Source organism: Jaculus jaculus, chromosome 3 (assembly GCF_020740685.1).
Source record: "Jaculus jaculus isolate mJacJac1 chromosome 3, mJacJac1.mat.Y.cur, whole genome shotgun sequence".
In the NCBI taxonomy this organism is placed as follows: Eukaryota; Metazoa; Chordata; class Mammalia; order Rodentia; family Dipodidae; genus Jaculus; species Jaculus jaculus.
In genome coordinates, this window is record NC_059104.1 from 3,537,481 (window position 1) to 3,598,428 (window position 60,948).

General features: G+C 50.3%; 1 protein-coding gene across 1 annotated transcript; it reads left to right on the forward strand.

Annotated features, from left to right (window-relative positions):
* The first annotated feature begins 28,216 nt into the window (after positions 1–28,216).
* On the forward strand, positions 28,217–54,492 carry Irs2 (insulin receptor substrate 2). Its single transcript, XM_045145531.1, has 2 exons — positions 28,217–32,231; positions 52,140–54,492. The coding sequence occupies exons 1-2, from the start codon at positions 28,217–28,219 to the stop codon at positions 52,142–52,144; spliced, it is 4,020 nt and encodes a 1,339-aa protein (XP_045001466.1). The 3' UTR covers positions 52,145–54,492.
* Positions 54,493–60,948: the final 6,456 nt, after the last annotated feature.

The window sequence follows — 60,948 nt, forward strand, 5'->3', positions numbered from 1 at the left end:
TCTGGTCAGCGCTGCAAGACCTGAATGCAGAAAGAACTATGGACTATGAGGTTTGGCTTGAGAGGGTGAGAAAGAGCTTTGCCTGGACTAGGCAATTTGTATGAAAAGCTTGCTGTTATGCCCGTGTCCTGAGAAGTTGTGCAGGGTTGCTTTGTGTAGAAATGGACTGGTGTGAGCAGAGGGATATGGCACAGAAAGAAAAATCTTTGGGTGAACTGCTGTCTGTTCAGCTGCAATTGAGAGATTACAACCTTTGAGATTGGGCCAGCTGATCTGCACTGGGGCAACAGGAAGAATGTAGACTCTTTAGAAGGGGCCTGAGTGTTCAAGGAGTGTCCTGTTCTTTAAAGTCTGCTTAATTCCCCCCATGGATTAACAAATTGGCATCCTACCTGGTATCATGGAGTATAAGAAATGCTGGAAAGAGAGGGTCATTGAGTTTGCAACACTGTCTTGTGTTTTGGAAATGGCCATGGGCGGTGTGAAGCAGGTTTTGCTGGATGTCTGCATGGAGACCCCATAGAGCCATGAGGATGAACCGTGGATTGCAGTGGAGACCCAAGGAGATGCTAGGACCACGAGATGGCTGCCAAGGAGAGCTGCTGACCCTGGATGAAGTTTTTCAGGACTGTGAGTAGCCTAGCTGGAAGGGTGGAATTGGAACTCCGGAGACTTGCTGCTGGTTAAAATTATCGAACTTGCAGATTTGTCACTGACTAGAATTCTTGGGCTTGAAGCTACAGAGTTTGATGTTTGCTCTGCTTGTTTTAACTCTTGTATTGGCTGAATGTTTCTTTGCTATGCCCAATGCCATCTTTTGCAGTGTGAATGTTTATTCTGTGCCATTATGGGTTTTGGGGGGATTTTTTTTGGTATAGTGGCTCAGTTAAAAGATCTTAGATTATGGGGATGTTTGAACATCATTGAAATTGATTTAAAAAAACTATGGGGGATTTTAAAGTTGGACTGAATGCATTTTATTTATATCATGTATGGATATCAGTTTATGAGGGCCAGGGGTGGAATGTGGTGGTTTGATTCAGGTGTCCCCCATAAACGTAGGTGTTCTGAATGCTAGGTTCCCAGATGATGGAGATTTTGGAATTAACGTCTCCTGGAGGGAGTGTATTGTTGGGGGCAGACTTATAGGTGTTATAACCAGTTTCCCCTGGCTAGTGTTTGCTATTGTCCACCTGATGTTGGCCAGGAAATAATGTCCACCCTCTGCTCATGCCATCATTTTCCCTGCCATCATGGAGCTTCCCCTCAAGCCTGTAAGCCAAAATAAACCTCTTTTTCCCACAAGCTGCTCGTGGTTGGGTGATTTCTACCAGCAATGAGAACCTGACTGTAACAATGTAGGAAAAGCAAGGCAACTCTTCCCAATCAGCCATCTGTGTGGTTCTGAGTGACGCTGATGCCACAGGTGACATGTGACTTCTAGAGCACACCCAGAGTGTGGCCTGCGCAGGTTAGCCACCACCTGGCTGTAATCAGCACTATTCTATTCATTAGTGGTGAATATCTAGGTTGAGTGTTTCTCTACCTACCTTACCTTCTGAACAAAAGTAATGACCCCTGGCTCCCTGCCCATGTCCCTTACTCATTTTCATGTCCTTGAAGGAAGTAGCCCACTCTTGTGACCCTCAGTGGTCAGGATTCCTACACGCAGTTCAGGATTTAAAATGTAGATTTGAACTAAGTAGAGCTGTGCTCCATAAGGCGGGTGTCAGCCCAGGATCTTCCTATATTGGCTGGATACACACCATGTGGAAACATTGACCTCCAGAACGGGGTGCCCACAGATGCACCTCCAAAAACATGGAGGGTGCTTTGCCTCACAAGCATCCCTGCTATACGAGTCAGCATTCTCTAGGAGAACAGACCTATAGAATGGATATATATTAAAAAGAGAATTTTTAGATTGGCTTACGTGGTACAGGCTGGGCAGTCCAAAAATGACTATCTGCATGTTGGGCGGGGGGGGGGGGGGGTGGTGATGGCTGAGAATCCAGTAGCTTCCCAGTTCCAGTTGGATGCAGAAGACCTAAGGATTCCTGGAGAGCTGCTCTTCAGGCCACTTGGGAAGGCTGCAGGAGCTGGTTTCAATGTCCATGAAAGAAGCCAGCACAGGGTAGATGTGCACATCAGCAAGCAGTATGGACAGTGAGGCAAAAGGCTCTGTGTTCTCAAGGAACCTCCATATATATAGGCTGCCACAAAAAGGGTTGTCCTCTCTGGGGGAAGGTCTTCCACCCTCAGATGATCATTCTTGGAAAGGCCTCACAGACCTACCAAAGAGTCTCTTCTTTACACCTGATCCAACTAAGTTGAGAATAGAAATAAAACAGAATCCTCATGCTACTCAACAGCCTGTGAGTGGAGGTGATGTGTCCAGCACTGGCTGTGATGCTGAAGAGCTGCTAGGCAATCCTCCATGCTCTGCTGGTGCTGCCTAAGGGTCAAAGAAGCAGATGCCTCATCAATCTCAGACCACCTTGGTCCAGGTACCTTCTCTGAACAGTAAAAGAATTTTCAGACAGACAAGGAAGACCAGTGAGGAAAAAACTTACTGGAAAAAGTGAAAAAAAAAAATTGACAAGACCATTGAAAAGACTGGAGACAACCATTGCCAATGAGCTAGGAGCAGCAATGGAGACTTTGATAGACACAGCCACACTGGGGTGCTTGTTGTGTTTTCATGGACACAGAGATGTTAATATGGCAGTTTCATGTTACAGGGCTCACAGGAGAAAGATGTTCTCCAGCTGGATGCTGAAAGGGAGGTGAGTGAGGCAGAACTCCGAAAGGCTGCAGGTTAGCCCAGAACAGGCAGAACAGCATGTGAGAGGAGCTGTTGAAGGAGAAGAAACTGTGTGGAGACAGCAGGGAACATGAGCAGCTGTGGAGAGGACATGATGTTATGGGGGGACAGCAGGGAAGAGGAGCAGCTGTGGAGAGGAGAGGATGTTCTGTGGAGACAGCAGGGAAGAGGAGCAGCTGTGGAGAGGAGAGGATGTTCTGTGGAGACAGCAGGGAAGAGGAGCAGGTGTGGAGAGGAGAGGAGGTTCTGTGGAGACAGCAGTGAAGAGGAGCAGGTGTGGAGAGGAGAGGAGGTTCTGTGGAGACAGCAGGGAAGAGGAGCAGGTGTGGAGAGGAGAGGAGGTTCTGTGGAGACAGCAGGGAAGAGGAGCAGCTGTGGAGAGGAGAGGATGTTCTGTGGAGACAGCAGGGAAGAGGAGCAGGTGTGGAGAGGAGAGGAGGTTCTGTGGAGACAGCAGGGAAGAGGAGCAGCTGTGGAGAGGAGAGGACGTTCTGTGGGGACAGCAGGGAAGAGGAGCAGGTGTGGAGAGGAGAGGAGGTTCTGTGGAGACAGCAGGGAAGAGGAGCAGCTGTGGAGAGGAGAGGATGTTCTGTGGAGACAGCAGGGAAGAGGAGCAGCTGTGGAGAGGAGAGGAGGTTCTGTGGAGACAGCAGTGAATAGGAGCAGCTGTGGAGAGGAGAGGAGGTTCTGTGTAGACAGAGGGAAGAGGAGCAGCGGTGGAGAGGAGAGGATGTTCTGTGGAGACAGCAGGGAAGAGGAGCAGCTGTGGAGAGGAGAGGATGTTCTGTGGAGACAGCAGGGAAGAGGAGCACCTGTGGAGAGGAGAGGAGGTTCTGTGAGACAGCAGGGAAGAGGAGCAGCTGTGGAGAGGAGACTAGGTTCTGTGGAGACAGCAGGGAAGAGGAGCAGGTATGGAGAGGAGAGGAGGTTCTGTGGAGACAGCAGGGAAGAGGAGCAGCTGTGGAGAGGAGAGGAGGTTCTGTGGAGACAGCAGGGAAGAGGAGAAGCTGTGGAGAGGAGAGGAGATTCTGTGAAGACAGCAGGGAAGAGGAGCAGCTGTGGAGAGGAGAGGAGGTTCTGTGGGGACAGCAGGGAAGAGGAGCAGCTGTGGAGAGGAGAGGAGGTTTTGTGGGGACAGCAGGGGAGAGGAGCAGCTGTGGAGAGGAGAGGAGGTTCTGTGGAGACAGCAGGGAAGAGGAGCAGGTGTGGAGAGGAGAGGAGGTTCTGTGGAGACAGCAGGGAAGAGGAGCAGCTGTGGAGAGGAGAGGAGGTTTTGTGGGGACAGCAGGGAAGAGGAGCAGCTGTGGAGAGGAGAGGAGGTTCTGTGGAGACAGCAGGGAAGAGGAGCAGGTGTGGAGAGGAGAGGAGGTTCTGTGGAGACAGCAGGGAAGAGGAGCAGCCATGGAGAGGAGGTTCTGTGGAGACAGCAGGGAAGAGGAGCAGCTGTGGAGAGGAGAGGAGGTTCTGTGGAGACAGCAGGGAAGAGGAGCAGGTGTGGAGAGGAGAGGAGGTTCTGTGGAGACAGCAGGGAAGAGGAGCAGCCATGGAGAGGAGGTTCTGTGGAGACAGCAGGGAAGAGGAGCAGCTGTGGAGAGGAGAGGAGGTTCTGTGGGGACAGCAGGGAAGAGGAGCAGGTGTGGAGAGGAGAGGAGGTTCTGTGGAGACAGCAGGGAAGAGGAGCAGGTGTGGAGAGGAGAGGACGTTCTGTGGGGACAGCAGGGAAGAGGAGCAGCTGTGGAGAGGAGAGGAGGATCTGTGGAGACAGCAGGGAAGAGGAGCAGCTGTGGAGAGGAGAGGAGATTCTGTGAAGACAGCAGGGAAGAGGAGCAGCTGTGGAGAGGAGAGGAGGTTCTGTGGGGACAGCAGGGAAGAGGAGCAGCTGTGGAGAGGAGAGGAGGTTCTGTGGAGACAGCAGGGAAGAGGAGCAGCTGTGGAGAGGAGAGGAGGTTCTGTGGGGACAGCAGGGAAGAGGAGCAGCTGTGGAGAGGAGAGGAGGTTCTGTGGAGCAGCAGGGAAGAGGAGCAGCTGTGGAGAGGAGAGGAGGTTCTGTGGAGACAGCAGGGAAGAGGAGCAGGTGTGGAGAGGAGAGGAGGTTCTGTGGAGACAGCAGGGAAGAGGAGCAGCCATGGAGAGGAGGTTCTGTGGAGACAGCAGGGAAGAGGAGCAGCTGTGGAGAGGGGATGAGGTTCTGTGGGGACCGCAGGGAAGAGGAGCAGCTGTGGAGAGGAGAGGAGGTTCTGTGGAGACAGCAGGGAAGAGGAGCAGCTGTGGAGAGGAGAGGAGGTTCTGTGGAGACAGCAGGGAAGAAGAGCAGGTGTGGAGAGGAGAGGAGGTTCTGTGGAGACAGCAGGGAAGAGGAGCAGCCATGGAGAGGAGGTTCTGTGGAGACAGCAGGGAAGAGGAGCAGGTGTGGAGAGGAGAGGATGTTCTGTGGGGACAGCAGGGAAGAGGAGCAGGTGTGGAGAGGAGAGGAGGTTCTGTGGGGACAGCAGGGAAGAGGAGCAGGTGTGGAGAGGAGAGGATGTTCTGCAGAGACAGCAGGGAAGAGGAGCAGGTGTGGAGAGGAGAGGATGTTCTGTGGAGACAGCAGGGTAGAGGAGCAGGTGTGGAGAGGAGAGGATGTTCTGTGGAGACAGCAGGGAAGAGGAGCAGCTGTGGAGAGGAGAGGAGGTTCTGTGGAGACAGCAGGGAAGAGGAGCAGCTGTGGAGAGGATAGGAGGTTCTGTGGAGACAGCAGTGAGGAGGAGCAGCGGTGGAGAGGAGAGGATGTTCTGTGGGGACAGCAGAGAAGAGGAGCAGCTGTGGAGAGGAGAGGAGGTTCTGTGGAGACAGCAGGTAAGAGGAGCAGGTGTGCAGAGGAGAGGATGTTCTGTGGAGACAGCAGGTAAGAGGAGCAGCGGTGGAGAGGAGAGGAGGTTCTGTGGAGACAGCAGGGAAGAGGAGCAGCTGTGGAGAGGAGAGGATGTTCTGTGGAGACAGCAGGGAAGAGGAGCAGCTGTGGAGAGGAGAGGAGGTTCTGTGGAGACAGCAGGGAAGAGGAGCAGCTGTGGAGAGGAGAGGAGGTTCTGTGGGGACAGCAGGGAAGAGGAGCAGCTGTGGAGAGGAGAGGAGGTTCTGTGGGGACAGCAGGGAAGAGGAGCAGCTGTGGAGAGGAGAGGAGGTTCTGTGGAGACAGCAGGGAAGAGGAGCAGCAGTGGAGAGGAGAGGAGGTTCTGTGGGGACAGCAGGGAAGAGGAGCAGCTGTGGAGAGGAGAGGAGGTTCTGTGGGGACAGCAGGGAAGAGGAGCAGCGGTGGAGAGGAGAGGACGTTCTGTGGGGACAGCAGGTAAGAGGAGCAGCTGTGGAGAGGAGAGGATGTTCTGTGGGGACAGCAGGGAAGAGGAGCAGGTGTGGAGAGGAGAGGAGGTTTTGTGGGGACAGCAGGGAAGAGGAGCAGGTGTGGAGAGGAGAGGAGGTTCTGTGGAGACAGCAGGGAAGAGGAGCAGCTGTGGAGAGGAGAGGATGTTCTGTGGAGACAGCAGGGAAGAGGAGCAGCTGTGGAGAGGAGAGGATGTTCTGTGGAGACAGCAGGGAAGAGGAGCAGGTGTGGAGAGGAGAGGAGGTTCTGTGGAGACAGCAGTGAAGAGGAGCAGGTGTGGAGAGGAGAGGAGGTTCTGTGGAGACAGCAGGGAAGAGGAGCAGGTGTGGAGAGGAGAGGAGGTTCTGTGGAGACAGCAGGGAAGAGGAGCAGCTGTGGAGAGGAGAGGATGTTCTGTGGAGACAGCAGGGAAGAGGAGCAGGTGTGGAGAGGAGAGGAGGTTCTGTGGAGACAGCAGTGAATAGGAGCAGCTGTGGAGAGGAGAGGAGGTTCTGTGTAGACAGAGGGAAGAGGAGCAGCGGTGGAGAGGAGAGGATGTTCTGTGGAGACAGCAGGGAAGAGGAGCAGCTGTGGAGAGGAGAGGATGTTCTGTGGAGACAGCAGGGAAGAGGAGCACCTGTGGAGAGGAGAGGAGGTTCTGTGAGACAGCAGGGAAGAGGAGCAGCTGTGGAGAGGAGACTAGGTTCTGTGGAGACAGCAGGGAAGAGGAGCAGGTATGGAGAGGAGAGGAGGTTCTGTGGAGACAGCAGGGAAGAGGAGCAGCTGTGGAGAGGAGAGGAGGTTCTGTGGAGACAGCAGGGAAGAGGAGAAGCTGTGGAGAGGAGAGGAGATTCTGTGAAGACAGCAGGGAAGAGGAGCAGCTGTGGAGAGGAGAGGAGGTTCTGTGGGGACAGCAGGGAAGAGGAGCAGCTGTGGAGAGGAGAGGAGGTTTTGTGGGGACAGCAGGGGAGAGGAGCAGCTGTGGAGAGGAGAGGAGGTTCTGTGGAGACAGCAGGGAAGAGGAGCAGGTGTGGAGAGGAGAGGAGGTTCTGTGGAGACAGCAGGGAAGAGGAGCAGCTGTGGAGAGGAGAGGAGGTTTTGTGGGGACAGCAGGGAAGAGGAGCAGCTGTGGAGAGGAGAGGAGGTTCTGTGGAGACAGCAGGGAAGAGGAGCAGGTGTGGAGAGGAGAGGAGGTTCTGTGGAGACAGCAGGGAAGAGGAGCAGCCATGGAGAGGAGGTTCTGTGGAGACAGCAGGGAAGAGGAGCAGCTGTGGAGAGGAGAGGAGGTTCTGTGGGGACAGCAGGGAAGAGGAGCAGGTGTGGAGAGGAGAGGAGGTTCTGTGGAGACAGCAGGGAAGAGGAGCAGGTGTGGAGAGGAGAGGACGTTCTGTGGGGACAGCAGGGAAGAGGAGCAGCTGTGGAGAGGAGAGGAGGATCTGTGGAGACAGCAGGGAAGAGGAGCAGCTGTGGAGAGGAGAGGAGATTCTGTGAAGACAGCAGGGAAGAGGAGCAGCTGTGGAGAGGAGAGGAGGTTCTGTGGGGACAGCAGGGAAGAGGAGCAGCTGTGGAGAGGAGAGGAGGTTCTGTGGAGACAGCAGGGAAGAGGAGCAGCTGTGGAGAGGAGAGGAGGTTCTGTGGGGACAGCAGGGAAGAGGAGCAGCTGTGGAGAGGAGAGGAGGTTCTGTGGAGCAGCAGGGAAGAGGAGCAGCTGTGGAGAGGAGAGGAGGTTCTGTGGAGACAGCAGGGAAGAGGAGCAGGTGTGGAGAGGAGAGGAGGTTCTGTGGAGACAGCAGGGAAGAGGAGCAGCCATGGAGAGGAGGTTCTGTGGAGACAGCAGGGAAGAGGAGCAGCTGTGGAGAGGGGATGAGGTTCTGTGGGGACCGCAGGGAAGAGGAGCAGCTGTGGAGAGGAGAGGAGGTTCTGTGGAGACAGCAGGGAAGAGGAGCAGCTGTGGAGAGGAGAGGAGGTTCTGTGGAGACAGCAGGGAAGAAGAGCAGGTGTGGAGAGGAGAGGAGGTTCTGTGGAGACAGCAGGGAAGAGGAGCAGCCATGGAGAGGAGGTTCTGTGGAGACAGCAGGGAAGAGGAGCAGGTGTGGAGAGGAGAGGATGTTCTGTGGGGACAGCAGGGAAGAGGAGCAGGTGTGGAGAGGAGAGGATGTTCTGCAGAGACAGCAGGGAAGAGGAGCAGGTGTGGAGAGGAGAGGATGTTCTGTGGAGACAGCAGGGTAGAGGAGCAGGTGTGGAGAGGAGAGGATGTTCTGTGGAGACAGCAGGGAAGAGGAGCAGCTGTGGAGAGGAGAGGAGGTTCTGTGGAGACAGCAGGGAAGAGGAGCAGCTGTGGAGAGGATAGGAGGTTCTGTGGAGACAGCAGTGAGGAGGAGCAGCGGTGGAGAGGAGAGGATGTTCTGTGGGGACAGCAGAGAAGAGGAGCAGCTGTGGAGAGGAGAGGAGGTTCTGTGGAGACAGCAGGTAAGAGGAGCAGGTGTGCAGAGGAGAGGATGTTCTGTGGAGACAGCAGGTAAGAGGAGCAGCGGTGGAGAGGAGAGGAGGTTCTGTGGAGACAGCAGGGAAGAGGAGCAGCTGTGGAGAGGAGAGGAGGTTCTGTGGAGACAGCAGGGAAGAGGAGCAGGTGTGGAGAGGAGAGGAGGTTCTGTGGAGACAGCAGGGAAGAGGAGCAGGTGTGGAGAGGAGAGGAGGTTCTGTGGAGACAGCAGGTAAGAGGAGCAGGTGTGCAGAGGAGAGGAGGTTCTGTGGAGACAGCAGGGAAGAGGAGCAGCTGTGGAGAGGAGAGGAGGTTCTGTGGAGACAGCTGGGATGAGGTGTCAGATTGGGGGACCAGGCCCTAATCCTACATGCCTACACTACTGTCTCACTGTTTGCCAAATTTCATGGACCATGCACAATGCACCGACTCCCTTAATCACCCCCATTTCCCTTCAAGACCAATGTATCTCATGTGGTAGTGATTCGGACAATGTTATAGATGTCTATAGGAGAAATAAAATAGAGAGACTTTATTAAAATGGACAAAGATCCTGTGAATTTATGATTACCACATTTCTTTGTTGCTGCTACTACCTTTGACCAGGATGTCTTAATAAATTTTTTATGTAACCAGTGTTTTTTGTAGGTGTTTTTTTTGGTTTTTCGAGGTAGGGTCTCACTCAAGCACAGGCTGGCCTGGAATTCACTATGGAGTCTCAGGGTGGCTTCGAATTCTCAGCGATCCTCCTACCTCTGCCTCCCAAGTGCTGGGACTAAAGGCATGTGCTACCACACCCGGCTTATGTAACTAGTTTTTAAGGACTTGCATGAGTGGTAAAAATGAAGCAGGTAGCCAGGGGGCTACTCAGTGGGTTAGGGAGCTTACTGTAGAAGCACGAGGACCTGGTTTCAATCCCTTGCACTCATATAAAAGGAAAAAGAAAAAGAAAAAGAAAAAGAAAAAGAAAAAGAAAAAGAAAAAGAAAGGAAGGAAGGAAGGAAGGAAGGAAGGAAGGAAGGAAGGGGCCTGGTGGGTTATTGGTTAAGGTGCTTGCCTGTGAAGTCTTCAGACCCAGGTTTGATTCTTCAAGAACCAACATAAGCTATATGTGTCTGGAGTTCATTTGCAGTGGCTGGAAGTCCTGGCATATCCATACTCTCTTTCTGTCTTTCCTTTCTCTTTTCAACAAATAAATTCATAAATATATAAATGAGATATTTTAAAGGGCTGAAGTTAAGAGTTAGTTTTTAAGGTGTTTGCTGGCCAAGCCAAAGGACCTAGGTTCAGTTCCCCTGTTCCCATGTAAGCCAGATGCCTAAGTTGGTGCGCAGGTCTGGAGTTTGTGTGCAGTGGCTAGAGGCCCTGGTGTGCTCAATCTCTACCTGCTTCTCTCTCTCTCTCAAAAGATAAATGAGTAAAAACAAACTTAAAAACTATTTGAAAATAAACAAAGTAAGTAAAGAAAGAAACCTAGGAGCGGCACACATACCTGCAAAGGCTGCACTGAGCCAAGCAGAGACAGGAGGATTGCTGGGACTCGCTAGTCAGCTAGTCCAATAGGGTCAGCGTTGGTTTTAGGGTTAAGGATGAGCATGGGTCAGATCTGCACAAACATGTACACACACCTCAAGCATTCATGCATGTGTGCAAATGCACACGCACGCACGCACACACACACACACACACACACACACACACACAGTCCAGCTAAACTAGAGTAACTTCCTAGGTTCGCCAAAGCTGTGCTCAGTGGCCATCTCATCCATGCAGCCATTTGCTGTTTATTATTATCCCGTTGTTCCTGCCGGGAACTCTCATCATGACTCTTGTGTCACAGGCAAGTCACTGAGTGTTAGCCTACTGAGGAGCCCCAGGTGCATGCTCCTTGTGGGGGTGTCCTGCAGGTGCCTTGGCTCCCCATGGCCCTCAAAACTGGACTCTTGGACATCTCCCTCCATGACGTCCAGCTGCCGGTCAAAGAAATCATACAGAATTTCTACTGCAAATAATCTTCTGCTCATATAAAATTTGCTAAGGAAGTGAGTGGCTTTTTTAGCATACAGTATTACTTTTTTAGTATTTAATTTAATTTATTTATTTGAGAGAGAGAGAGATGCAGATAGAGACAGATGGATAATGGGCACACCAGAGCCTCCAGCCACTGCAAACAAACTCCAGATGCATGTGCCACCTTGTGCATCTGGCTTTATATAGGTACTGGGGAATCAAACCTGAGTCCTTTGACTTTACTGTCAAGTGCTCTAAGTGCTAAGCCATCTCTCCAGCCCCACTCAGCATTACTTTGTATTGAAAAAAAGAAAAAAAAAAAAAAAAACCTAAGCCTGGTGTGGGGGTGCATGAGGGAAGCAGAGGTAGGAGGATCACCGAGAGTTCAAGGCCACCTTGAGACTACAGAGTGAATTCCAGGTCAGCCTGAGCTGGAGTGAGATCCTACCTTGAAAAAACAAAACAAAAATAAATAAATAAATAAAATAAAACCTGAACCAACCTCAGTCCTAGAGCAAATACTTAAGCAAGTGGCAGACTTGTTACATGTCCTTTCAAAGAGCATGAAGAGAGCCCACCTTTGCACCACACTATTCCAGAAGGTTCAGTAAAATGAGAGGCATAAAGGAATAAGAATTTGGAAGGAGAAGCAAGAGGAAAGTGTCCCCCTTACCATCCACTTGCAAATTATCAGAATTAATAAGAGAGCTTAACAAAGCCACCAGGTTTAAGATTTCATTCTATACAAAGCAACACTAAAAATGTAATTTTTTATACAGATAGTATTTGTAAAGAACACAGGAGATGCAAGGTGCTCAAGTGACCATGGGGAAAAGTACAGAACTTTCTACAAAGAACTTCATTCTCTTAAGAAGATTGGGAAATGTGCCATATTTGTGGGTAGAGAACCAGTGTTTTAAAGATGTCCAATGTTTCTAAATTTACTTCAGTCCTCCCTCACAAGGTGGCTCATTTAACTTGTCAAGATGATTCTTAAATGCGTCAAGAAAAGATACTGGTACCTAAGATGGTCCTGAAAAGGGTGATGGCGTTTTGCCAGAGAACTTTGTTTTAGAAACACAGCATTAGAAAGGTGTAGCATTGGTCTGGAACAGGCTATTAGCATTTCAGCAGAGAGAGAAAAACACTGAAATTGAGCAACAGACACATCAGGGAGGTCTCAGGTCTGAGCAATAAGGAAGCTACAAATTCAAATCCCACTGGGGAATCCAAGAGAAAAAAGTGAACTAGAGCTGCATTCAGACAGCAGACACACATGCACTCCCTTGGTGTGTTTGAACCAAAAAGAGAATAAGGGAATACCAGAGTAAATAAATGCTGAGGAATTAGGAATGGAAAAAAAGCAGTTAAAGCACATTTTACAAAGAACAAAACTCAAAAGGAAAGTTGGTCAATTTGACTTGAGTAAATTCAGAGCTGCTGGTCATTCAGAAAACAACATAAGGAAACAAGAAGACAAATATTCAGTTGGGAAATGGAATTTCTCTTTTGAGGCAAGGTCTCACTTTTAGCCAACTAACCTGGAACTCACTCTGTAGCCCAGGCTGGCTTCCAACCCACAATTCTCCTATCTCAACTTCCTGAGTGCTGGGATTAAAGGCAATATATTTCTTATAAATGATTAGTAATTGGACTATATAAACAATGCCTACAAATGCAGAAGGAAGAATTTGAAAGTCAATGCTGCTAGTGAAATTTTCAACTTAAGCCCCTAAGACAGTGATTTTCACTGTGCATGAAAACTGAAGGTGAAGATTTCAAAGTAGCAGTTCTATACTCTACAGCAGCATGAGTGAGATTCTGCATGCGTGCGTGTGCGGGGACTGTTGACCAAAGTTGTTTTTGTTGTTGTTGTTGTTGTTGTTGTTGTTGTTCTTCTTCTTCTTCTTCTTCTTCTTCTTCTTATTATTATTATTATTATTATTATTTTGTTTCAAAGTTTTGGCTCCCTCCCAGTCGCCCAGTTATTTATTTACTTTTTTTTCTTTTCACAATTTTTATTAACATTTTCCATGATTATAAAAAATATCCCATGGTAATACCCTCCCGCCCCCCCCCACACTTTCCCCTTTGAAATTCCATTCTCCATCATATTACCTTCTCATCTCAATCATTGTACTTTCATGTATTCAATACCAACCTATTAAGTACCCTCCTCCCTTCCTTTCTCTTCCCTTTATATCTCCTTTTTAACTTACTGGCCTCTGCTACTAAGTATTTTCTTTCTCACGCAGAAGCCCAATCATCTGTAGCTAGGATCCACATATGAGGGAGAACATGTGGCACTTAGTTTTCTGGTCCTGAGTTACCTCACTTAGTATAATCCTTCCCAGATCCATCCATTTTTCTGAAAATTTCATAACTTCATTTTTCTTTACCGCTGAGTAGAACTCCATTGTATAAATGTGCCACATCTTCATTATCCACTCATCAGTTGAGGGACATCTAGGCTGGTTCCATTTCCCAGCTATTATAAATTGAGCAGCAATAAACATGGTTGAGCATGTACTTCTAAGGAAATGAGATGAGTCCTTAGGATATATGCCTAGGAGTGCTATAGCTGGGTCACATGGTAGATCAATCTTTAGCTGTTTTAGGAACCTCCACACTGATTTCCACAATGGCTGGACCAGATTGCATTCCCACCAGCAGTGTAGAAGGGTTCCTCTTTGTCCACATCCCTGCCAACATCTATGATCATTTGTTTTCATGATGGTTGCCAATCTGACAGGAGTGAGATGGAATTTCAATGTAGTTTTAATCTGCCTTTTCCTGATGACTAGTGATGTAGAACATTTTTTTAGATGCTTATATGCCATTCGTATTTCTTCCTTTGAGAATGCTCTACTTAGCTCCATGTCCCATTTTTTGATTGGCCTGTTTGATTCCTTATTATTTAACTTTTTGAGTTCTTTGTATATCCTAGATATTAATCCTCTATCAGATATATAGCTGGCAAAGATTTTTTCCCATTCTGTAGGTTGCCTCTTTGCTTTTTTCACTGTGTCCTTTGCAGTGCAAAATCTTTGTAATTTCATGAGGTCCCAGTGATTAATCTGTAATTTTATTGCCTGAGCAATTGGGGTAGTATTCAGAAAGTCTTTGCCAAGACCAATATGTTGAAGGGTTTCCCTTACTTTTTCCTCTAGCAGTTTCAGAGATTCAGGTCTGATGTTAAGGTCTTTAATCCATTTGGACTTAATTCTTGTGCATGGCAAGAGAGAAGAATCTATTTTCATCTTTCTACAGATATATATCCAGTTGTCCCAACACCATTTGCTGAAGAGGCTGTCTTTTCTCCAATGAGTATTTTTGGCATTTTTATAGAATATCAGGTGACTATAGCTACCTGGACTTACATTCTGTTCCACTGATCTACATGTCTGTTTTTGTGCCAGCACCACACTGTTTTTGTTACTACGGCTCTGTAGTATAGGTTAAAATCAGGTCTGGTGATACCACCAGCCTTACTTTTGTTGCTCAGTATTATTTTAGATATTCGAGGTTTTTTGTGATTCCAAATGAATTTTTGGATTGTGTTTTCTATTTCCATGAAGAATGCCTTAGGAATTTTGATAGGGATTGCATTAAATATGTAGATTGCTTTTGGTAAGATTGCCATTTTCACAATATTGATTCTTCTAATCCAGGAACAAGGGATGTTTCTCCACTTTCTAGTGTCTTATGCAATTTCTTGCTTGAGTGTTTTAAAGTTCTCATTGTAGAGATTCTTTACTTCCTTGGTTAGGTTTATCCCAAGGTGCTTTATTTTATTTTATTTTTTTTTGATACAATTGTGAATGGGAGTAACTCTCTGATTTCATCCTTTGTGTGTTTGTTGTTAGCATATATGAAGGCTACTGATTTCTATGTATGTATTTTGTATCCTGCTACGTGGCTGTAGGTGTTTATCAGCTCTAACAGTTTGCTAGTAGAGTCTTTAGGGCCCCAGAGTTCTAATTATTAAAACTCTAGCATGTTGTCATCTGCGCATGGTGGCTCATGCCTATAATCCCAGCTTTTGTGAGGCTGAGGTAGGAAGATCAGCATGAGTTCAAGACCAGCCTGGACTACAAAGTGAGCCAAATAAACCTGGGTTAGAGTGAACCCTGTCTCACAAGAAAAAGAAAAGAAAAAAAAAATCAAAAGAAAGTATGTAATGTCAAACATACTTCTTAAAAATGAATGCTAATATTAAAGTTAAGGAAACACAACCAGAAATTACTCCAATTACTCCAATTAGCAGATGGAAAAATGTGTTATAACTTCACAATTATAATCATGACATGGATCAAGCAGATGCCACTCAAAATTACAGTGTGAACAGTGATAGCAAGGAGTTTGTGGGCATGAGAGCTGCAGAAGTTTCTTCTGGGGAGGAATGGAAGTATTCCAGGTAAAACAATGGTGATGATTTCACAACTTTGTAAATATTTACCTTTTATGATGTGTCAAGTAGTTACATCTCAAATTAAAAGCAATGCTCAGTAAAAAGCTCAAATACTAGTACAGTCAGGATTACATTGTGCTTAAGCATAAATTCAAGGAGAAATGTTTACACACTGGCTTGGTGAAAATCAGAGAAGAGTGTGAGTCAAAGAACAGCAAATTGATGAGGTCAGTGAGTGCATCTAGGACACTCGTGCTGTTCATTTACGGAGGATGTAAATCAAAAGCCTCGTCTACTTATCAGGACAAAAACTCTCTCAGGGCTGGAGAGATGACTCAGTGGTTAAAGGTACCTGCTTGCAAAGCCTGACTGCCTGGGTTCCATTCTCCAGAATCCATGTAAAGCCAGGGGCATAAAGTACTTGCATGCATCTGGAATTTCTTTACAGTGGCAAGAGGTCCTGGCACTTCTCTCTCTGCTTACAAATAAATAAAAACAAATAAGCAAAATATTTTGCTTTCTTAAAAAAAATGCTTCAGAGCTGAAGGAATTGTTCAGCAGTTAAGGCACCTACCTGCAAAGCCTAATGACCCGGATTCGATTTCCCAGTTCCTACATTAAGCCAGATGCACAAAGTGGAACATGCATCTGGAGTTCGTGTGCAGTGTCTGGAGTCCCTGGCACACCCATTCTCTCTGTCTCTGTTCTCTATCTCTCTCTTCTTACAAATAAATAAATTAATTAAAAATCTGCTTCATATGTTCGAAGGAAATCTCTGCTGAGACAAAATCTTTCTGAACCCAGGTATCCCTTCACAGTTAAACATGGGTGTGGGGAGCAGAGTAAGAGATGCCTGGTCTCCAATCTTCAGTGTCTGGCTGACAGACTTCAGAACATGGAAAATTTCTCTCCATTCCAACAGATGCTTTCCACTTTGCAGACAAAAAGCCACTGCAATCTATGACAAGTGACTATGTGACCAGGAAGAGTTTCCCCTCTCCAAGTCAACCCTGCAGACCACAGATAGAGACAGAATGTGATTCAGCAGCAAAGATTACACACTCTGTCTTCATGGGGTTGGGAAATTAAGAACTAGAAGATCTCAGGTCACTGTAATAGCACATCAGGAATAGGCTGATTTTATAGAATAATCTCAGCTCTTGCAAAACGATGTCTTTTCCTCTAGAAACCTTTGGTTTTCCTCTTGGCTTTCCCTAACACCCCGCCCCCCTCAAAAAAAAGCAGTGGCCAAAAATAATCTGTGGCATTTCTGGAATCACATACAGAGATATGCTTACACACTCATCTACCTATGTATTTACATGTATTTTTCAAAGGGAGTCACTCAGCATGAGGAAGACTCAGTGTTTGTCATGAGTATCCACTCCTCAGACAGCTCAGGTCTTGGCTCCTGACCCCACGTCACTAGGAAACCCAAGCAGAGACTCCTGGAAAACTGGGGGACGTTGCATCCTTACATGTGTAGCTGCAGCTCAACCACCTAGCTGTATTCCCTGTGTTCCTTCCAGATCATTCCATGGTGCTCTCTGGAAATCTCACATGGCTCTCACGATGTGTCCCTCAATCCTGAGATGCTGTGTGCTTTATTCTTGGAGAAGCCCCTTATGCATGGTCCCCATGGTCACAGACAAGGGACAGGGCACAGAATGACACTAGCGTTGACTGACCTCATACATGTGCCTTGCAGGGGATTAGAGGGATCCTACTTCCTAATTTATGCAACCTTTTCTATGAGCACAGAAAAACCACCAAAAAGAAAAGCCAGGATACAGAGTACAAAAACTGTAGAAGAAGCCTGACAAGAGAGACTGGGGGTCAATGCACGACAGGCCATTAAGAAAGAGACTCAAAGGTACAGAGCGAATCCAACACCTGTATCATGCCGCACAAGACTGTGGTGACCCCCGTAAAACTTCACTTTCCAGGTAATGACCAGGCGATAGCTTTGGGAAGAGTTCCTTTTGAACGCCCAGGTAACTGCACAGAGTCGACAAAGGGCATGACACCAGGGCTTCCTGGCCCTTCTTTCTGGCAGATCCAGCCCAGTGGCCTTCCTAGGAGCCACTTGGATCTCACAACAGACAGCCCAAGTGGGACTGTTTCCCAACCTTCTGGCAAACACTGAGATACCAAACTTCTGCGCCCATCTGATAAGTGGGCTATTGTCCCACACTGTGGTTTGAATTTGCACTTATCTTAGTATGAAAAAGGGTGAGCAAACTTGCTTGTGTTTGAGGCTTTGAGTCCCTGTTGGGGACTTTGCATTGAATAGCCTGGTTTTGCAGCTTTGGCTCTTATTACTAACCTCAGAAGCTATTATGATACTGTATTATCATGGAATTAGGATTTCATCCTCGATGTCAACTCTGATTTCTTTCCCTTTAACTTTTTTTTTAAACTGTTTTCCTCCACAGAATTTCAAAATGTTAAACTTATCAATAGATCTTCCTTTTCTGCTACCTTTCCTGGTTGCATTTTTTACTGAAGTCTGTGGTTCACCTGCCACTTCTGTGAAGGAAGTCAGATACCCAACCTTACTGTGTGCAAGAAACATTTCCAGGTGATGTCCCCCTATGGTGGGCAATCCTGCCTCAGCAAAGCACCAGCTGTATAGCCCAGCGTTTTACCTGCTGTGACACGGTGATTTCGGAACTTACAATCGGCCTTTGATCGTGTTATCTGCACTCATGGGTTCCACCTTGCACCAGATCCTGTGTATCCTATGGGCACATCGTCCCATTTTTCTCACAGGTGAATGAGCTGGCCTCTTACTTGGACTTGGCCGATGGCATGGGGCACCAGCTTCCTGGAGCAGAGGTTCATGGACAGAAGGCAGCATGACTTGCCTGGGCTTCTCTTGTACCCATCACTAAGGAGTGAGTGGTATGCACGGCCTGACCTGATAGCTGCTACCTACTATGTGTCAACCCTGTTTTATTATGTTTGAAATTTCAGTGTGTGGGGGGGGCACTTGAAAAAGAGGTTTCTTCTCCTAGGACATCAGCTAACAGCCAGCAAACACAAAGTTAGCAGGTGAGAAGAGCAAACTTATGTGCAAACAAAGGAAAAAGGCACAGTGCAAAGCCATAGTATGGCAAGCCTACACTAACTTTAGCTTAACATCTGGAAATGAATGTCAGGGGATGCAACTAGAGAGTTGTCCCTCTGTCCCTGAGCACTGGTACATTTTTGGTATAAAGTGCCTCATGCAGCAGCTTTGGGAAAGCCCTGTGGTAGATTCTCACCACACAGGTGGAGGGCCGCAGAGCTCTGTGAACCCAGAGAGCTGACAACTCTTCCAGGTCTCTCCCTTTCCTTTTCTTTCTTTTGGAGACAGTTTCCCTGTGTGGCTCAGAAGAGCCTCAGCTGTGGCAAGCCTCCTGTCTCGGCTTCTCAAGGCTTGCGCCACCAAGCACACCTGTCCAGTTTTGGTTTTCTTGGTAAAACTCTGTATTGCCTCTTCCTGGAATCTTCCGGAATATGGAGTCTGATGTGGTATTTGACACTTCAAAACTTCCTTGACTCACAGCTGTAAATCACTTTCTCTACAGTCAATAAGAGGGCTAAAATAAAAGCATTATGTATTAAAATGATGACAGTTAAAAAGACCAGATGATGTAATAACGTGACAATTTTTGTTCAAAAACTATCAATACCATAACCAAAGGTACCAGTAAAGCAGATATCCATCCACTCTACAGAAACCAGTGCCCGATGTAGGTAGAAGGGCACAGGGGCAAAGACCTGTGTTCTGGTTGGTTCCTATTGTTCTCCTAGGACTTAAGAAGGTTTAAGACACATACACTCCACGTTTAGTCACTCCATGATTGCTGATTTGTATGTTTTATTTTTATTTTTTTCAAATTTTTATTAACAACTTCCATGATTATAAAAAAGATCCCATGGTAATACCCTCCCATCCCCCACGTTCCCCTTTGAAACTCCATTCTCCATCTTATCCCCTCCCCATCTCAATCAGTCTGTTTTTTGTTTTAAACTGAAGAGGATATACCTAGTGACCAGTTCACTAATTTCTTTTAAATTTACTTTGTTCAGGCTATGAGTACCATTCCGAAACACGTACTTTTGATGTGAAGAAGTTTTAAAGTCTAGATTTGCTCAAAGAGGATCAAATATAATCCATCTCACTGGTTGTTTTTATTAGTGGTCCAGAACATAGCTTTTTTTGTTTGTTTGTTTTTTAGATATTTGCTCGAGAGAAAAATAAAGAGGAGAGAGAGACGCCAGACACACAAGCCACGTTGTGCATCTGGCTTGCGTGAGTACTGGGGAATCACCTGGGTCTGGGCTTTGCAGGCAGGTGCCTTGACCACTAAGCCATCTCTCAAGCCTATTTATTTTTTTGAGGTAGGGTCCCACTCTAGCCCAGGCCAACCTGGAATTCACTATGTAGTCTCTGGGTGGCCTTGAACTTGTGGCAATCTTCCTACCTCTGCCTCCACACCTGGCTGGAACATAGCTTTTGAATTCCCTTTCAGACCCAGAAAGGCATTTGTGCAGCAGAATCAAGTTGAATTCTAAGACAGTTTTCATATATGATCTTTATCTTTTTCTCACTTTAATGAGGACAGCACTGGGCTTGCCTGAAACTTTGAGGAAGAGCTAGTAAACACAGAAATGCAGGCTGGTGTTAACCTCCCAGGAGCGATTCTTAGAATATGTTTATCTGAACTGAAATCTCCGGTCAGCGTTCAGCGGGAAGTGAGCGGCTCAGCCTGAGTTTCACAAGTAGCTGCTTCAGTCTCCTTGTTAGAGCTCACTGGTGCGCGTGTCTTCCAGGACCATTTATGCTGCAAATGTTTAAATAGTGCAGCGTGGAACGCAGCCGGGACGCACGCTTCCTTTGTTGTGGTGCCTGTTGGCGTGCAGAGCTGGGGCTCTAACCCAGGGTCCCTGCCCCACAGGCCTGCCCCCTGTCCTTGAGCTCCAGCCCTAACTCTCCTTAGCAGTATTTGAACACGTGGACATACCCACAGGATGGATGGATAAAAATTTCCCTTTGGGGAATTAAAAGGCTTCCGCTCAAGTCCCGGCTGTTCTGTAATCATGTATTTGTGACACTGACACTGTGGGAGAACGATGTGTTTTCTTTTTAAACTCATCCTCCATAGTGCTGTGTGTAAGGACAGGAAGAAAAGACTCTCCCCGGCCATTACTGCGAGTGATATTTTATATCCACTTTATTTTGTACAGAGGAGACTCCAAGGACATGATTGGCAGTACACTATCCGGACGCTGGCTCCCCTTGATCCATTTGAAAGACAGCTCTAACCAAACACGCCCAGTAACTCAAATATCTCCAGAATCTTAAAGGAGAAAATAGAATTTGGCATTGTCCAAACATGGGACAAAGCACTTGAGAAAAGTGCTCGTCTATTTAGAATGACCACGTTAGTCATGTGTACTTAAGTTCAAGTTATTTTACTCAATCAAAATGGTAGACATGTATTAACTGCCATTTATAACATCTAGTTTTTAAAATGTTTATAGTTTTTAGAGTGTGATTTCTTTCCCATCCACATCTCTTGAGGTGACAGGCTTATTCGAAAAAGAATCTGAGGTTGAATGGCCGATGTGGGGGAGTGTGGATATGATTTTCATGCACGCTTTATCTACCAAAAAATAACATTGGGTTTAGATTGTTTTCGTTTCTTTGTTGTTGACTAGTTCACATCTGTTTGAAGAAAATGTGCAAAATGGAGGTATAAAGTACATTGAAATGTAAGCCCATTCGATACCATTTAAAAATGTCTTGCCTTTCCCCCTGCTCCCATTTTCCCATCACCTGACCCTGATCTAGATCACTCGTGATCAGTATTATCCCCAGGATCCCAGCAAAGTGGATTCCCGTTAGGTGGTGAAGAACTTTCTATAAAAACAACTGGCCATGCGTGACGACACTCAGGAGCCACCACCTGGGTTGCGAAGACACAATCGCCAGTGGGTGGCACTATGCAAGAGTGGGTCCCATTTCCTCTGTGGTCTTAAGTTGGATTTTCAGACAACTGTGATGTACAGACTGCCCACGCCCAGAAGCAGTCTGCTCAGAGCTGCAGGGCCAGGGCTGACTGCACCACCAGACACCTTGGCTCTGGGCAGGCTGGAAGCCGGCGGCTCGCTCTGTTGTGTCCTGAGCGGGGCAGCTTTCAAACCCAGGGTTAAGAGGGGCTCTTAGAACTAACAGTGGGGGTCCAGACACCTGGGCTGGCCTTTCCCCTCCTGTAGCATCCTTACTTCTGCACAAGGTCACTCCCGGCTGCCCCTCCCTCAGCACATCCCCTCCCTCTCCTAGAAAATATAGCTGTGTCATTTCGGAGACATTTTTAATGTCATCTGTTTATGATGCAGACGGAGAAGCAAGCAATTCCACTCTCTACTGGCAGAAAAACAAACCCAAAGCAGAGGCACTTTAACCCAGGAGCTACCGCAGCAGCGTGCGGCACACAGAGGCTGAATGACAGGCCCGGCGCTCCCAGGAAAGACAGCAGCCAAGAGGGAGCGCTTGCATCATGTTTGTATCCTTAATAACGCCACTCAGACAGGGATGTGCAATTCTCTTACTTGGCAGCGCAAGGAATGAAGCCAGGACCTCATGCACACCAGGTAAGGGCCATACCACAGAGCTACCCGCTCCAGCCCTAGTGGATGTTTTATTTCGGTCACGGACGGTTAGAACGAAAAGTGGGGATTGTTTTTTGTTTGCCTGTGTGTGGTGTGTTGTTGTCTGTGATATATGTACTCATGTGTGCAGATGTGCACACCCCCTGCGCATGCATTTGGAGGCCAGAGGGTGTTCTTCTCTTAGAGCTCATTGTTTATTCCTCCCCTAGTGATGGGGGTCTCTCCCTCAACCCAGAGCTCCCGCCCGTCGGTGAGCCCCAGAGATTCTGTTGTCCAGTCCTCCTTCCCACTGGCATTACAGACGTTCACAGCCACACCCAGCTTTTCTTCTTTAATGGGAAGAAAGGATTTATAGCACTTTCAAAGGAAGCATCGCTATGGTTGGGAAAAGCAACTGGCTTACAACATCACACTTGCACTGCAGAGAGCAGCGAGTGAGCTGGCTTTGAATACATAGTAGGCTAGACTCCTTGACCCCCCAACGTCCACCGCTAGCTTTATACCTCCTCTGGCAAGGCTCCACCTCCTAAATACTCCAGCTTTTGGGTGAGTTCTGGGGAGTCAAATTTGGCAGTTTCTGAGCGATCCTCACACTCAAGTGGCAACGGCTCTTAAATGCTGAGCCATCTCCCCAGCCTGAAAAAAAGATATCTTAAAACCTAGTAACACTCACTCAAAATCCAAACACAACAACATACAGAGATGCGGTCAGAATTGAGCTTCTGAGAATAATCATTTTTTGTTTATTTTTATTTATTTGAGAGAGAGACAGAGAGAGAGAGAGAGAGAGAGAGAGAGAGAGACAGACAGACAGACAGGGAGAGAGAGAATGGGTGTTTCAGGGCTTCTAGCCACTGCAAACGAACTCCAGACGTGTGCACCCCTTGTACATCTGGCTGACGTGGGTCCTGGGGAATTGAGCCTCAAACCAGGGTACTTAGGCTTCACAGGCCAGTGCTTAACCGCTAAGCCATCTCTCCAGCCTGATAATAATCACCAGGCTTAACTATAGTTAGAATGAAAATATTTGGGATACTGGATTAGTTAAATTTGAACCTACTACCTAGTTTTTAAATAAAATTAACTCAATTCATACACGTTTCAGAGGAAATACCATAGATGACATCCAAAGAACATTTATTTTAGATAATTCCCTCCCCAAATGAGTATCTAGGGCTATTATGACTATTTAATCAATATATGTATTTGTAATAGGATATTATGACTATTCTTGAACTTACTATATAACTGAGGATGATTGAACTTCTGATCTTCCTGCTTCTACCTCCTGAATGCTAGGATTACAAGTATGTGCCACCATGCCAGGTTTGCATGGTGCTGGCAATCAAACCCAGGATCTGGTGCATCTGGTGCACTCTCCCAACTGAGCTGCATCCCTAGCCCCTTGAATCAATATTTTTAATGGGCAGAATAAATACATATGTCAAATGCAATTACAATTTCCAAAGAATTGACACAACTCATTAATAAATCCCAATTCCTCAAATAATACTAAGATACTAAGTTGTTCAAACAGTTGTTAATTTCTCACAGGATATTTCTGTTGCAAACACACAGAGTTAACATGTTACAAAATTCTTGTGCAATTTCAGTTGAAACATATTAGCAAATAGATTTGTGCAGAAAGAAAACTAGTTGGTGAGATGCAGTAAGTCCCTGAATAAATCCTAAATGAACACAAGTTTGGGCAGGATTCACATGTCAGAAACGGAAATGTGTTGCAGGGTTCACAGGTCAGAAATGGAAACTATCCCACTGAACCACACTACCTAGTACTTGATATAGGAGAAGCCACTTTCTAAAGATAACTATACCTGCCGATCATAAATGTTATATGTATTATATACACAAATTATATCCATGTATGTGTGTATATAAATATTCATACATATACATATGAATACACACACACACAAACACACATACATACATATATCTGATATAAACCTGGGATGTTTAAATTAGAGCCTTCTCAAATACAGTCAAACCACTCTCACTGGCTATGCTGTATTGCGTTTAACCATCTGCTTAGCCAGTTTTTAGACTGAGTTGACTCAATCAAAAAATCCTGTCAGGGCTGGAGAGATGGCTTAGTGGTTAAGCGCTTGCCTATGAAGCCTAAGGACCCAGGTTCAAGGCTCGATTCCCCAGGTCCCACGTTAGCCAGATGCACAAGGGGGCGCACGCGTCTGGAGTTCGTTTGCAGTGGCTGGAGGCCCTGGCGAGCCCATTCTTTCTCTTTGCCTCTTTCTCTGTCTGTCACTTTCAAATAAATAAAAAAATAAACAAAAAAGTAAAAAAATCCTGTCAAACATTTAAAGAGTGAGGAATTAAAGAGAAGCAAACACTATATACTTTTCTCCCTCTGTACAAGTCTCTCAAATGACACAATGATAATGCTTATTATTCATAATAGCAGTAACACATCTTACCTTATCTTACTTGCTTATAAAATTGACTCCTTATGCTGGGCGTAGTGTCACATGCCTTTAATCCCAGCACTTGGGAGGCAGAGGTAGGAGGATTGCCATGAGTTCCAGGCCACCCTGAGACTCCATAGTGAATTCCAGGTCAGCCTGGGCTAGAGTGAGACCCTACCTCGAAAAACCAAAAATAAATAAATAAATAAAATTGACTCCTTTATGAAAAAGTATTTAAATTGCCCCAGAAAAAGCTTTTTATTTATTTATTTCAAGAAAGAGAGAGAGAGAGAGACAGAGAGAGACACAGACAGACAGACAGACAGACACAGGGCGAGAGAGAGCATGGACATCCCAGGGCCTCTAGCCACTGCAACTCCACATACATGCAGCCTCTTGTGCATCTGGCTTATGCGGGTCCTGGGCAATTGAACCTGGGTCCTTTGGCTTTGCAGGCAAGTGCCTTAACAGCTAATCCATCTCTCCAACCCCTCCTCCCCAAAACCTTTTTCTTTTAGCTAAAAAAAAAAAAAAAAAAAAAAAAAAAAATAGTAATAGTAGGGATGGATGTGGTAGTGCATGCCTTTAATCCAAGCACTCGGGAGGCAGAAATAGGAGGATTACTGTGAGTTCAAGGCCACCCTGAGACTACACAGTGACTATCAGGTCAGCCTGGGCTAGAGAAAGACCCTACCTCAAAAAACACAAATAATAATAATTATTGTTGTGTGAATGTCTGTTTAATCTTAAACTCCATGCTCCTTGCTGTAAGCTATAGCCATTTTGTTAGCTGTGAAAGGCAAAGCAGGCCTCCGGGGAAAGATCTAGAACCAGGACAGAAGCCTGTATGTAGCCAGCCTGTTCACTGGCAACAGGCCAGGCAAGTAGGCCTCAGTGCCATGTGGAGTGTGTCCCCAGATGTTGTGAGGGGACTTCTGCAAATGTTTGGAAGCACATTTAGGAAATAACACGACACATAAAGAGCTTTCAATGACAAATAGTGCACTTGTCACAGAAAAAGGGGAAAAAAAGGTGCTTGCTTTATCTAAAGAGTGTCTCACTGGCGCTTCCCGGGGCAGACCCTATGGAGAACTGAAAGGGAACCACCCGCCTTTGTACTTCCAAGGTCCAGACTTCAGCATGACAACCAGTTCAGAGGTGGTGATCCTATCCTCTTCTCTCCTGGGCAGCAAACTTGGGACTGAGGCAGCATGTGGGGGAAAGGGTCACCTGCGGGCTTAGTACTTCTGACCCATTAACCTAACACACTGGCATTTAATAGCAGCCCTAAGGAAAACAAGGCTGACCTGTGCTAACCTCCAGTGGGTACAGCAAATCAACACAACGCACCCTTGAAAAATCTAATTTCGTACTGGAAGTCAAAACAAAATAAAAAAATGAACAGTTGCAAAAGCGGTGGCTCACACTTTTAATCCCAACTCTCGGGAGGAAGCCATGAGTTCAAGGCCACCGTGGGCCTACATAGTGAATTCTAGGTCAGCCTGGGCTACAGAGAGACCCTACCTCGGAAAACCAAAAAAAAAAAAAAAAAAAAAAAAAGCATTACAGATTACAGGATACTGACAAGGGATGGCCCCACCACCCACCACTGCTATTTCAGATTATAAAGCGCACACACACAGACTCATAAAGTGGGACGTAAATTAGCATAAAGCCAATAAAATTGAGCAACATTTTCTTCACGTTGCAAGATAAGAAACCTGTGATTTTTGCTGTTTTGTCATTTCTTTTGAGTAGGGATAATGCTTGGAAATATTCATAAGCATAAAAGGAACTACAAAAATCTGAAAAAGAACAGCAAATAGGTAGACTGCGTGCCCAAATACACTACACACACATTCACACAGGCGCTTGCATACACACACAGGTGCACACACCTTAAAATGGCACCCACTGAAGTGTTAAAAAAAGTCGGGTTTAAAAATGGAGATCCCCTTTGAATAAACCTCTTCGAGGTTAATTTCATGGCGATGCTGCCACACTGGTTATTTCGCCAAAATTGACGCTAAAAACAGAAATCCCACCATCCTCATTAGGTTCTCAGGCCTGTAAGATCCTCCCTTAGAGTGTTGGAGTCACATTCTATGCAATGATCGGTATATGTACACCCCCTTTCAAAAATTATCTCAAGTTACTTTCTTTAAAGATCTCACTGCATTTCAAATAAAGGCTATGTAATAAAAGACACAGGACGTTCTAGGGCAAATGTGCAGAGCTTAATTAAAAAATATATTTTGCACAGTAAAACAAACTCTTGTCCGGGATCGTCTCACGGAGGTACATTACTCCGGCCCCTCCCCCAGCAAGCCACGGTTTGCTGGGTTCAGCTTTCTTCCCATAGGGTCGTTCGGCCCTCTCGGATTCCTACCCGCCCCCCTGGCGGCCCTCACTTTGTGTAATTCAGGACGTGCAATTATCCGGGTGCTTATTTGCCATCGACTTTCAAAGTCACAACGGCCACGGAGATACCAAAATTCATTGGAAGCAGTAGTTCAAGGACATCCTGGGCTTGGCGCCCGGCCGGGACCGCGCTCCTGGGTCCCGGCACCGCCCGCTGGAGCCGGGCGCGGGCGCGGGCGCGGGGCGCGGGCTGGACGCACACCCGGGCCGGTCCCCGCGCGGTACTCGCGCCCGGGCCCGCCTCTTCCCGGCACTATGGAAACCACATTTTCCTACGCCAGCACATCCTCCTCCTCCTCCTCCTCCTCTCCGATTACATCCTGAACAGCCAACTTCCATTTCCCGGGAACCTGACAAGTGAATGGCGCTGATGACGCCCCGGAAAGAGCCCACGGCCGGGGAGGGGGGGCGGGGCGCCCTCGGGAGGGTGGGGCTCGGTTCCGGGGCGCCCCTCCTGCCCGCCCGCGCGCCCCTCACCCCTCGCCGGGCGGCTCGCCTCCGGGAAAGGGCCCGACGCCGCCGTCGCCCCGCAGCTTGTAAACAAGCCGGGCCGCGCGCGCGCCCTCCACGCCGCACCGGGCACCGCCCCGCGCACCGCGGCGGCAGACGGCGGGGACGCGCGCCCACCCGAGCTGGGAAGCATCCGGGGCGGCCAAGTTCACCATGCCTCGTGGCCGGTCTCCAAAACCCCTGCTCGCCTCCGGGCCCCCGGATCTCCGCCGGACCGCCCCCCCCTCCGCCCTCTTCCCGCGCCCCTCTGCGGCGGAAGCTCCGAACCCAATTAATGGAGTCAAAGGCGGGAGGGAAGAACCCTCCTCCGCGCCCCCTTTCTCGCCTTGGGTGGCATCGCCTCCGCCGGCATCCGCAACCAGCCTCTGATTAATGAGGCCCGGCCCGGCCTCCGCGGGAGGGGGAGGGGGAGGGGACGGCGGGAAACGCGGCCCCGGAGAAAGGGGAGGCGGGGCGGGGGTTCCAGGCCCGCCTCCGCCCCTCCCCGAGCCGCGCGCTCATTGGCCACGCCTGCCGTCCATCGGGAGGGGGTGCGACTCCAATGCGGAGCGGCGGGGCGGGGCGTCGGCGCGTGTGTGCCTGCGTAACGCCGAGTCACATGTTGTTTTGCTCTTCTTAGTTCAGTCACTCGGTGCGCGATGTGTTACTCACTGTGCGGCGGGGACCGCGCCGAGCCCGGGTCGCCGTTGCCAGCAGCAGCAGCAGCAGCAGCCCCGGCGGCAGCGCGAGCCCCGAGTGTCCAGACGCAGCCCAGCTTCCCGCAGCGCAGCCCCGCAGCAGCGCGGCCGCCGTGCGCCTCCTAGACTCGGCTCCGCCGATCGGGGACCCCGACTCTCGGCCCGGCCTGCGGGCCCCCCAGGCACCGCCCGGGAGGAGGCTGCCGCGGGGCCGAGGGCGGGAGGGGGAGGAGCGGCCACCGCGCGCACCGGGCATCCTCGGGACCCGCACCGCCGCCGAGCCGGGCGGGCCTGCTCGGAGCCTTCCCTCCGCACCCCAGTTCCCGGAGAGGGTCGCGCTTTCGGGCCGGGCGACGGGTGGCGGGGAGCCGCCCCCGCCCGCGCCCCTCCGCCCCGCTCGCTGCGGCCTTGCGCGCGCCCTGGCTCTGAGAGCGCCCGCGATGGCGAGTCCGCCGTTGCCCGGGGGCCCCGCGCCGGCGGGCGGCGACGGCCCGAACCTCAACAACAACAACAACAACCACCACGGCGTGCGCAAGTGCGGCTACCTGCGCAAGCAGAAGCACGGCCACAAGCGCTTCTTCGTGCTGCGCGGCCCCGGCGCGGCGGGCGACGAGGCGACGGCGGCGGGCGGGGGGCCGGCGGCCCCTCCGCAGCCTCCGCGGCTCGAGTACTACGAGAGCGAGAAGAAGTGGAGGAGCAAGGCCGGCGCCCCGAAGCGGGTGATCGCGCTCGACTGCTGCCTGAACATCAGCAAGCGCGCCGACGCCAAGCACAAGTACCTGATCGCCCTCTACACCAAGGACGAGTACTTCGCCGTGGCGGCCGAGAACGAGCTGGAGCAGGAGGGCTGGTACCGCGCGCTCACCGACCTGCTCAGCGAGGGCCGCGCCGGGGACGCCTCCCCGGCCACCTCGGCCTCCTCCGCCGGCTCCGGCAGCTCCTCCCTGCCCGGCGCCCTGGGCGGCTCGGCCGGCGCCAACGCCGATGACAGCTACGGACTCGTGGCCCCCGCCACGGCCGCCTACCGCGAGGTGTGGCAGGTGAACCTGAAGCCCAAGGGCCTGGGCCAGAGCAAGAACCTGACGGGCGTATACCGGCTGTGTCTGTCCGCGCGCACCATCGGCTTCGTGAAGCTCAACTGCGAGCAGCCGTCGGTCACGCTGCAGCTCATGAACATCCGCCGCTGCGGACACTCGGACAGCTTCTTCTTCATCGAGGTGGGCCGCTCGGCCGTCACGGGCCCTGGAGAGCTGTGGATGCAGGCCGACGACTCGGTCGTGGCGCAGAACATCCACGAGACCATCCTGGAGGCCATGAAGGCTCTCAAGGAGCTCTTCGAGTTCCGGCCGCGCAGCAAGAGCCAGTCCTCGGGCTCCTCGGCCACGCACCCCATCAGCGTCCCGGGCGCGCGCCGGCATCACCACCTGGTCAATCTACCCCCGAGCCAAACGGGCCTGGTGCGCCGTTCGCGCACCGATAGCCTGGCCGCCACCCCGCCGGCCGCCAAGTGCAGCTCGTGCCGGGTCCGCACGGCCAGCGAGGGCGACGGGGCCGCGGCGGCTGCCACCGGGACCGGGGCGGCGGGCGGCGGCAGGCCCGTGTCGGTGGCCGGCAGCCCCCTGAGTCCCGGGCCGGTGCGCGCGCCCCTGAGCCGCTCCCACACTCTGAGCGGTGGCTGCGGCGCCCGCGCGAGCAAAGCGGCGCTGCCTCCGGCAGGGGGAGCGCTGCATCACAGCCGATCCATGTCCATGCCCGTGGCGCACTCGCCCCCGGCAGCCACCAGCCCAGGTAGCCTGTCGTCCAGCAGCGGGCACGGCTCGGGCTCGTATCCGCTGCCCCCTGGCCCTCATCCGCACCTGCCTCACCCGTTGCATCATCCCCCAGGCCAGCGCCCCTCCAGCGGCAGCGCCTCTGCCTCGGGCTCCCCTAGCGACCCGGGCTTCATGTCCCTGGACGAGTATGGCTCCAGCCCAGGTGACCTGAGAGCCTGCTGCAGCCGCCGAAGCAACACGCCGGAGTCCATTGCCGAGACCCCTCCGGCCAGGGACGGCAGCGGGGGCGACCTGTACGGGTACATGACTATGGACAGGCCCCTGAGCCACTGTGGTCGTCCCTATCGCAGGGTCTCTGGAGATGGAGCCCAGGACCTGGACCGGGGGCTGAGGAAGAGGACTTACTCCCTGACCACGCCTGCCCGGCAGCGGCCGGTGCCCCAGCCCTCGTCCGTGTCTCTGGATGAGTACACCCTGATGCGGGCCACCTTCTCTGGCAGCTCGGGCCGCCTCTGCCCACCCTTCCCGGCGTCCTCTCCCAAAATGGCCTACCACCCCTATCCAGAGGACTACGGGGACATTGAGATTGGCTCCCACAGGAGCTCCAGCAGTAACCTGGGGGCAGATGATGGCTACATGCCCATGACCCCCGGCGCGGCCCTCCTGAGCGGTGGGAGCAGTAGCTCCAAGAGTGACAACTACATGCCCATGAGCCCCACCAGCGTCTCCGCCCCCAAGCAGATCCTGCACCCCAGAGCTGCCGCCGCCGCAGCCTTGCCACCCTCCGGGGCAGCAGTGCCAGCACCCGCACCTGGGTCGGGCAGGACCTATCCAGTGAACAGGGCCAGCTACAAGACCGGCTCTCCGGCGGAGAGTTCCCCCGAGGACAGCGGCTACATGCGCATGTGGTGTGGCTCCAAGCTGTCCGTGGAGAGTGCGGACCCAAAGCTGCTTCCCAACGGGGAGCACCTCAACATGTCCCCTAGCGAGGCGCGCGCTGCGGGAAGCCCGCCCGACTTCCTGCCCACCGCCTCGCCCGGTGGCGGGGAAGGCCTCAGAGGTGTCCCCAGCGGCTTCTGCTACAGCTCTCTGCCTCGCTCCTACAAGGCTCCCTACCACTGCGGCGGGGACAGTGACCAGTATGTGCTCATGAGCTCCCCCGTGGGGCGGATTCTGGAAGAGGAGAGGTTGGAGCCACCACCGGCCACTCCGGGCACCTCCCAGTTGGCTGGCAGCTTTGGGGCAGGTGGGGGTGGCCATACTCAGCCTCACCACCCCGCAGTGCCTTCGCCCATGAGGCCGAGTGGTGGTGTCGGTGGCCGCCCGGAGGGCTTCCTGAGCCAGCGCTGTCGGGCAGTGAGGCCCACGCGCCTGTCCCTCGAGGGCCTGCAGACCTTGCCCAACACGCGCGAGTACCCTCTGCCCTCCGAGCCCACGAGCCCCGGCGAGTACATCAACATTGAATTCGGCGAAGGGGGCGCCCGCCTGTCGCCGCCTGCTCCTCCGCTGCTGGCCTCGACAGCCTCTTCATCCTCGCTGCTCTCGGCCAGTAGTCCGGCGTCGTCGCTGGGCTCGGGCACGCCGGGCACCAGCAGCGACAGCAGGCAGCGCTCTCCGCTCTCTGACTACATGAACCTGGACTTCAGCTCTCCCAAGTCCCCTAAGCCTGGCACCCGCGGCGGGGACCCGGGATGCCCCATGGATGGCCTCCTGTCTCCCGAGGCCGCCTCTCCATGCCCACCACTGCCCCCACGTCCTTCCACGTCCCCCTCTCTGCTCCTGCAGGTGTCTCTGCCGCCCGCCCCGGGCGAGCTGTACCGCCTGCCGCCAGCCTCCGCTGCTGCCGCCGCACAGGACCCCAGTGCTGCTTCCTCGAAGTCCTCCGAGCCGGGGGACACTGGTGACTACACCGAGATGGCCTTTGGCGTGGCCGCCACCCCGCCGCAGCCCATCGCGGCTCCCCCAAAGCCGGAAGGCGCCCGAGTGACCAGCCCCACGTCTGGCTTGAAGAGGCTGAGCCTCATGGATCAGGTGTCCGGCGTCGAGGCCTTCTTGCAGGCCAACGTGCCTCCTGACCCCCACCGGGGAGCCAAGGTCATCCGTGCCGACCCGCAGGGGGGCCGCCGCCGCCACAGCTCGGAGACCTTTTCCTCCACCACCACGGTCACCCCTGTGTCCCCATCCTTTGCGCACAACCCCAAGCGCCACAACTCGGCCTCGGTGGAAAACGTCTCTCTCAGGAAAAGCAGCGATGGCAGCGGCGCCGGCATCCTCGGAGGAGGCGATGAGCCGCCCCTGGGCCCGGGACAGGCCCAGCCCTCGCTGGCCGTGCCGCAGCCCGCGCCGGCGCGCCTGTGGGCCCCCGCGCAGGCTGGGGCCCTGGTGGGCTGTCCTGGAGGCAGCGTGTCTCCCATGCGCAGGGAGACCTCGGCCGGCTTCCAGAACGGCCTCAACTACATCGCCATCGACGTGCGCGACGAGCCTCCACCGCAGCATCCGCAGTCGGGGGACAAGAGCTCCTGGGGCCGGGCCCGTAGCCTGGGGGGCCTGCTCGGCGCCGTGGGAGGCAGCGGCAGCGGAGGGGTGTGTGGAGGCCCCGGCGCTGGCACCTTGCCCTCTGCCAGCACCTACGCCAGCATCGACTTCTTGTCCCATCACTTGAAGGAGGCCACTGTGGTGAAAGGTGAGGCCCTTTGACCTTGAGGCTGAGCGGTGCGGGTGGGGGTAGCCGCTGGCTGGCTGCCTTTAACCCCTTGCCCAGTGCTTCCTTGAGCCCAGATGTCAACCTGCTGGCTGCGGTTGGCTCTCACCCGCGGTTGCCATGTTCTCGCCTCCCCACTTCCCCAAGGGTTGGTCAGGAATACTGCTTTGGCTTTCCGAGGGAATTGATGTCTGCCCCGTGGAGGGAGACTTGGACCTTGGTTTAGGCCTATCCACCTCTTGCCATCCATTGGCTCAGTGGACACCCCAGAGGCATGATGGGCAGCATGGCCGGGCTAGGCCTGCACGGTTGGGGGTGTCCTTAAGGAACTGGATGTTTCAGCCACCAGGTTTCTGTTGCCAGGCTACAGGAACAACAGACTGGAGAGTCCCTCAGGAAGTGAGTGTGTTTGGGTGGCTGCTGCTCCTGGAAGCAGTTACCATCATAGGCGAGAGAGCCTGGCCGTTGAGGCACCATAATAATCCTAAGGAGTAAAATGGTAGCTTTGCTTAATTGGCCTCACCCCACGTGAGTCTAGTCGCCTGCAGGGCTTCCTGCCTGCCGACCCTGGGCAGGTCAGCCCCCAGGTGCTGCAGGTCTGTGGCCTGGCCAGAATTGCCCAGTCCCTCAAGTGGATGCCAAGTGATGGACACCTGGTCTGGGGGGATTTGAGAAATCCAGGACTATGGAAGGCTGCCGTGGACTGGGTGAGCCCAGGCACGGGTGTTTTGTTTCTCAGCCGCCCAGGAGAAGTGAGAGTGCAGGCTTACAAATCATAGCCTTTTAAAACAACCACCCCAAGACTGAGGCTGAAGTACAGGCCTTTTCAAGAACAGTAGGGCGCAAGGGTGCCCGGGCCTGTTCTCCGTCTCATCAAATATCCATGAGCCCCGAGACGCGCTTGCTGGACAGCTGGCCCGGCCTCTGTGTGGTCTTAGGCTGTGAGCGGGGTGCGAGGGGGCCGGAGGCTCTGTTGGGATGTTATTTTCTTGCCTGTTTCCTTAGGAGGTTGCAATTCCCACTGGGAACCACCCAGCAAATAGTAGCCACTTGTGTCGTGTGGGCCATTGGTGATGGTGGGAGTAAGAAGGGGACCCATATGCCTTTTGTTCTTGAAGGAATCGGCCCACTTGAATGCTCTTTAATGTTTTATAGTATTCATGGACTGCTTTAGCTCACATGATGTAAAAACACAGCTGTGGGGTGAATACCCTGTTTTGGCGGGGGTACTAGAGGAAAAGCGATTTCCTTTTTTTTTTTATTTATTAAAACTGTAAAATGAGTGAATTTTCAGTATTGCCTTCCAGCATCTGGTGAAATCAACTGGTAGTTAGTTGTCAGATGTGCCTCTTACGGGGTGATTCTGAGCTGAAGGTCCCTCTGCCAGGATTTCACTTAAACAGCACAGGGTTTCTGGAGGGTCAGGGCGTCGGGGCGGATGTCTACACAGCGGAAGGAGGATGGAACTGAGTGAGGAAGATGCACGCGCACTCACATCCGCACTGCTTAGCCTTGGGTGAGTCCAGGGCCAGTGAGCCTGCAGGGTTGAGGTAAGGTCAGGCTCTCCTGCAGCAGGACCCCGGGCTGGTCCACACCTACATTCCGAAAGGGTAAGTGGGCAGCTTCACAGTGCAGAGCAGTTTAGGGTGGCAGGAGGTGAATTTCTGCAAACACCTGGGCAAGCTGGTCTTGCTTAAAGTTTCCCACTGGGATAAAATGCCTTTCAGCCTCTGGGATCCACGAATAGGAAGCCCACAGAGGGCTTTTACGAGCTGTGGTGTCCATGCAGATAGGAAGGAGGTTGTGCTTTTTCCAAGTTTTCTGCGGGTGTTATGCTAGATCACTTCCTTAAAAAAAAGAAAAGGGCTATTTTTTAAGCAAAAAAGGATAAATCCAGTTCGTTCTTGATGTCAAAAGCCACTTGTGGAAAGCGAGGGGGGAGGGGCACTAAGGGCATATGGATTTCCAGCAAATTGACTTGAGCAGAGAAGAAAAGAATGGGAGGCAAGCAGGCCCTCGGAGCTCAGTCCGAGGAAGGAGCCCGCGTAGTTTGCGTGCAGGTAGAAAGTTGTGCGCAGTGTTGGTAGATAGAGTTCACAGTGGGTCGTGTCCTGTGAGAGAGCTGCTCACCGGGGTCAGACTGGAGGCGTGTTCTGTGAGGGCGAGATGCACTGCTTGGTGGCTCTGCTCTGCCTCCACGGCTCACATCCCACGATGCCACAGCTCACCAGTCACCACGCAGGCAGAGTGAGTTGGGGTCGTTTGTGGGGTGTGCTGCATTGGAACGTGGGGGTAAGGCTTTGCTGAACACGGCCAAGTGCAAAAGCTAGTGCATGCCAGGTGTGCGTATGGGTGTGTCTGTGTGTAGAAAGCTCTGACCAGTCTGTTATTTGAGAGTTGGAAATAACACGTTTGGGCTTACTGAGTTTTAAAACTACTTCTTACACTGAACCTTACCTATTTTTGCGTTAGGTACAGGTTGGTGTATTCACCAAAAGGCTATATTAGTTTTGCTCTCTGGTGGGAGTTTTCTTCCAAGGTTGGTTTCATATGGATGTCAACAGCTTATTAGACATGCTGCCATAGAAAGCATCTGTGTTTAGATTTTGTTTGATCTAGGGACTGTCCACTCATATCTCCGAAAGGCTGTGCGGTAAGGAGGTGTTTCCAGAGGATCTGGGAGCTCATGGTTTACATCTAGAAAAGACTGGTTTTGGAAGCCATGGAACAGGGCATTGTGAGCATTTTCAGCACAGCCGGGTTCAGACCCCCCCCCTTCTGTGGCCTGCCGCGCTGGTGGGGCGCTGCCTCTTGTCCCCAGGCGCCGTGGGGACCCTCCGCTGTGCAGGGTGACTCCCGCCTCCCTGCGGGAAGAGCAGCCTAGGTGCTAAGGAAAACACACACGGGTTTTAGTGAATGAAAGTCACGTGGCTCGGCACTGCTTCCTTTATTGAAAGAGGCCTTTTCAGAAGTCGTGCTTGGAGGAGGAAGCCCGGGGAGGAGCCAGGAAGCCAGGGCTCTGGTTGCTAAGTTCGTGGAGTTGCTTGTGACTTTCTGGGCCAGCCACTTAACTCTGCTTCTTGAGGAATGAAGTGATTCCAGGCCTTCCCGAACTCTTGCGTCAAGGCCACTGGGAGGCAAAGGAGGCATAAATACAGCATTATCTTAAGTCCATGCAGACAAAGACTAGTAAATGTGACAATTCTGTTGTCATGCTGAGTGTGTGAAGGAAAGATGCTTTGGTAAACGAATCGTCTTAAGTAGAAAAATCCAAAAACAACATAAAAAACAAAAAGCTCAATAGAACCTGCCTGCTAGACTCTCACCTTCCCTGCTTGGTGGCTTCTCCAGGCTGGGTTCAAGAGCCCCTCCCCCTTCTGTAAGATTGAAAAAGGGCTGGGGAGTGTTTTGCAGGTAAGAGGACCTGGGCTCCATCTCCAGTCCCAGCAAAACACAAGAAAAGATTTGTTCTGAGAGAAATTTCAAAAGTAACAGAAGCAGGGCTTCAGATTACACAGCCGCACAGTTAAGGAAAACAGGTCTGATTGGTGACCTGTCTTCAAAGCGCACTTTTCGTTCCTCCTGTGCCTTGTTCGGGTATTAAGAGCTGTTGACAAGATAAGAATATATGTAATGAGAATATACATTTTTTTAAAAAAATAAAAATGTCTGCTCTTAATTCAGAAAGCGCTCACAGAGCAGCAGAGTCCTGAAACTGCAGTTGTTGAGTTAGCCAGCCTTTGAGGACCCCGCTGGTCCACTGGATCCCAGGGCCAGAGGTCACCCCTGCACTGTTGAATTGAGTAAGGTGCTGTTCTGCGGTCAGAGCTGGGTAGGAAACAGTTCCACTCTTCTGTTTCTTACCCCAAGGAGGAATTGCAATCCGCAGCGTTTACTTTCTTAGCTGGGTCAGTGTCACACTGGAGCTCTTTGGGGAAGAAAAGAACTTTGAGTTTTACTACCTGCATGGGCATAAAGGCTTTTCTGTTGAGATTTCCACTAATGCATTTTCTCTAGAAACGGGATTCTAGGAGCTAGGCAGCTGGCTATCAGCTCTGGCAAGTGGACAGGGTTTTTTGTTTTGTGTTTTGTTTTGTTTGGGTAGGACAGAGCTGGAAAGCGTAACTTCGCTCTTTTATCTGCCTTGGGAAAGAGGAGTGAGCAGCGCCGTGAACTGAGTGGGGAGACGGGCCCCAGCCTCAGTCCGCAGCCAGCCCTGCCCCGAGGGTCTTGGTAGGGGTGCCAGTCTCTGTAGTTTCTCTGCCGGGCACGAGTCATGTATGTTTCTGGACAAGAAGGCAAGGTGATTTCGTGTGGCCATTTCGATAATATTTTCTCTCGTGTTGCCATTTTCATACACAAGTGGCCAGTTTGCAAAGGTTATGCTACATACCAGCCATGGACTCTGGGAAAATAATGCTATCCAAATGTGAGTGCTCTGTTAATTGTATGTGGGTTGAATGTGCTGGTCACAGGGGTGACTCAGGTCATTTGGGGAGGGTGGTGGTGGTGACCCGGGCCTTCATAAGGAAGTGCTGGGGTCAGTGCTGTCCACAGGTGGTTGGGTGTCTTTCAGGAGCTTTTACAAGCTTATGTTGAGTGTGGGTTGAGAGAACAGACACATGGGAGAGAGGAGCAAGCACCACACCAGAGCGCACAGACCGTGCCAGACGCTCCTGGGCCTGACGTTCCATTCCTTGATTGAACTTGTACCAAATTGCTGACAGAGTTGGGCCAGAAGTAAAAACAGTCCACTTAATAATGGTGGTCTCTGGACCGGAGAGATGGCTTAGCGGTTAAGGCACTTGTTGTTTGCGAAGCCTAAGGACCCTGGTTTGATTCTCCAGGACCCACGTAAGCCAGATGCACAAGGGGGCACAAGCATCTGGAGTTCATTTTCAGTGGCTGGAGGCCCTGGTGCACCCCTTCCTTCCTTCCTTCCTTCCTTCCTTCCTTCCTTCCTTCCTTCCTTCCTTCCTTCCTTTCCCTCCCTCCCTCCCTCCCTCCTTTCTTCCTTCTTTCTTTTTCTCTCTCTCTCTCACTCAAATAAATAATAATGAAATATTTAGGAAAAAAAAATTATGATTTCTTCCAGACTCAAAATAGATAGTAAATGTATCTTTAAACTTTCCTTCATTTTCTTAACGCTCTTTGGAATACGTGGTCAAATGTTTGCATCCACAGTATAGCTTAAAGGTAAATGATTACGTGAATTAGATCATTCAGTATTTATGTTAAGGAGTCCTTCCAGAAATATTTAGACTGATGTGTAGATGTGTGGATACATGGTTGTGGCTCCATATTGTTTCATCCAGTCATAGTCTAAGAGTCATGAGATAGTCTTTTTCTTCATAGTTGAAACTCAAATACTAATGTGTTTCTGATAAAATTAAAACTTTGCATGGTAACCTCTTAATCTCTTAATCTATACAGAATTGGTGCAAATGCCAAGTGAATTATCACAGGATATTGTTTGAGGTTTTTCACCAAAGCTTAAGTGCAGTACATAGCTTGTTATAGTGTATGACTTTAATTGTTGCCTTAAGATCCATTTATTCATGGTGAGTGAGTCATGCTTTCTGTATGGTCCCAGTGCGTAGTGTTCAATGTTTATTAATGTGGCACAGTAGTTTACCCACTGCATGGACTTAGAACTCAGGCCATCTTTTGGGAACTGGGTTGTATTAGTAGCAGTCCTGAAACTTGGTAGGCAGATAATGATTTTGAAAGTATTCTATTGAAGATGAGTATAATTAAAAAATGTCACTGTTAGTCTACTGAGTATTGAAAGAGAATTTCATAAGACAGAAGAATTTAAAGAAGCCTTTTCTTTATAGTGTTAAGACTTCTTTATATGTATAATGTCGTTATACATATAATGTTGTGCAACATTGCCAGAGTCCTATGATGTAGGTAAACTCAATTCTTAATCCCCATTTTGAAGTATGAAGGAACTTGAAGCTAAGAAAGACCTGCCCAGGGTCACAGTCAAAGGGGAAGGTGGGGCTGGAGAGATGGCTTAGCGGTTAAGCGCTTGCCTGTGAAGCCTAAGGACCCCGGTTCAAGGCTCGGTTCCCCAGGTCCCACGTTAGCCAGATGCACAAGGGGGCGCACGCGTCTGGAGTTCGTTTGCAGAGGCTGGAAGCCCTGGCATGCCCATTCTCTCTCCCTCTATCTGTCTTTCTCTCAGTGTCTGTCGCTCTCAAATAAATAAATTAAAAAAAAAAAACAAAAAAACAAGGGGAAGGTGATGTTGGGCTCTTGGGTCCTTAGCATAGGTTTCTGGGCTCATACATTGTCTGCTTGGGATAACATTTAAGACTCCACTTGGGCCCTCCTCAGGAAATTACCACCTAACATTTTGTTGTCTTAATCGCATGTAATGAGTTAATCTCCCCTTCGTTTTCCTCCTCACATTACGAAACCAAGATAGATGGGGGAGCAGTTAAAAAAAGAAGAATGGAGATGGACAGCCCTCTGGATTTTTTGATTTTTTGAGGTAGGGTCTCACTCTAGCCCAGGCTGACCAGGTATTTACTGTGTAGTCTCAGGGTGCCCTCACACTCTCAGCGATCCTTCTACCTCTGCCTCTCAAGTGCTAGGATTAAAAGTGTGCACCACCACGCCCGGCTGGACTTTTTAAAGCCAGTCTTATTCTTGCCAGTTTGAAGAACTTAGAAGGTGCTGTTACTTTCCGAGCGCCTTGTTTTGTAAGTGGGTTTCAGTCTGACAGTCAGGTTGGCAGTGGATCAAATTCTGTGAAATCTTGCTTCCTGGACCTCGCGCGGCCTCCTGAGTGGACATTTTGATTCCTCTGGCTGTTTTTGAGATGCAGTAACATGCTCAGAATATGAATTTGGTATGATATCCCGTCCAAGCACATTGCTCCTGCTCGCTATGGGCAACGAGGAGAAAAACAAGGGCATCTGAGGACAGAGAGCTGGGAACCACTGACATACTGCATGTTACTTATTTTAAGGTTGTGAAAACAGAAGCTGTGGGGGCTGGCACATTATTCCAGGTCAAGTTTCATTAAGGGCGAGTTTTTAGGAGATCGTATGAAGAACGTGGGCCGTCCAGAGGATGACCCACCTCGGGTGGGTCTCCTAACCTTTGTTACTAACTTTCCCCAGCAGTGTGCCGGCCCTCTCATTGGGAAGGGTTTCTAGAAAGTTCTGATGCAGAGACAAAAAGGTTTCCTGGAAGTCTGAGCCAGAGAGAGGAAGGTGCCTGGCAGGAAGGGTGCCTTACATGCGAGAAGATGTGCTCCCCTTGCCTGCGAAGGGTGCCCCTGAGAGGCCCAGAGAGGGTCAGGAGTGTGTACGATCGCACACTTACTACAAAGCAGTCTTGTGCGGCTGTTTCGGCTCTGAAGGGCAAGGCTGTCCGGCAACACTGAAGGGCATTTTGCTCATTGTGCACAGACTCAGCCCTGCTCACCTGGGATGGCACAGGCTGGCGGGGGGGGGTCACTGTTCTCAGCCGTGGTGTTACGTTGGCCTGTATGTGGACCGTCACACACTCCTCATTGTCAATGAGTCCATTAATAGCTTCCAGAGAAATGAGTCATTAACCCAGTTAATGGTAAGTTATTTGGAAACTTACCAATTTAGAATTTGCTGAAGGACCAGTAAGTAGCTAATCAGCTGCTGCTGGGCCAAGTGTTCCGCCAGGATTTTGCTGTCTTTAAGGGGCTTTGCTCCATTTTAAATGTGTGTATGTGTGTGCATGCGTATTTGTAGGTGTGTGAGATGTTGGGGGGGGTGGTCAGGGAGTAACCTCGGGTTTGGTTCAGTGTCCACTTCTAGGTTTTTGTTTTGTTCAGGGTCTCTCACTGGCCCAGAGCTCAGCAGTTAGGGTAGACTGGCCAGCCAGCAAGTCCTAGGGATCTGACCCCGCCTTCTCAGTGCCTAGATTACAAAAATGCACAATCAGCACTGCCTTTATTTCACGTGGGTTATGGGGGTAGAAGTCAGCGTCATCTGATGATTGCAAGACAAACACTGTACCAGCTGAGCTTCGCCCAGCCCACCTCATTTTTTAGCTGGGCGGGGGTATCATGGAACTGGGTTTGTGCAAATCTAATTGGACATGACCTTCCCCCTTCCTAGGGACATAAGAGTCATTCAGACCCACAATAGCTTCAGAAACGTTAGCTGGCCAGTGGAGCTGTGCGCAGACCTAGTGCCTGGCTGGTTGTTTTTGTTGACATTGGCTGCGGTCCCCTCTGCATCCCGGAAGAGAGTTCCTCCTCCTCCCTGGCAGATGGCAGCCCCAGGGCGCCTGCCACCACGAGCAGCGTGTGCAAGGAGCCATCCGCATTGCTGCCCAGAGCCACTGAAGGTGGGAGACTCCCACAGGACAAACAAACCCGGACGAAGGCAGCTGCTGCAGGTTCAGAGTTGTCACACTGTTATGGGTTATAACTGGAGTTCAGGCAAATGCATGGGCTATGGCCGTCCTAATAGGCAAGGTGCTACCACCCGTCCATGCCAGTTGAAGAGACTAGTGCTGGCCCAAGCAGAGAGGAAGGCGTAATCAGTCGATACATTGAGGAGAGAGCAGATGAAGGGGTCCGGTGACCTCCCACTTCCCCAGTTCACCTCGGGCCTTGCGGGAGCTTGCGGTTGGAACAGGGCAAGAATTGGGGCAGGGGAGGAGATGTGCAGAAGCAAGCAGGCCCTGTGTGGGTGCGGTCCAGCCCCTCATTATCTCAAGGCTCTGCAAGGCAGTCAGAAGAAGTCCATATTGCTTGATGTGACTAGATGAGATGACTGCCCTCCTGCGGTAGGGTGGGGAGGGGCCGTGCCAGTCCTGTGGGGCTCTGCAGTTCCTGGAATCCAAGGTGACTGCAGTTTGGGCTGGAGACTTATCTCGGTGCCTTCAGCCTCCAAGGGGGCTGAGATAGGTCAAGTAGGCCGAGTCAGCAAGAAACTGAGCCCAAGTAAAGGAGGCCTAAATAATGTGATGGGAGAGACGCTAGGCGTCCACCCTGTTCTTAGTTCCTTTGGGGGCCCAAGGGAGAAGGGAATACTATTCAGAAGTACTTTCCACGTGCTTTTATTACCGAGTTACTGTAAAAACCAAGGCGCCTAAGCTCCTGGTGTGCTGTGAAGGGAGTCTGCCTCATGAACCCAGAGGACTTTACTGTGGAGACCCCTGGGAATCAAGGCTGTGCCCCGGGAAGCCAGTGGTCGTAGATGCTGCAGTCAGTGGTTACAGGACCCCTGCTTTGTTGTGTGAGAAGCCACCCGGTCCTGCCTGTCCCCTGCGTGAGGCCACTCCCAGCCCCGGCTGTCTCTGTTCAGGAGTTTGGTTGCGCTGGTTGGGAGAGCTTGCTGAGGTGACATTAAATCTTAAAACCATTGGCTGCCATGCTCTGGCAACAGCAAGTGAGCAGGATTGACCACGATGTGGATTAGTGGGCTGAGAAACTTGTTTTGGTGTAAAGCAGCCACAAGTAGAGATGCTCAGACTGCTGCTCTGTGCAAAGCGTAGGCTCCTGAGCTTCCCGGACTTCATCCTGTCCATGAGGAAGGGTCCAGTGGCCACGTCAGGGTATCTTGGGTGCATCGTCTTTGGATAGGCACTGTTGTGTGCATGTGGAGACCAGAGGACAGCCTCAAGCGGAACTCTTTGGGTAGTATATTGCATGTTCCTTGTGCAAGCATGCAGGCCACCATTGGTAGATTTTCTATAAATTACCCATACACTTTTCATGGAATCATAGTTTTTGTAAAATTTTATGCGTCAGGATTGGTGTCAGGTAAATTTGCAACAGGAATGTTTCTCATACACGCCTCTGAGCGTTGTAGGTAGCCCGGCTATCCAAAAATCGTGTGTGGTGTCTCATCCAGCCCCCTCTTCCCGGCATCCTGCGCCCAGACCACAGCCCCAGCAGGGCTCCTCCAGGCCTCTTAGGTCAGTCAGACATGAGTACGTTTCCTGTAGTGGTTACCTTGTGCCATCATTTATAGATTTCTTTTTCCAGAAAAAGGAAAGAAGGGTGAAGGAGGCTCAACTTTAGTTGTAGACTGTTTGAGAAGGGAGAAAAGCTGGGAACTGGAGAGGCTGTTAGCAGAAAAGTTTGTATGTGTCTGTGTGGATGCTTGTATGCATAAGGATGCATGCACTTCTGCTTCCTCTCTCTCTCTCTGTGTGTGTGTGTGTGTGTGTAGAGGCCAGAGGTTGATTTCTGGGATCTTCCTCAATGCTCTTTATTTACTGAGGAGGAGCAGAGCTCCTTATTTCCCAGAGCACGAGCACGTTGGTTCAGCTAGTCTGGCTAGCCAGCTTGTCCTGGGGAGCCTGTCTCCGCCTCCGCTTTCTAACCAGGTGGGTGGGTGTTAGGGATCCAAACCACAGTCCTCACACTCACCTGGCAAATGGGGGGTCCACTGGGCCATCTTCCTAGTCACCCCTTTCTTTTTAAATTTCACTAAATTTTTAGTTTTTAACATTTTTCCCTTCTACAGGTGACAGTAGTTACAGGTGGACGACTTTATCACATTCCACACATTTAAACAATATTAAAATATAGACTGAAAGTAAATGTTTTTCTAGCTGAAGGCGGAAAACGAGAAAGCATTGTTAGCGATCCCCTTTGGAAACACAGGACTAAGCTTCGCGTGGCGGCGTGTTGAGGACAAGACTGTGTTAGAGGATGGCAGATTTGGGAATATAAAGCAGAGACATGAGAGCCAGAGGGCAGTGCCTGAGCCCTTCAGCCGATGTGCTGGGGACAGGCATGGTGCAGAGACCCCAGCGCAGAAGATTCCCTGCTCTGCCCCCAGCTGCAGGAGCTGCCAGGGAGAGAGGGACAAGGGGAGGCGAGCATGGCCAGGCCAGGTTGAGCCTGGTGACATCTGTTTCCATAGTGACGTGGTTGCCCTGGGTGGGGTCTGGTCCATTCCAAAATTCCTTTATCAGAAACAGGATGAAATAATTAGGTAATGACACGGACATGTCTGAGGTTGAGGAAACCAGCGGGAGACCGCAAGAGAAATCATGAACTGAACGTCAGGTGTTCAGTTAGCAAAGAGCTGGTTTTATGGTAAGGACTCCTGTTTGCATAGCCCCTTAGCAAAAGTGGGTCTCCACCCCACTGCCCTTCCCGCAGGCCCAGTTCTTGTCACTGGTGTGTTCACAGTGGGTGGGCTCAGGCTGCTGGAGGAATCATTCCTAGGGTCAGAGCTTGTTTTGGGGAGACCTATCACTCCCTGATTTTTGTGTCGGCCCCTCTTCCTTGACAGTCTGCAGGCTGCCTGCTCTCTCCCCAGGCACCTTCCCTGTGAGGAGACTGATTACACTCATTCCCTAGGGTGCAGATTGCAGTGACTGACAGAAAGCAGCGCGCTGGGCGCCGGTGTGTCGTCGTGTTCCCGGCTTCCTGTACAGCTCAGCGTGGAGGCTGGCGGCAGGGAGCCTGGGGTCTTTCTGGCCTTGGTTTGAAAAGCTGGCTGGTGCATAGGGGCTTCCTTTAAACTTGGGCTTAGTGTGTCCCCTTGTTCTAAGCTACATTTAGGGAGGTACAGTACAGGAAATGCCTTAAGAGAGGCTGTCTGGATGGGAGAGGAGACCTCCTCCTCAGATGTTTTCCCTGCGTCCCCGTCAGTGCAGCGCAGGTCAAAGTTGCAACATGGCTGCTACTATCCAAGGGAGGCTGAGGAAGCTGTCACTTCCCATGATTGCTGTGCACTGAGTCCCACAAAAGTATGGACTTGGTAGAATCTCTGTGATCAGATGAACTTCTTTTTTTTTTTAATTTATTTGAGAGCGACAGACACAGAGAGAAAGACAGATAGAGGGAGAGAGAGAGAATGGGCGCGCCAGGGCTTCCAGCCTCTGCAAACGAACTCCAGATGTGTGCGCCCCCTTGTGCATCTGGCTAACGTGGGACCTGGGGAACCGAGCCTCGAACCGGGGTCCTTAGGCTTCACAGGCAAGCGCTTAACCGCTAAGCCATCTCTCCAGCCCCAGATGAACTTCTTGAGTGAAGTGTCCCTGAAGAGACACACTCATGGCACAGCACGTGGGCTGCCCCAGCCCCGCAATGTTCCCTTCAACTACCAAGGGGGAAGGAAAGACCTCATTTCACATCTCGCTTGCACACCACTTTGATAAACAGACTTGGGACAACATAAGCTGTGTTCATAGGGCAGCATCCAGATGGTATAGGTCAGGCCTTCTCAGCATGTCCATCTGGTTGGGAGCCAGCCTGTGGCTGACCTGTAAGTCTCTAGCCTCTGTCCTCAGGTCTAAGTGACAGGAGCAGGTGGCTCACCCTCACTCTTGAGTCTAGTAGCTACTGACCCTCCAAGAGAGTTGGCTCTGCCCACCACCTCCTCCCCAGTTCTTCACCCCTTGTTCCAGGAACCCTGGCCATGGGCCTGACCCAGGTGTCTCAAAATGTCCATGGAATCCTGATGGTAGAGGCTCTGCCCTGGCTTCATTGGCCTTCCTGAAGTATGTTCCATGTTGGCATTTAGCTGAAAGGGCATATGAGGTGATAACATGCAGCTTGGGCACAGATTGAGCTCCCTTGTGTCATGCGAAGTTGGGTGAGCAGAACCGAGGTGGGTGAATTTAGGTGTCCACAGGTTGGAGCTGCACGGAGGAAAAACTCAAGAGTAAAGAAGGGTGCGTGGATGCCGGGCTGCCATCTCCGTCTCTGCATGTTCAGTCTCATCACGTTGAGGCCGTACAACAGAACTGTATTTCTTCCTGTGAAGATCTGGGTAACTGTTGCTTTCGGTTATGCGTGCACTCTGTGTAGGCATATTGGTGTGCTAGCCAGCACTTGCGTGCCATTCTAATAAGCCAGGTAACACTAAAGCGTGGCCCCATTCCCCATCCGAACCAACCGGAGCCCAGCGTGACGTGTGGGCTGTGATGGCTTAGCCTGAGCCCGTGGACACAGTCTCCACTTCACTGGGTGTTCTCTCCTATCCTGGGTGCCAGGGGACCAGGAGAGCCAAGGCACTCTGGACTGGATAGCTCCGAGGGGCTCGGAGGCCCCTCCCCTGCAGTTCTGCCTCGCCACTCACATCCAGTTCAACAGAGGGTTGTCTGCGGCGGGACATTGCTGTTGTCTGCAGGTTAGGCGGCTGGAGCGGTGACAGCAGGTGTGTCCATGTGCTCTGCTGCCGTGGCATCGGCAGCAGCCGGAGGGAGGGAGGCATCTTTTCCTTGTCAGGCAGGGCCACTGGGTCCGAAGAAGTCTTTGTAGTTCGAAACAGAACATGCGGTTGCATGCCTGGGCCGCCGAAGGTGCTCTGGGAAGCGAAGGCGTCCAACCGCAGAGCGTGAGTCATGGCTGCAGAATGGGCTTCTGGATGTGTGAGCCTCGCGTCTGTGTGTGTCTTGCTTACAAGAGTGTCCGTGTGGAACAGACTCTGCCTTGAAGGGTTCACTGTGCCCCCTCCACCCCTGGGTACTTCAGAGGAGGACGGAAAATGCCCCCAGCTTTACAAGACAAGTGCCTGGCCACCTGGCTGCTGTTGGCCGTGGGTCTACAGTCCAGACTCGAGTCTCATTCTGGTTGTTGTGACCACTGTGCCTGGGACCCTGTGCCTGCACGCAGTTCCTGTGTTAGTTCCTCGCCTTGTTGCTGTGACAGTACCTGACCAGGTGGCTTCATGAAGGCTCGCAGTTTAAGGGTTAGTCCGTCCCTATGGGAAAGGCATGGAAGTGGCTGGTCCCATCGCACCCTTGGTCAGGAAGCAGATTCGAAACCTGGTACTGGCTTTCCCTCTGTATTCAGTCCAGGACCCCTGCCCGTGGAAAGGTGCCATCCACATTCAGGGCAACTCTGAACCCAGGAGCTGAGCCTTTCTAGTAACACCCTCATTACATACTCAGGTGTGCGTTTCCTTGGTGAGCCTTACTCCTATCCGGTTGACAAGGAAGATTGAACTTCTGAGCTCTCAAGCTGGGGCTTCACCTTGTAGGTTAGGCCTTACAGTCTGAGGAGGGGTACGTACTCAGGTAGGATTTGGACTTCTGTCCTTTCTGGGAAGAGAGAGAGCTGTAGCACTGTTACTGCCAGGGAATGTTCACACCAACTTGGTTAGTGTTTGAAGGAAAGAAAGACGCAGTTGAAATGATATGTAAATTCAGACCATTTGGTCATGGATCTGTTTTGAATACTTACTCCACATTTCCTTAATTTGGCTGGAAAAATAAAAGGTTTTATAAATTCAGATGTAAGCATTTTTCTGGTGTATATAAAACATAATGATACATACAAAAATGCACCAATTCTGAGAAAAGACTGGAATTGTTAATAGGCCACTTGTAATTTTAATCCATATTCTTTTTTATTTTTTTAATTTTTATTAGCATTTTCCATGATTATAAAAAATATCCCATGGTAATTCCCTCCCTAATCCATATTCTTGTCCCGGATGCTCTCCTTAGGAAGAAGCATAGTGTTTACAGTCACATTCCCAAATGACTAGAGAGAGGGCGAGTTGGACCAAGGAGGAACTGCAGATCTGATGTTAGAAATTTCCTTTTGTTTAGTGGACAATAATAATTTAGCATCTGCCCAGTAACAATCAGATGTACTGCGCTTTGGTACTGTGCATTAAAAAACCAAGGTGAGAATTGTTGGTAAGGGAGACTAACTCTGAACATATGCTGGCTTCATACATGACTTTGTGACCTCTTCGCTGTCAGTGGGGTCTGTAAGAATACTGCATGCCTTGAGTAGATAGTATTGTGTTTCTGACATGCGCAAGCTTGCAGATAATGTCCCACAGGTATCGGTTAGTCTCAGTAACATGCAGATGGAAACTACATCATTCTGTTTTTCTAGAACTACCATCTTCTCATGAGCTTCTTCAGTAAACATTGCAGGGTTCCTGGCCTTTGAAGGATTAGCAAACTTCCCCATGAAGGGTCAGAGAGTAAAGGTCTGCAGCTTCATTGCCATAGCTACCCAGCTCTGCTTGGAGTGGAAGTAGCCTTGTGTACATGAGTGCATATGGCTTTGTTTCAATAAAACTTTATTTGCAGAAATGGGCACCTGTCCAGGGCTGATGCTACTGTCTTACACTGCCCTCTGCCTTAGAACATCGTTCTCGTGTGAGATAGGAAAGGATTTCCGTTTTCCTGGGTGTCAGTCTGTCTCAGGTTGGCTTTTCTCTAGAAAACTGTGTTTAGCTTTTCTGACTATGAGCAATAACATAAGCCCTGGGTGTTTATTTTATTTTATTTTAAGTTCATGCTAGCCCGATGAAGGGGCCCACAAACGTCTTGAATGCCAGTGACATGCATACGTCATCTAGTATTAGCTATTAGGTAAGATCAAATGCTAGGGCGGTGTTCAGTGTTCTTTGAGGAAGGTCCTGTGAAGAGCCGATGAAAGCAATATTGCATAATCTTACACACAAAGTAAAAAAGGCCACCAGTAAAGAGAGCGGGACTGAAAGTGGTCACCCTCGGGTGGGAGGGGATGAACGGATGGGGAGAGGACGCATGGCATCAGGTCTGGAGGACTGATGGGTTACTTGGCTGCATTTAGGTTTTAATTGTTCTTGCCACAGACACGTAACTAGGGGAGGTGATGGAATGTAACTAGGTTAATCCATTTCACCCTGTCAACTTTTCTACAGTGTAAATGTATCCCAGCACATATTGTAACCTTCAAATGTCCATAGCAATATTCATTACGAAATAGAACAATAAAGAGCTGTGGGTACAATTTTAAGCTATAGGTGGTGGACGTTTCTCACACTCTTACTCTTGCTGGAGTCCCGCCCAAGCTCTCATGGTGCCCAGAGGGAACTTTGGGGAATGTTTAGGAGGAGGAGTTAGTTGGCCAGGAGACCACTCTTCTCCCCAACACTCCATGTCCCCTATCTGGGAGATCTTGGTCATCGTTGCTTTGGCCTCTGGTTGATAACCCTAGGGCGGGCATATTCTGCTTTGAGAGAAGGGTCCCCCAGGATCTGCGCCAGCAGGAGGAAACACCTGCGCTTATGTGGTAAGGGATCCCCCCCCCCCAGTAGGCGCATGGGCAGGAGGATTCTCCCCGTGGAAGAACAGCTCACATGATGTGCATGTCACAGACAAATCCAGAAGGAAGCCATCCACACATCAGTGTGTAAAACCCGCAGAGACTGAGGCTGGGGCGCAGGCCCCCGTGCGCGTGGAGGAGGTTGGAAGTGAGGCCCTTCATGGCCGTCCCCACAAAGAAGCAGCCTCTTTTCCACGCAGGAGCAGGCAGCAGGGAGAGAGAGGGTGGGTTCTTTTCACCGCAGCCTTGTGAGTAGATGAGATGGTCTCATCTCTCAGGCTGTGTCATTAGCAAGTTACAACTTGATGTTAGGGAAATTCTTTAATAACAAGCATCCAAAACAAAAGGGTTTTAATTGGCAGAGGAAGCGTGAGTTCATGCAGAAAGTCTCCCCTCTCTCATAAGCAGCTTGGCAACTGCTGTCTCTTAGTGTCACTGGGAGTTTGTTCGTCCATGTTTTCTTGGCAAGAGATTTTTTTTTTTTTTCCAATTTAGAAGAAACTTTAACCGTTTTTCCTAGAATCTCTGGTTTACTTATCACACCCAGCCTTACTTTTTTTTTTTTATATTCTTAGTTTGCTTTTAGTAAGGTAAGGAGATACTAAGTTATCGGGCTTATTTTTTCTAGGAATTTCTCCTCCCACTGAAAAGTTTATTTCCTTTCCTAGTTCTGTGTTTAAATAAAAAGCCAAAACTGGACACTGAGACAGGTCTAAAAGATGGGTGAACTCAGAGAGGGCTTATTTCTTTCTTCATCAGATTTGCTAAGAAATACATGGTTTTGTTTTGTCATGCAAATCAGTCAGTGATCCTAGCACTGGTAATTAATTCAGAGCCCTAAAAAGGCTGAGGGATCTTGACTTACTACTCATGGAGCCAGAGCCCCTGGGGCACTGCATGGGGGGGGGGATTAGGGGGGAGACAAGCTAAGCCAGGCTCTGTGGAGAGAGCCAGGGCATTCCAGAGCAGACTTAAGCACGACCCAGGTGTGTGCACAGGGTCCTGACCACTGAAACACGACCTTGAAGTCAGCTGTGTACAAACACAGTTCTCGTGAGAAACTGTAATGAGAAAGTGACTTGGCAGCGAGGCTGTTGAAGGTATGGAGCCTCCAAAGCTGCTGGGATGCCCGTGCCGTGCGCCACGTTCGTGTCCACACATGCTGGGCTGGACGCTGACTGACCTTCCCCACGTAAACAGGCTGTTGAGCATTGTGGTACGTGGTCCCTTGTACCAGGGAAGTCTTCTCCTTATTTCAGTAGTGGTTTCTTTTTTGTAAGCCCTCCCTCCCTCCCTCCCACAGTCTTTGGAGGTGGTAAGTTCATTTTTATTCTTACTGCTCTTCTAAGGGGAGGGGAAAGTTGGGGTTACTGGCCCATGGGGCCACATCCCACATAGGAATGTCACTTGTCACCACTGATAGCGGAAGGTGCGCCACCTGTCACGGAGCGACTCTTACTAAGATCTCTGTTGTCGCTGCTTGTTTTGACTGATGACTGCAGACATGTGCCTCTCTGAAGGGCCCTTCGCAGATGTCTGTGCCATCCAGTGGTTTGGTGTGTCACTAAGACAAGTCAAGGCCTGTGCTAGGTGATTGCCTCCCCAGGGTCATGTCCCCCCATCTTTGGCATCTGTGTGCTGCCTGGCCTCCTGCACATCCCCTCCCCAGGCTGGTGCTCTCCTGGCTCTGCTAGGCCAGCCTGTGTGCCCAGCATGGCTGTTACCACCTGCTTACCCTGGAAGAAGGGAAGGTGGGTGGTGGGGGACGCTGCCTGCTTCTGTCTCTGGCCGCCTTTTTCTAAGAATCGCCTGTGTAGGAGAGGTCATGTGGTGGACCAGTAAGTGCTGTGCACACGTCTGTCTCAGAGCGGATAGCCCCGTGGGTCTGGTCTCCTTCCCGTCAGGCCTTGCTGTGTCAGCGCACATGTGCTCCACGCCGAGCCACCCATCTGCCCGGTCGTGGAAGGGACCCTGCTCCCTCCAGTGTGGAGCTCAGAGAGAAACTTGGCCGACCTGGGGAAACCAAGCGTGAGTGAATGTCATCTTATCTGCTGTTCCGGGCTTTCCTTGCGAGATGCTAATTCTTAAGGATGGAAGTTTTGAGAATTATCACGCTTCACAGTGACTTGATGAGTATTCACGAAGGCCTCAGGTTGGGATTGGGTTTCTCCTCGGTACAGTAACCGGAGAGTGCCCCCGAAGAGACCGGTGAACAGGGGAAGTAATTTTTCCATCAGTAATTAACCCACCTCCGCTGCTGTGACGACATGACACGGGGCTCATGAGACAGCCCAGCTTTGTTGCCCCAGTCTTTGGGTAAAAACAGTAAACTTGTCTGAACTCTTTCTGTAGGTGAATTAGAGTCTCCCTGCTTTGGGATGGCCTTGGGACTTGGGGAAGTGAGAAAATGCAAAGCCATTTTAGTGTGAGTCCATTGAGCAGACTTCTGCATTTTAAGGGATCCAAGAAATTAGACACCACGGTGATCCCTTGGGATGGCGGTCAGTGGTGCGGCGGTGAAAGAAACGGCAGGAGCACAGAGCCTTCGCAAGTTTCACTGGTGGAACATTGTTTTCCCTGCTGATTTCGTAAAGAATACAAAGATTTTTGAGAGTTAAAAGCACAGCCTGGGGCTGGAGAGATGGCTTAGCGGTTAAGCGCTTGCCTGTGAAGCCTAAGGACCCCGGTTCGAGGCTCGGTTCCCCAGGTCCCACGTTAGCCAGATGCACAAGGGGGCGCACGCGTCTGGAGTTCGTTTGCAGAGGCTGGAGGCCCTGGCGCGCCCATTCTCTCTCTCTCCCTCTATCTGTCTTTCTCTCTGTGTCTGTCGCTCTCAAATAAATAAATAAATAAAATTAAAAAAAAAAAAGGCACAGCCTGCAAGTGTCACCTCGCGGGGAGTTTTCAGCCAAGGAGAAAAGCATGCGCCTCACACCCTGATAGGGCACCATCTTCTCAGGCTGTCCCAGAGTTTCCTCCTGGATTCAAGGCACGCTAGAAGGTTCTCTTTTGCTGGGTTGACCTTCCAAATTCAAGATGGGAGAGAAAAAGAATTCACATGGAAAAGTAAAGCGGGAGCGGGGTTGTGTGTGGTTCAAGTCTGCATATTTTGTGCAGTGTATTGGACATTGCAGCAGGAGTGGTGAACACAGCTTGCATGTGTGTGACTGCGTCGCTGTCCTGTGAGGGCAAGGCGCAGTACATTGGTCTGGTTAAAAAGCCAGAAAACTTGAAGGGACTTTCATAAAAAAGCACCATGACGAGAAATGGCAAAATTGTCCGGGTTGTGCTGTCTCTTGATAAGCAACATGTGTAAGAATGTATGTGAGGTGTTGGAAGTGAAGTGCTTGATGGCAACTGGTCCCTTTGCCCAGAAGGGCCGCAGTTTGGTGGCTTCCTCCTGTCCCTGGCTCCGTGAGAGGTTCACTTCTGCCCCAGGGAAGATGGGCTCACCTGGAGAGGCACTTCCACTGCTGAGGACTCTTGCATACATTTAAGATAAGGAAGGACAATGTAATTGGCAGTCTCCCAGGGGCAGAGGAGTGGACAGGGCATACCTTTCTAGCTTGCTTGCTGTGATTCACTTCTGCAGAATCAGTAAGGTGAGAGTAATTTGCAAAGCATGCAAGCTTTTTTTTTTTTTTTTTACATTGTGCACACAGTTCAGAGTGGACCCGATCACTGCCCTCCCATCTCCAGGACAGCCAGCTGAGGTTGCCTGTACGTCTTTTGTCTAGAAAGCGGCCTGATAAGCACTGGGGTCCCAAAGCTTCTTGATTCAGGGGACCCTGCGGGCCGATCTAGGGTTGTTGACCTTTTGCAAAGTTTGATGTGACCCTGGCTCTGACGAGTTCTCTGCTCTCTTTCAGAGTGAAGCCCTGCCTGGCTCCGTTGCTGTGACTTCACACTTTCCTCTGGGACCTGAACAACTCAACTTTCTGTTACTGTGTTAGACGAGGAACCAACGAGGCAAGTGCCTCTCGCCCGCTCCTGCGTGGGGCATCCGTCATCATCGCGCTGTTCGTGCCGCGTTTAGTTTTCTTTGGTAACTAAATGAGCTGTAGGAGTTACTCTCCAGCACATTGGGTATTTTCATTGGCCTTCTTAAATCCTGGCCATCTTCATTTTTCCCTTTCATTTTATCAAAGTAGATTGATGCCTCAGTATGCTAGGAGATGCTGTAACACCCGGGAAAGTGGTCAGATCTGGTATTTACTGGCTTACGCTCAAAACTACCACAGTCCTACCTCAGTTCATGGTGAAGCCGGATTGCATGGCGGGGTTTCGGGGGACCTCCGGGAACCCACCCCAAGGTCGCACATGCGGACTTCTGTCTCCGCCAAGCTCACGTCGACAGAGACGTGGGTTCCTGGTGAAGGACCTGCCACGTTGACTTACGCCCAGAGCCCAGCGTGGGACTGCCGTTCCGCCATGGAAGTGAGGTCTGAACTTGGACTTCTAGCCGAGACAGGTAGATGACTGCTGACGACGACTCCACGCCACGGAAGCCACCTGCTTGTGAGGCGCCGTCAGCTGTACTGGGCGGGGGTGGCAGGGCGGCGCTCTCTTGGTACCTTTCATGGCCTGTGCGGTCTCTTCTCTGTGTAGATGTTCACGTAGGTACTTGAGATCGCAAAAGCCTTTTCTCCTATCCACGAGCTTGGGCGGAGCTGGGGGGGGGGTGTCTCTGCTGTTCTGACTCTGAGAACCAAAAACTCAAGTCAGCATGTTGCAGTTCAAGGCTGGGATGGGCTTGGCTGATCTCATTTTTAAAATGTATTACCTTTGACGTAATGCCATTGTGTTGGCCAATAAGGCTGCTCGGGGCAGAGAGAGAGAGAGAGAAATTTTAAAAGGCATTCCAGCCCTTGAGCTGTTGATGGAAAAGTCAACCCATCTCCTGTGGTACGTGACATTGTCAAAAAAACAAACAAAAAATCAACAACCATTCTTGACAAGACTACCCTGGTTTTGTTTTCAGTGTTCTGAAAGTGTCAGTGTTGTGGCATCTGTCGCAGGCGTCACCTAGCACTGCTGAGCTTGCTCGCCAGCCAGCAGGACGTCCGTCCATCCGCTTGCTGCCCCCAACACCTGGCTGGAGGCCCCGCCTTCTCCCCCAACCCCCAGTGCCTGTCTCCCCATCGTCCTGTGGAGGCCACACTAATTCTTGGAGATGTGAGTTGTCAGTTGGTTTATTTTTGGGCTTTTCTTTTTTTTTTTGAGAAAAAAAATATATAAATATATAGATATATATCACTATAGAATAATGCATTAATAAAATGAGGCTTTTTAGAGGAAGACCAAAAATTTCAATGTCTTAAAAATATATTTAACGTCAATGCAACTGTCTTCCTGCTTCCGTGCTGAGCTCTAGAGCAGAAGATTGTACCGCAAGACAAAACTGAATGTAAATTGATCCCCCTGCGCAGTTGTAAGGTTTTACTTTTGTCAAGTTCCACGTCACAGCAGTGCATAGGCCGTGCCGTGTTAGCTGGAAGGTCTGTTTCCCTGTGTGATAGGGTTATTAAGATGTATAAGATCTGCTGAGATTCTAGGAACTGTCGGGACTAGGAAGGGGTGGGTGTGTTTGCTCTCTGACTGCCCAGGTCCAGCAGGACAGAACGAGGAGCCTGCTGACACCCACGGGCCAAGGCAGCTGTCACACACCCGTGTGCTTGGAGCGGCCGCGACAGGCTGCAGGTGGCTTATGTCCCGTCCGCAGTGGAAACAAGCAAACAGAAGTCGATGCTGCACTAAGTTCTCCTCATCCTGTGCATTTCAAGAGAAAAGGAAGGCATATGCAATACTTACATTTTTAATTTAGTTTACAGAATGGAACCAAAATGTATAAATGCTATGTTTGCTACCACCTCACGGTGTATATTGGGTCTTTGTACATTTTGCCTGACTTAACCTTAAATTTAAAATATTTTTTTGCTATATAAACTTTAACAGTTATTAAACAGTGTTTTCTTTTGGGTACGTATTGTTTCTGGATATCGAGATGTTAAATATATTTCTTGCTATTGTGTTATGACAGGAGACTTCCCCTCCCCCGCTCTGTCTTCCGCTGCGCACGCTGTATATAGGGTCAACGTGACGCTGCTGGAGACATGAGTCAACTGGCCTAGAGTAGCGTGCTGTATTTAGTCTGTATCGACCGTGGATGCCCTCCTTAATAGCCATATGCAATAAAATAAAATACATTATTTATGAAATGAATACACCCTTGTGGATTTCTTTTCTGCATGAATTCAGACTTTAACACAAAGCCAATTTACTCCTGTGGTTTGAGAGTTAGTGAGTTAAGTTGAGATCCTAAAAATGTTCTAATGCCTTTTTAATTTAGTCAGGGCACCACAGTGAGTGCACAGGGTGTCTTCTCAGCACACGCACGTGCATACACCACACATACACATAAAAAAAGACCCTCCCAAATTGCTGTTTTGTCCGAGAAAGGCCCTCAAACCCCACAGCTTAATGAAAGCGCATGTATGGGGAGGGGTACTAGATTATACAAAACCTAGAGCTCTGGTTCCTGCAGTATCAGGTGCTGTTTGAGATGCTCCATTAATCCTTCATCGCTCACCACAGTTTAGGGCGAGAGATTTTGTCCTGGCTGTTGTAGGACTGAAGACCAAGGCACACAGGTTAAGTGATTTATCTGAGACACCCAGGCCACTAGAAGCAGGAGACATACGTACCAAGCCTTGAGGTCTGAAGAAGGCTGTCCCCTCTAGGGTGCTTCCTGCCTGACACCATACGTGCCCTGGCGGAGCCAGCAGACCTGGAGCTGCATTTGATCAAGGGTACTCTTCTCTCCTTGTCAGAAATGAGTTTTCTAGGGCCTGGGGAGACAGCCCAGTCGTTGAAGCGCTTGCCTTACAGGCATGAGCTTCATCCCCCAGAACTCACAAGAGCCAGGCAGGACATCGCAAAGCTGGGGAGGCAGAGGTGGATCCCTGAGGCTCACGGGGCACCCAGTCTAGCCTAGTGGGTGGGCCCGGGTACATGTACACACACACACACACACACACACACACACACACACGACCATCTGGAGGGTTTTCCTGTGCTCCACTTTGCCCCAAACTTACAATCAAGCAGCAATGTGTCATTTCTTTTGAACAAGACAGCAACTTGGGTTTTTTTTTTTTTCACGTGTGTTGTGTGCATGTGTATGTGTGTTGTGTGCATGTGCTGATAATGAATGATGCCCTGTGCATGACGCCCTGTGCATTCACTGTGGTGCCTGTGGGCTCACTTGTGGTGGTCAGAAGAGAACATGAGGTCACTTGCTTGTCTGTTTTTTCTTGCTAAGGAGTCTTACTAAGTCCAGAGCTTGATATTCCCAAGCCTCTGGTCCTCCAGTTTCCAACTCCCCCCCACCACCACCACCCCTGCACAGGACTAGGGTTTCAGATGTGCATGGCCATGCCCAGCTGTTTCTGTGGGTTTTGGAGGTTGGCTCTGGGAAGGTCTCAGGCCCTCATGCAGGAAGCACACTTAACCCCTAAGCAAGCTCTCCAGCTTGGAAGGTGGTTTTGCAATGTGACCTTTTAAATTGGCACTGCCTGTCCACATGCTGTGGGGGAACGGTGGGTCCTATGGCTCTTACCAGATTCAGCTTACTCCTGTCTAGTGGATTCTTCCAATGGAGACTTTAAGTTCTTTGATCGACTCTTCAGGCTTGCTATAACCAAAATCCATGCCCTTCTAATATTGCCTGGCAGGTGGTGTGAGGTCTCTGCGAAAGATGTAATTCAGGAGAATGTCAATGCCTCACTCCAAGGAACCTGTTGTAGGTAAAAGGCAGAGATGGACGTGTTTCAAAGTTCATAGATCTGGAGTTACTTAAAGCCAGCTTAGAAACATTTAGAAGAAGGCTAAGCAGATGAAGGGTGAATATCCCACTCCCCTAATGTGGGAGTGTTTGCTCTAACCCATTGCTGGCCCCAGCAGTTGGTGTAAAAGATGCTCCTGGTCTGGTCCTGACTCCAAGGCAACCCAAGGGGTGTTAAATGGTTCTCACTGATGAGCACAAGGACCCTGGGTTGACGTGGTGCACCGGAACTTGAGATACGCTGCTGTCATTTTCAGTAGCACCTTCTGTGTGCCACCCATGGGAGAGGGGGACAGTTCCCCAAAAGCTGTGAAGTGTTTTGGTGGTCTTCCCCTCCTGTCTCCCCCCTTAGGAGTGGAGCTCTTCCACGTCTTTGAATCGGAGCTGGATGAAATGTGGCATTTCCGTTTCTTGCTTGGTCTTTGGCAGTGGTCCAGATGTGATGTCACTGCAGGCGAACGTAGCCAATGGTCTGAAACACCGATTGTCCTTTGAGGGTCCCCTTGGAGCTGCCTTTTTCCCGTTGTGTCTCTTCCCAGCTCCAAATGATCCTAAGCTGGCAGCTGGTGTTTCCTGCCTGACCTCCGTGTGTGCTGAGCTCCAGGTTTCTGTAGACTGAGCTGTGGCAGGAAAGTCCCAGTCTCTTCTGGAATCTTGGTTCTTCTTACCCATGCTCTGCCTGGCTTTAAGTTTTCTCTTTTCTCTATTTCAGACTTCTTCCATTCAACTAGGACCTCAAAAAAAACTCTAAATTTTAACCCAAGTTATTTATAACCCAAGGACCCTACCCAGTGCCTTCCTAGCCTGCCTGGGTGGCCTGAGACCCACCAGCATGCTCCTGTCCCCAGCCTTCCATCCTTCACGCTGTGAACATTCAGGTGGCATTGACATAAGCAACAGCATCAAAGTTGGCAGAGTTTTCTAGACAGAGTACATGGAATGCCCTAAGCTGACAGTGATTAGGATGTGTCTAGCTCCAACTTACAGAAAGCCAGAACTGGTTCTTCAGTAAGATGCTTGAGAATAACAATGTAAGTCACCATACTCGGGGCCTGAGAAGTCCAGAGACAAGGTTCCTGTGCTATGGTCTGGTGAGATCTGGCTGGCGCATCCATGAGCCAGTCCTCATGGTGGGGTGGAGGAAAAATGAGGGGCTCTCTGGGCCATTCCTAAGTGTCAGGACTAATGACCTAATCACCTCCCCAAAACTCCACCTCCAAATATCATCACTTGTGGGTTAAGATTTCCACCTGAGACTTCCAGGGGGCACACAAGCCAGAAGGTCTAGTAGTCCCGAAAACCCACCCTGGTCAGAAATGCCGGGCAGATAATGCTGTTCTCTGCCCCGACTGGCCTGGGAACACATTCTGGAAACCACTGTGCTGAGCTGCTGCATTCTCCAAGTGACCCGAAGCTCAGGGCCTGCCTGTTATCCCCTGGGTTGTTGGCTGTTCAGCCACCCTTGGAGGTGTTTGATTTCATTTCTGAGACTTGGCCCCTCGTGTCGTCAATGGAGGGGCAGTTCCAGACACCACTTCCTCCTCCTAGGATATCCGGTAAGAACGAACTCCCTTGGACTTTCTTTGACGCTGAGTAGCCCATCCCGGGACCAGCCCGCCCGCAGCCATCCCTCCTCACTGACAGCACCATCTGGCCAGTTGTGGGCTTCGCTTGCTTGTTTCTTCCACATTACTACGTGACAGGGGGGTTGACAACTCCCAGGGTCTGTGCTCAGGCCGTCAGTGTCCCCTGAAGAGAAGGGAGGGGAAGTTAAATACTGGTGACGAGGTCTGCGAACAGGTGAGGTCATCTCAGTGAGCCAGGTGCTGGCGTCTGCCGGGCCAGCGTGGAAGGAGGTGTGCTCCGCAGTCCACACATGCCGCTGCCCTCCATGCCTGTCCTCCTCTTTGGCCAGCAAACCATCTTCAGGGACTGTCCCTCATGTTTACCTCTTTCTGCCCCTAAGCCTTCCCGTGGCCCCTGATGTGTACCCAGAGGGGACCTATAAGGATACGAAAGATTGCATCACATAGGTACCCAGAGACATAACCACCTAAAAGATCCCTCGAAAACAAAGGTTGATGCAAAATATTAGAAGCTTTAGTTCAAAATAACCATTTAATCCTTAACAACATTCTTTCTTCCTTTGAAATCAGAGGACTTTAATATTCTGGCAACCTTTCATCTTTGCCCCTCTTATTTGCTAGTTAGATTACTATTTCTGCATTTTCCCCCCTGCAGTATGATTGGCATGATTTTTATCTGTTTTTCCCCCCATTAACATTGCCTCATTTCCTGCTGCTGGCCCTTGGAACAGACTTGCTTTTGATCCATTTGCTTATTGCCTGAACTTGATTACTAAAACCAAAACAAACCTCAAAGCTTTCCTCAGGAAATTTTTATGCATGTCATGTGCCCTGCGTTCTCTCGGAGTAGAAGATGGTTGCCATTCCCTCTGCAGAGGAGCATCAGGTTCCTCATGCCCAGTCCTTTACTCGGAACGTTCTACACCTTTCCCTCTTACATTCAGGCATGGGATGTTGCTTTAGAAATATTTTATAAGGTCAGCCTGAACTAGAGTGAGAGCATACCTCGAAAAACCAAAAAAAAAAAAAAAAAAAAAAAGGAAAAAAACCTTGATTTCTTGCTCTTACAAGATTTCAGGATTTCTGCTGAGATATTTGCCTTTTTATCGTATGTTGGTTTGTTTTGTTTTGAGGTAAGACCTCAACACCAAGCTCAGCTTGCCCTTAAACTCAAGATTCTCCTGCCTCCCTGCCCCCACAGTGCCAGCCTGCTCAGTGTTGAGCACTCTGTGTCAGGTATTTGTGTGTGTACCTTGGACTCCACAGAGCTCCACATCTTTCCTAACATTAGGAAACGCTCTTCAATTATAACTGAGTGTTTGTATTTTTATGTTTTGAGTGATCTACTTTAGGAGTGGTCACTGACCTTATTTCCATGGGCTTGATCTTGACACACTCCTCTATCCGTTTATTTCAACTTCTCCCTAAATGTCTGACCACCTTCTCCTGTCTCTGTGCATACCGCTGTAGGATTGCAATTCCTTGATAGAACATGCAGACAGCCATGTCTGTCTGCTGCTTTGAAGGTGTTTACTAATGCTAACGAGTGTTTAGATGCCAAATTTGCTGCCTTGGGTATGTTTCATTCTGATTTTTGTTTGTTAACTTGATTTTAAGATGTTTTGGCTCATTTGCTTTGGTGATGGTCCTGGGGCTCAAACCCAGGGCTAAGCAAACCCTCTTCCACTGAGGAATATTCTCAACCCTAATTTGAGCTCTTAGTCTATTGAACAAAGTGGTTGTGATGAACAGACTCCAGGTTCACGTCATTCCCGAGGAACTCACCTTGTCCACAGGTACCTGTGCATCTGCCCTTGTCACTCTGCCCAGACTCAGCTGCTGCCTCGTAGCCCACTGTGGTTCAGTAGACTTCATTTCAATGCTACCAGTTTTTGTTTTTTGTTTTTTTCTTGATTTTTCAAGGCACAGTCTTGCTCTACCTCAGGCTGACTTGGAATTCACTATGTAGTCTGAGTGTGGCCTCAAACTCATGATGATCCTCCTACCTCTGCCTCCTTAGGGCGGGGATTTAAAGGGCGTGTGACACCACATCTGGCCTCAATGCTACCAGTTTTGAATCCCTTTGTGACTCTGTGCTTTGCATAAAAACCATTTTATGGGGCTGAGGAGATGGCTTAGCAGTTAAAGACTTGTTTGTGACATCTGCTGGCCTGAGTTCAATTCCCTAGCACCTACACAAAGCCAGATTTAATCTGAAGCTCCTCGTCTTGGAAGGTGGAGTGCACACACATAAAAATAAATTTTGCAAAGTAAAAACTAGAAAAAATAGATATGTTTTACAACTGTGCTCAGCAACACTGTGTATGGGGAAGAAACCAGAGGTGTTTGTGGGCAGATGGTTCCAGTGATCATAGCAGCACTGGTCTTATGCACAGAGCTGGGGACCCACCCGTCTGGACCCCAAAGCCCTCATCTTCCAAGTGTGTGTGAGGGGCTCTTGGTAATAAGGACCACATGCATACATGGTAACTGCCAGCACAGTATCACCATCACAGTCACAGCTGAGCAGCCATGGGGACACACCAGTTGCCACTTTTCATCTCCCACGTGGAAACCTCTGGGCTTGTTAAACTGGGGCCACGGAAGGTCCGCTTTGCTCAAGGTCCTGGTCACGGCTCAAGCATTCACCCACTCCAATCACAGCTCTTCCCACCTCTCCTATAGCGAGCACAGGCCATGGCACCTAGTAGGTGTTTTGTGGCATATACTCGTCTTTTATTCTGGCCTGTCTCTCCAATGTAAGCTGGTGGGCTGAGGGTCATCTTACATACATGCATGGGCTCTTCAGCATTCGCCCTGTTTTCTGGCACCAGTGAGAAGTGTTGAGTCCCAGCGACTCATTAGTACTGCACGTGGGTGGGAACTCCATTCCACCGCCTATAACGAACGGCAAAATAACAACGTCATTGATGCACCCGCCGCTGGACAGGAGCAACAGGGTAGAGTGCGTGCCATGGGCTCCCTCCCTCTATCATGAAGCACGAAGGTCACCCGTGCAGCTTGGTTTTGTGGGCAGGTCCCAGCTCTGGTCCATGTCTCAGCTGCCCAGGGGCAGCGGGGCAAGTGGCTTGACACAAATTCATAAGAATCCTCTGACACACTTCTCTCAGCCTCCCTGGTTCCAAGACACGAGGAAGCAAAGTGTGTCCACTTCTCCCTGCTGAGGTGGTGGCTGCCATCCAACGCGGAGCGGGCAAGGCGGCTGCACGCATGTGTGCGGGAAACACA

Excerpts from the sequence above, each read along its gene's own strand:
- Irs2 (XM_045145531.1), top strand. The coding sequence starts at position 28,217 with ATGGCGAGTCCGCCGTTGCCCGGGGGCCCCGCGCCGGCGGGCGGCGAC.